The sequence below is a fragment of the Podarcis vaucheri genome (assembly GCF_965113315.1).
Source record: "Podarcis vaucheri genome assembly, chromosome: 2".
Lineage (NCBI taxonomy): Eukaryota > Metazoa > Chordata > Lepidosauria > Squamata > Lacertidae > Podarcis > Podarcis vaucheri.
In genome coordinates this window covers 35863579-35922421 of record NC_138760.1, presented here as the reverse complement: position 1 = coordinate 35922421, position 58843 = coordinate 35863579, and the positions used below count along the sequence as shown (strand labels likewise).

The following is a 58843-nucleotide window of genomic DNA, read 5'->3' as shown; positions in this document are numbered from 1 at the left end:
TGAATTTCACTCTAAGCAACAAAGAGACGGTTAAAAACAGTGACGTCCTGTTTCTGGCAGTGAAACCTCCCATAATTCCATTCATCCTGGATGAGATTGGCTCAGATATAGAGGATCGGCACATTGTGGTCTCATGCGCTGCTGGGGTCACGATCAGCTCTATTGAAAAGGTAAGAGACTCACAGCCCTTCCTTTCTGGCAAGTCTTTTCAGGAGAGGCTGAGGGTAGAAACAGGGTAGCCTCTGGACTCTTTTCTGAAGACCAGACTAGAAACTGATGGTGACAATCCTGTGACTTTCTCCGGTCAACAGGGGTGAGGATCAACTTGTGCTTTACTTTCTTACAGCCCCTCTGCCAGAGCAATTTCCTGCTAGCCAGAATCACTCCTTAGTAGGGAGCTTAGCTGAATTATTATTTACTCATGATTTAAAAAGCAAAGTTTAACTGCCCTTTATTGAAGAATTCCGGGTGGTGTATAGAAATGTGAATAAACCTATTCCATACACCATAGGTGTTACCAAACTAAGTTGTGCTCAGACTAGACCCACTGAAATTAATCAACATAAGTTTAAAAGTCCATATCAGTGGATCTACTCTGAGCAGTGCCAGTGGGAGGGGGTAGGGGAAGGGGACCATTTGGTCTGGGACCTAAAGCTGAAAGGGGGCTTTAAATTTAGACACCTGCTAATTATTTTGGCGTCTGTTAAGTTTTGCAACTTGTTTTTATGTTCATTGGTTCAAATTATGACACAATTTCTCAGGTTAGAACGACAAATTTAAGCAAATGGGAGATGTGATTTGGTAAAAGACATGCAACTTTTTTGTTAACTGATACAGGATTTTGTCATAAGCTTAACATCAGCATTGAGATTGCATGAAAGTGAGATTTTTTAAAATCTTCCACTCTTCTTTTTTTCTTTTGCTGTCTTATTTTGTTATCACGTGTCATCATTTTTCCTGTGGCTGCGTTTATTATGGCTGAGGGGCTTCAAAAGCTGGAAGTGTTCCAGTCCTCCCCAGGCTTCTTAGAGAGCCTGACTCTGTGTATCATTGCTTGTATCCCCATATGAATACAATAATAAAAACCACCAGCGAATATAAAGCAAACCACAGAATAAAAAAGCAGACTAAAACACCTCCATTGTACTATTGGCTGCAGAGGTTTCTTTCCCGGACAAACTCAGTTGCAGAGCACTTCGTTGCCACATCACAGACACATTCTTCATTTTTCACAGGATGGTGTCAGTGATGTATAGCCTCTCGATGTGATCTAGAACCCTGAAAATGGTTATCTCTGCCCTTTGCTAGAAGAGCTCATTTTGAATGCAATTTGTATATTAAATATACTCACTTGTCTCTCCTATTTCTCTTTATCTCAAGAAACTTTCTGCCTTCTGTCCCACCCCGAAAGTGATCAGGTGCATGACCAACACACCTGTGATTGTAAGAGAAGGAGCTACTGTCTACGCTACGGGGACCCATGCTGACGTAGAGGATGGAAAGCTCTTGGAACAACTGATGGCTAGTGTGGGCTTCTGCACTGAAGTGGAAGAAGACTTGATAGATGCTGTCACTGGACTCAGTGGCAGTGGACCTGCTTATGTAAGCACCATCTCTTCCCTGTATGAAGTAAAAAGAACTTAGTAGGCAAGGGGGAATTTTAAGTGCAGAAACGATGCTTGTGGTATCCTTACATTTTCACAGAAGGCAGATCAGCCTGCAGTACTTTTCTTTATTAGGTATATGGGTGGCACTGTGGTTTACATCACAGAGCCTCTTGGGCTTGCCAATCATAAGGTCAGCAGTTCGAATCCGCGTGACGGGGTGAGCTCCCATTGCTCTGTCCCAGCTCCTGCCAAGGTAGCAGTTCAAAAGCATACAAGCGCTAGTAGATAAATAGGTACTACTGCGGTGGGAAGGTAAATGTTTCCATCTGCTCTGGCTTCCGTCATGATGTCCCATTGTGCCAGAAGCGACCATGTGGACCGGAAAAGCTGTCTGCAGACAAATGCCAGCTCCCTCGGCTTGAAAGCGGAGATGAGTGCCACACTCCATAGTCAATTTTGACTGGACTTAACTGTCCAGGGGTCCTTTACCTTTTTTGATTAGGCATTTATAGCAGCATGTTGAATCTCTAGAACACCATCTGAGCCATGGACTTTTCAGTTGCTTAATGGATTTGAAGATAAACCAAGACCGAGAATCAGTTAACATTTGGGGGTGCCTGGTGGATAAATAAGTCTCAATAGTCATAGACACAGTTTGGATGGGAGCTGTCTCCAAAATAAACTTGTTTATGCAGAGGGGACTTTCAGGAATATGAGGTTTGCTTTCCTTAGAGTGTCTATCCTGGCTTCTTCCTTTTTTTTGGCAGAGGAAAGATAGCACTTAAGAAACAATCTGTGCTTGTGGGTGGACAAACTTTTGGCCACTTTGGGGGTCACACTACGGTGGTAGGAGGGTGGTTGTGGACCAGATCAGATGCTCCCACGCACTCATTCTCACACACATGCTCAGTTTATATGAGGAGGATGTCCCTCCCTGTGGCTTCCTCCTCATAGAATTTGTACTCCGTCTGCCAATCTTCCTATCAGCTGCTGGGAGAGCACAGTTGTTGTATTAGAGCAGCATAGGGTAGGATATCCCTGCACACCTTTCTTCCCAAGCAAATCACATTCCACAGCCAGTCAGGCAGTGGGGAATTTGGCAGTAGAGGGGCAGCTTGGACACCTAAGGCAGGCAGCACTCCAGGCCTCTGAGGGTAGCATGCAGCCTGTGGATTGTCTACCTGTAAGCTAGACGATAATGCCTGTCTCTTTGCCCTACCCCCTTGTTGCATTTCATGTCTTTATTTTCTTGTGATAACTTCTGTCCTCCTAGGCATTCACAGCCCTGGATGCCCTGGCAGATGGAGGCGTGAAGATGGGCCTTCCTCGCAGGCTAGCCGTCCGGCTGGGAGCTCAAGCTTTGCTGGTCAGTATTTCACCTTGTTTGCTGCTTCTTCAAGCTATGTCCACTCTGCCTTTTCAATATTTGATTGAAAACATCTCCCAGCGCTTCTATTCCATTTACCTCAAAAAGCAGTATTTATGAAAGCACTCTGCACCATGTTGCTTTCTTCTCTTCTTGTTGCAATTGCAAGAAGGAAAGAAAGGCACTCTGGGAAAGGCCCAGCAGATGTCTGTGATGGTGTTGGCTTCAGTCCTGCGCAATGCAGGTCAGGCTTTTTTTGCAATCTTTTCAGAATTTTCCAGTTTTGAGGCAGGTGTTGCAGTTCTTCTGGTTTGTGTACTTGTGCATAGTTTTTGAAATCGCCTTGAGTGTTTCCATAGAGAGGCTGTGTGTGTGTGTGTTGTGTGTGTGTGTGTGTGTGTGTGTGTGTGTAGCTGCCGCTTCTGATGAGCTTTTCGACTCATCTTCTCAATGCTGCAGGGAGCTGCCAAGATGCTGCTGGATTCAGAGCAGCACCCCGGACAGCTGAAGGACAATGTTTGCTCACCTGGGGGTGCTACCATCTACGCCCTGCACTTCTTGGAGAGTGGTGGCTTCCGTTCACTCCTCATCAATGCTGTGGAGGCATCCTGCATCAGGACAAGGTACATGCCGGCGTGGAGTCTTAAGAGCTGCCCTGCCTTAGCTGAGCCTCCTGAGCAGCTCACAAGCTTTTCCCTCTTCCCCCAACAGGGAACTACAATGCTTGGCTGACCAGGAGAAGGTCTCCCCGGCCGCTGTTAAGAAGACCTTAATGGATAAAGTGAAACTGGAGTCTTCCTCTGCCAACAAGGTCAGCTTATTCAGCAAAAAGAATCCTGGCAGCAAGAAGCAATGAGGAGACCTGGGCCTTGCCTAGCCAACACTTTCCTTTCCCTTTCAGGGGAAGCAGTAGCTTAAGCCATTTTTTTGTGTGGTGGGGCCTAGCCTGGTTTCGCGGCTGCAGGAGAAAACGGGGTTTTAGCATCCAGATGTGATTAATTAAAGGGTAGCAGGGACCAGCATTTCTGGGGGCTGAGCAGGAGGCAGACTGTCACCAGCACCACTTTCCATTGGGTAGGTGACTGTGTGTACTTCTGACCCTGAGGGATTTTGCTCCTGTAGTTGTGATTACGGTGTTTTGTTATTTACATCCTCCTCCCTTCCTCCGGGGCACACCCTTCCTGTTAATCCTTTCATCAACTTCGTGAACAGTGCTATTTTTCTAGAAAAAGAGGTTCCAGGACTCACCATGAACACCTCCCTCATTCTTTTAGAATGGCAATGGTGCCTACCTGAGAGGTGCCGGAACTGAGTTTCAGAGAGTTTTGGCTGAAAAAAAGCCTTGCTTGTGAGGTACATTGCCCTGAGAGACAATGGCTGGCCCAAAGTAACCTGGGGAGGACCATGTCTAAGCAGAGATTTTAACCTGGTCTCTCCCAGTCTTTGTCTGTCTTCTGTGGCTGTATCAGGCTGGTAGACATTCACTGGTATGGGCACACTTCTTATTTAATAGGCCAGGGACTTGACCCCAGGCAGGCCCTTCAAGTCCTGGCAGTTGTTGTGTATCCCATTCTCATGAAATAGTGGCTGCTGTACAGTCTGCAATGCACTCTGGACTTCGGGCTATAGCGGCCTTTTTTTTTTTTGCTCCTCACTGCAAACTGGATTGCCACTGTTCCCCACACACTGTTTATCTCACTTTGTATAGAGGACCCCAAATTTCCTTGGCGGCTCCTACCATGCTGCCCACAATAGTAGTAAAATAAAATCTCTCACAATTTTTCTGTTTCTGCCTCCTTCCAACTTCTCTTATTCTTGCTAGGACTTTTGCATTGCTACATATTCCGTTCTCCTGTTACCAGCAGAAGTGGATGTCCACATAGATTAAAAGTCTGGTGTAGCTCAGCTACTAGAGAAACTTAGGAAACTGCCTTATGCCAGGCCAGACTCCTTGCCCATCTACCTCTGTATTATTTCCAACAATGACTGACAGCAACTCTCCAGGGCAGAGGAAGGGCTTTCACATTGTCCGCTACACAGCCCTTTTTAACTGGACATGCCAGGGAGTTCACCATGCTCCCCCTGGCTGTTGAGAGTTGTAATCCTGCAACATTTAGAGGTCCTCAGGTTCTCCATCCCTGCTCTAGCTCTATGAGCATGGTTTAGTAATGACAAGCTAGAATCAAACCATGGTTTCCAGATACGTCAGAACTAGCCTGCTGTCTCAACTACATTTGCTTGCTTTTTATCACCGCCCATTCCTTCAAAGGTGCTGTCTTCATATACAGTGGTACCTCTGGTTACATACGCTTCAGGTTACAGACTCCGTTAACCCAGAAATAGTACCTCGGGTTAAGAACTTTGCTTCAGGATGAGAACAGAAATTGTGCGGCAGCGGGAGGCCCCATTAGCTAAAGTGGTGCTTCAGGTTAAGAACAGTTTCAGGTTAAGAACGGACCTCCAGAACGAATTAAGTACTTAACTTAACCCGAGGTACTACTGTATAGAGAAGAGGTTTTAAAAATGTATTTGGGGTTGTTTGTTGTTGTGTTTTTTTGTTTTGTTTTTTTGCTAATGACATTCGCTCTAGTAACAAACACAACCTCTGGGAAGCTTTATGTAGAATACCTCACGATCCTTTCAAAATATGCTGGTTGTTATTTGTAACTTGTTTACTTCAAGGTGCTCAGGAGCTAACTCCCCAGACATTCTGTATTCCTCCTCCTCCTCCTCCTCCTCCCCAGCTCCAACAGAAAGCCTTTGTCCTTCAAGGCTCTGCCCCGCCAGCCTCGTCATATGGTAATGATTGGAATAAAGAACTTGGCGGGTGGGTGAAAGAAATACAGTGGACCAGGGTCACGCTTGGAGATATGATAAGACAGACACCTAAGGATACAGTATTATTTCCTAGATACTTGCTGGGTTTCCTGGTTCTTGCTTATTGGAAGGTGTGGAGATTGGGAGCATTATGTTCAGTCTCTCTAGGGGCGTATTCCCCTCCCCACCCCCATTTTCCTCTGGAGAATAAACTCTGTGCTTCTCAGCCTGAGACTTGGTGTGTGGACTGTGTGTTTATTACCTGTGTTTCTTGCTCAGAGAGGCCAGAACATGATAACTTCTCTCAAGGACGGGTGTGTGTGTGTGTGTGTGTGTGTGTGTGTGTGTGTGTGTGTGTGTGAATGATTTATTTATGAAAGTGGGGAGACATGGATGTTCCACTTAAAATGAAAAAAGGGTCAGCCTGCCAAGACCACACATAACACAGAGCAATACTTCTGTCAACTTCTGATAATTTGAATGGGCAATAGATGCATCAAGATTAGTACACTTAATTATCTCTTTTAATGTGTGTGGATATAGATATGCTGTATACATACTTTTTCATTTCACCTGATGAAGATCTCTGTGTAATTGGTAACTTTTAAAAATACTTCCAATAGAGACTGCTTCCTCACTTACTGTATATTTTTTAAAGATACAAGTCTTTGGGGAAGTCTGAAGGCCTAACAAGGGACAGGATCCTGAATAAAACTTCTGAGTAGATCCATTCAAATAATGAACTGCAGTTACTTCAGTCCGTTGATTAACCTGCAACTGCTTTCTGATGGTGGAAGTTGTTTTCTTAAAGGTGGAGGAATTATAATCTGTACAGTATTGCTTTTCGGTGGAACTTATTGAAAAACATTTACTCTTAACCAACTCTCTCTGCCTGTTGCTGATATTGCTGCTCCTGTGTGCATCTGGCCCAGGGTTCCATAATTTCACCAGGACAACTGTGATCCTGCAGAACTGTTGCAACCATACACAGAAAAACATAAGAGATACATTTCTGTGTGCATAATTACTGTTTGTGTGCACAGTTATTGGTGCCAGAATCCCAAAAACTGCTGATGCTGAAACAACTCTGTATACTAATCTTAAGCAGGAAATGCTGAACTTTTTCCTGTCTGGGTTTAAACATGCTATACAAGATATTCCACTAGAGGGAGGGCTTACATAATTTTAAAGGTCCAGTACCTTATTGATAAATTGCTGTAATGCTGCGATTCTAAACACACTTAACTATGGCTCACTTCTGAGTGAGCATGCTAAAGATTGTGCTACATAAGCCTCAGTCCAATCCCTGAAGATATTGCAGGGTTTGTGGGTTTGTTTGTTTTCTTGCCAGGGTATGGTTTGGGAAGAGTTGTGTGCTCTTGCAAAAGCTGTATCTCCTAAACCTGTCATTTTTCTAAATAATTGAAAGTAACCATTTTTACATTCCTTCTGCCATGGATGGAGCCTCTGCTCCTGCAGTTGCTTCTTATTCTTATTCTTATTTGGAGTCATCAGTGCTTTTTTTCTAAAAAAAAATGTTTTGCCGTACTCTCATTTTCCTACTTCTATTGAAATACTGCCCCTCAGTGAGGCCAAACCTAGATTCACAAAATGTTTGGGGGTATGTGTACCCCTGCATCCCCCCAGAAAAAAGCACTGGGAGTCATTATGCATAAATGACATTTTGTTTTTTTCTTTGAATAATCAGTACTGGTAATACAAACAGAGGAATATGGTTGCTTAGGTTTGAACATACCATGCATCTGTTTTGTGGTTTTTTTTCTGCCTGAAGCCATAGCTAATATAGTTTTCACCAGACCTATAACATTTGTTTTTGCATCTTGCTTTACTTTTATGGTTTTCATTTTGAAACCTGTGGGGCTTGCACCATCCTTGCACCACAAATGTCAGATTACTGTGTAACATGACCGGAATTCAGACATGGTTTGCTGATGTCAACAAGCACAGCAGACCTAGAAGCTTACAAAGAAGCTTCTTGCACAAAAGTTTGGGGGGAAATAGCACAGAATGAGTTCTCTTCAGCCTTGCAGTTGGAGTAATGTATAATGCATGTGAGAGTAAGTGAATGAATGATGGGGAGAGGATGAAAATCAGGGTTGGCTTTAGAGCAGGTGTTGCTTACCTGGTGTACGAAAGAATTTATGGTGTGCATGTGTGTAGAAAGAGTAGAGTATATTGTATATCTAATTTTATCAAAATGTATACACTGCTTAACTATGAAAAAAACTTATAAGAGGTTTACAACAATATAAAATAAAACATTTAAAATTGTTGCAGAAAAGATATATTCAAAAGATTACAATCAGCAGTAGGTAAAAAGATGACAACATTTCAACATTTTTGTGGATGCTTATTCAACAGAATTGTATACATTTGAAAGCAATAATAGAATCATAGAATGGTAGAGGCCCTGAGGATCATCTGGCCCAACCCCCTGCAGTGCAGGAAAATGCAGCTGTCCTACATGGGGATCAAACCTGCAACCTTGGCGTTATCAGCACCATGCTCTAACCAGCCAAGCTATCCAGTATATGGAAAAGTGGCATACAAATGAGTAAAGTGACTATATATGTGAAAAATATATTGTATGTAAGGAGGGGAGAGAATTTTGGTGGAGAGGTATATATGCAAAATGGCAGGGATACAGAACCTGTGGACCTTCTGATGTTGGGTTACACCTTCCCATCATCCCTTCTCACTGTGCAGGTTGGGCGAGATGGAGCCCAACAACATCTAGAGGGCCATAGAATAATAAAATTGTAGAGCTGGAAGGGTCCCCAAGGGACATCTAGTGCAACCCACAGCAATGCAGGAATCTCAGCATGTATATATTGAGCATTTCCTATACCTGCCTATGGGGTGGGTCAGTGTACAAGAGGAGATGCTATATCTGACACCTTTGTCCTTTTGGGGGGCTGTTCTGTAGAGTTATCCGTTTCCCCTCTCATTTTGTTCATGGATAAGCTAACACTTCTACATCTGGGTAGGCAACCATTTTCTGTGATGGGAGTCTTTAAAGAGGCAAATAGAAGCAGCTTGCTTTCCTCAGTTGTCAATGTTACTGAAGTGTGTCCTGTCAGAACTCCCAAGGTTCTGGATTGCTGTTTTGTTTTTTAAAATGCCACACAGTTCAGTGAAAGCGCTTGGCAAGGTCTGTCCTGTACATAAAGGAAGCCACAGTTTTAAAGGCCTTCTTAGCACCTTCCCCATGCCTGTCGCATCTGCCCAACCCAATTTTGATGTTCAACTTTTCCTGGCGGAACTTTGCTATCTCCTCAGTCTTGGTATGCGCTACGTTTTTCGATTGCTTGTCTGTGGGAAATGGCTGCTCATTAGCAGTTCAACAAACAGATCACCAAACAGTTGTACCATCAGGTGAAACACGAGGTAAAAGTTACAACAGGATAAGAAGAGAGGATAAGATTTGAGACCCAAGTTTTTCTGCTCTATACCCCAATAAGGGAAAGGGGGAAGATGGTTTTATGTGAGCTTGTTGAAAGTTTCCCATTGATAATAATTTGTGCCTGATCTGCAGGGGAATAATGGTCAGTGGTAGTTAGGTACCCTGACACCACATCTGTAAAGGGGTGAGATGAATGTGTATAATAGAGTGATACCCCAACTTGTGAGTGCCTGGCCCTGGAAGGCAAACTTCTTAAGAAAGCCATGCTTCTTAACCTCCTTATGATATGGTGTGTTGCTGAAGTTTCTATACTCAAAAGGATGTCCAGCTGCCACAAAGGGGAGAGAAATGGCCTTGTAGATTTTGCTCACTGCACTGAAGTTTCTGTCGCGGTTATGGTCTCCATTTCTGTGGCACGAGGCCTGGAGTGGGTAGTATTTGCACTAGGCCCACAGTGTGCGGTCGCAGTCTGAATCCAGCCTTGAAAGTGAATGACCCATCCACCCAAGCATGAAGAATAACCCAAGCACCTACCTTTGTGATGAGGAAAGCCTCTGTTTGCTGCGGGACAAATACCGTATACGTCATGTACATTGGGCCACCTTGTCCCTTCTCCATAATGCCTAGCATTGCTGCTGAGCAAAGGGCAGTAGTTCTTCCAGTTCAAGGGCAAAGTCCTCTTTTCCACCCAACTGTGGGTATGGCTGGAGGAGGAGCTACCCCACAAGGAATTGCCTTGAGGAGCAGTTTGTGCCCTGAAGCTGCAGATTTGCCGAGCGGCTCTTTTCTCTGAAGGCTACTGGTTGCATCCTCAGTAGTTGCAAGGGCTGAATATAGTTGGTCTCTCCATTTCACAGGATGTTGCTGTTGCAAGAGGCTTGCTCCCAAAGAAGAGTACTTTGAGGCAAGACATGGTTCTCCAAGATTCTTTCTGTGCTATTTTTCTATAAAAAGAGGTATCACCATGATGGCCTCCCTTGTTCTCTTACAATGGCAATAGCGCCCACCTGAGAGGTGCCAGAACTGAGTTCCGGAAAGTTCAGGCTGAAAAAAAAAGCCCTGTTCTTTCTCCACCTGCACGCTTGGAGCTGTTTCCCTAACCTATATGTTCCTTTTACAGTGGTACCTTGGGTTAATAACTTAATTTGTTCTGGAGGTCTGTTCTTAACCTGAAACTGTTCTTAACCTGAAGGACCACTTTAGCTAATGGGGCCTCCCGCTGCTGCCACACCGCCGGAGCACGATTTCTGTTCTCATCCTGAAGCAAAGTTCTTAACCCGAGGTAATATTTCTGGGTTAGTGGAGTCTGTAACCTGAAGCGTATGTAACCCGAGGTACCACTGTATAGTCCTTGTAAATGGTGTGGGGAACCTCAGGCCCAGGGACTCAATGCACTCAGTCAGGCCTATCTAGCCTTCAAATGCCTACTGAGGCCACACGCCTCACTGACTCTTGCTTCACACCCTGAGTTTTTGCCTGGCTGGAATGTATCCTCTTACTTGTCTGGATAAAGGATAGGTGGCATAGCTGTCCACTTTTCCATTTTTTAAGGGAAATTCCCTTATTTCGAATAGGATTCCTCACAAGAAAAGGGAAAAGTTGACAGCTGGAGAAAGTAGCCCACTATACAAAGTTGAAATGTGCATACGTCCTTCCAACCATATTTGCCTCTGGATCCGCCCAGCACTGGCATGTGGCCCTCAGAAGATTCAGAAGATAATTTGGCCCTCAGGCCGAAAAAGGTTCCCTGACTTGTTTATATATGTCATAATAAGCTTTGTAGGGGTAGAAACTTTGTTCATCTGGAACAGAAAGAACGCTAGAATGATGATGGATCAATCTAGAATTCTGTGGCTACTTTTCCACTTTGGCATTAGCTCTCATGCCTGCCTGTGGCATTAGCTTTCATGTCTGCTTGCTGCTATTAAACCATTTATGTATGGCTTCTCAGTTACTTCCACAAACACTCCATACGCTTGCTGGAACTTAGGTCAAGGTGACATGGCATGACACCCTATTCCATATTTACTTCTGAATGAGCACAAGTGGAATAGTTCTGGGAGGTGGGGAGAGGACTGTCACATACTTTCTTATGTCTGAATGGGGGCTGCTGATTTTGGACTATTGATATACATTGTTGCTGGTGGGTGATTATAATGGTCCATTGCAGAAACAACTAATGAATACCTGACAGCATGAGCACACTATTGTTGTCCTAGGAATGTTTAATGGCTTAAGCATCTGTGGTTTTTAAAATCAGTTTATTACATTTTTAAATAATTTGCTTATAAACCTAACTGTACAGGTGTCTATATTATAACAATTCAATTCAATACATGTATGTGATACAACAAATGATTGTACAGTATAGGTGTGTTTTGAGATACTGGAGGAAGCATAACACAATTTATAATGTGGTTTAAAAAGGGGGGGGGACGACCATCTGTTCCTTTCTCATTCCCTATTGTAAAGTACAGTGGTACCTCAGGTTAAGAACTTAATTTGTTCCGGAGGTCCATTCTTAACCTGAAACTGTTCTCAACCTGAAGCACCACTTTAGCTAATGGGGCCTCCTGCTGCCGCTGCGCCACCGCTGCACGATTTCTGTTCTCATCCTGAAGCAAAGTTCTTAACCCGAGGTACTATTTCTGGGTTAGCGGAGTCTGTAACCTGAAGCGTCTGTAACCTGAGGTACCACTGTACACCAGAACCAGCAACGACTAAAATAATAATAATTTGTGAGTACTGTGTGCCCTTTACCATTTGCCCCATGGATTAAGCAGCAATGGCTGCAATCCTCAGCACACTTTCAGGGCCGAACTAAATGGGATGAGAAATGTTGTGGCTCTTCCTGCCCTTCTGATATAATGATAACATTGTGAATGGAAAGAAGTTCCCATGCACTAGCCTCTCTGAACAGGGAATGCATGTAATAAACACACAATCCACACACCAAATCTCAGGTTGAGAATCACAGGATTTATTTTCTAGAGGACAGGAAGAAAATCTGTCTAGAGAGACTGAGCATATGCTGCCCATCTCCACGCATCTGAACAAGTAGGAAGTAGGAAACACAGCAAGTGTGTAGGAAAGAATATTGTGTCCTTGGGTGTCTTATCACAATCCTAGAAATATGACCATGCAATAAGGGGAAAGATTTTGAGAAGGCAATCTGTTGCCCCACCTGCTGAGGGAAAGATATTGAGACTTTCCTGACAGGTAAAGGGGGCTCTTATCCTTTCCCCCTACTTAACTCTCAGTGCCTGAAGGGTGTTTGGTTACTTCACACAAAAAAACAGTCAAAGGAAAAAGAAACACAGCCACATGTGTGATGTAGCCTTTAGCCTTAAGCTTAATTGTCAAAGCGTAGGCTCAGGCTGTACACATTTTGTTGATTTTTTAAAAAATCATTAAATTTAAATGACATTTTAAAAGTTTCAAATAATTTTTTATTATTTTCATGAATAAATATAACCAGAACAATTTCTCTTCAATGTACGTTAGAAGTGTGACATGTCAGAATGCAGTTTGTTGTTTACTATTACATCTATGGATTCTGTATGTTTAACAAGCACAAATACCAGTTTTACTCAGGTATAGGTGTACAGTGGTACCTCAGGTTACATACGCTTCAGGTTACAGAATCCGCTAATCCAGAAATAGTGCTTCAGGTTAAGAACTTTGCTTCAGGATGAGAACAGAAATCGTGCTCTGGCGGCGCAGCAGCAGCGGGAGGCCCCATTAGCTAAAGTGGTGCTTCAGGTTAAGAACAGTTTTAGGTTAATTACGGACCTCTGGAACGAATTAAGTACTTAACCTGAGGCACCACTGTATCTCCCCCCAAAAGATGATTGTTACTTTGGTGGTTGTAAACTTTGCACCCCTTTATCAACATTGTGAGAGTTTTCAAAAGGGTTTTAAAACAAATAATCTATTTAAACGTTCACCCAACAATCCTGTTATTCCTAGGCCCCATACCCTTGCCTAGAAAGAAGGAAAGTGTGAAAAGTGAAAGGAAAGAGAAATAAAAAGGCAGAAGAGAATGACTTAGCTAACAATGGATTATATACCCAGAACTATCACTAGATAGAACCTGCATCAGCAGTAAGGCTGATTCATAATTTCAAAGATTGAATTGCCAGTACCAAATTACATTTCAAAGAGTTACAGAGCAACCGACAACCAAGACTGGAATTTCTTGAGTGCTTAATTTCACTTAAAGGCACTCCATTTCCACTCTTTATTTGTAATAATATCTTCAAACCCAAGTGTCTGGAGCAACAATTCAGCATCCAGAATGGGGAGACCCTGCACACAAATGGCTTTTCTTTTTGGCGCTAGCTGTTTAGAGTAATGTCTGATGTGGGTCAGAGCTTCTTTTGTACCATCTACCCTTCAATCCTCCTCTTCCTGCTCCTCCTTTAATCTGGCCATCGGATCTCATCAGGCTTTTCAGTACCACCATCATTTAACACATTTCCTGCTCCTCACAGGATGACAGACTCAGCACATTTAGGCAGACAACTTTATTGCTAAAACTCTGTGGGTGGGAAAAGGGAAGTGTCAGCAAGCTGCTGCATTGTGTCAAGCATTGTGTAAGGTGGTCTTTTCTTCAAGAATCAGGTTCAGCTTCCTCTCATTTTTGCATGAGATCTTGTATCAATAGAGTGTGCGTGTGTGAAACAAAAAAAAGGGGGGGTGCCTTGTCTCCTGTTGGAACTCCAGAGGGGAAAACGGATCTAGCTCAGGCTTTTCTCCATTGCTAGTTTATGCAGTGCCTCATCTCTGGGCTTGGAGCATGCCGCAGCATTCCTGTCCCAGGCACCTAAGCAAGAAACAGCTGTGAGCGCTGCTTCCCTACATCAGCACTTTCAGTCCAGACCTCGCTGCTCCCTGCAATTTCCGCAGTTTTGAGAAAGTGTAGACACAGCAAAGACTGAACAGAAGCGTGGGGAGGGGGAGCATTCCTAAGGGAGGGGGGGACAGCATTGCAGAGCGGGCATTAGAAACATGGGCCGAGATTTGGGGCTGGCTGCGCAGGAAGGTGAAGAGAGGAAAGGAAGAAATGTGCTCAGTGTTCATCCTCCCCAGCTCCATCTTTCTCTTTCATGCAGTATGTAAAACAGTGCAATTAGATAACAATTACCAATTCAATTCCTACAGCAGGTGCCGATTGACACCTGCATCAGACAGTGGGTTTCTAGTATTTCCAAACAGAAGCCAAAAGCCAGCGAAGCTTTTATTCCTGGAGCACACTTGCCCTGCTGCTTTTTCCGCGTGTAGATAAACGGCGCATGCTGCTCGATGAGAAAACCGGTCCTAATCCAGCTCAGGCAATTCTGGAGAAATGATGTGCTTGCCAGGAGTCCTGCCCATGGCTGAGCATGTATCACTGGGTCTCTGTGTATTTTGGGATATGAGGGCTTGTCTTCAATCAGCTAGCTTCTGGGCAAGTGAACCAAAATGCCTTATGACAGTTCAGGCAAGCACCTGCAGGCTGAAAGGCCCCTGCTGCCCAATCATCTTCTGGCTCTCAGCAAACTTTATATATCAGCAGTAAATCTGGAGCCAGAGGGGTCTTTTAACAGGGGTTAGTTGCAGAGCAGCTGGGTGGATGATCTCTTCACTCATGAGGCAAGCACTGCTGGGCAAAAGACAATGATGGGCAGAATTGGTTTGGAAAACTTTCCAGTAAGCAAGTCTCCCTGGCTTGAGAAAATCAATTGCAAAAGTGCTGGCTCAGGCACACTCCTTGTGGTAAAGTTGCGGAACAGGTACAGTACCAACTACGAGCAAGAGAGTAAGAAATGCCAGTCATCCTACAAGGTGTCTAGAAGGGCATTCTAAGCCTTACAGATCTGGATGGGTCAGCCACAGAATAGCTGTTTTAGAAACTTAAATACTAAAGAACCCTTTGGCAAAAAGTATCCCCCACTGGACAGCTTTTCAAACAGCAACTCTGTCTCCTCACTTTTTTATCCCTATGCCAGCCAGTCTGCACATCACCAATTTATATATGGAGCAGTGACCAGTATACTTTTTTTAGAAGCAAGGCTTAATGAGAGCCAAGGCTGAGACCCACAGTCTACCTGGCTCTATCCTGGAACATGCAGAATATTGGAGAGCAGTGCCTCTAAAAATATGCCAAATTGCTCCCCCTCACTGCTGAATAATCACAGCATCTTAAGGGCAGGGAGTAATACTTTCATGTATCTCTTTCTGAATAAATTAACAAAGGTTCATAGACTGGTTATACCAAATCTATATAGGCAAGGGGGATGTCAGTGTTTTCTTCAGTTAAAAATATATTTGTGTGCTGAAGATGCATTTTTAAAAAAACATCAATTCAATGTGCCTGCCTGATGCAGCCTTCCCTCAGAATCTGACCATTTCCATGCCAGTAAGGGAAATGGAAGGCAAAAATGTAAATATTGCTGATTGAACAAGAATATCTAACTTGTTGCTAATATCAGCCGGAGGACTTGACAGTGGTCAACGCAACACCATTTATAAAAGAGATCCAGAGAGGAGCTGAGAAAGTACAGTTTGGTTAACATAACATCTGTTCTTGGAAAACTAATGGAAAACTTCATTAAAGAATGTCCAAGCATGAAGAACAAGCCTCGATGAAATGGAACCAGTATGGCTTCTGTAAAGGTAAGCCCTTTCACTAAACCTTTAGAGTGTTTTTTTTTTTTTTTGAGAGTCAACAACCATAAAATAGGGGTGATTCAGTTGACATGTGGAAAGTCTACAGTTGGAGGCAGAATACCTCTGAATACCGGTTGCTGCGAATCAGAAATGGGGAGACCGCTATTGCACTAGGGTCTTGCTCGTGGGCCCTCTAGAGGCATCCAGTTGACCACTATATGAGGACAGGATGCTAGACTGGATGGGTCATTTGTCTGCTCCATCAGACCTCCTCTTCCCTTAGGATCCGTGGTTAGCAAACTTTTAATCTGTGAACCAGGGCTAGGGTGTGCTCTCTGCCACACAAAGGCATGGATGCCTACACGACATGAATATGTTGCCCTGGGTTTCCCACACAGCTCTTCTGCTGCCCCCTCTCAAAAGTTTCTTCTCCAAGGAGGCAACAGAAGAAGGAAGGTATAAACGGGGGGCTCCCTGAGTTCCCGGTCCTTCGCCCACCCCGCGGAAATCGCTCGTCTGTGAAAGCCCTTCCTGAAGCTGGATGTCGTCTAGCGGGCTGTTTATTAGACTCCAAGCCTCGGCCTTGATTTCATTCCTTTTGTTCAAATCCCAGAAGCCCAACGGGGCTCCCTCGGATTTGTCCCCAAATGGCTCAAGCAGCGGGGGGCCTACCCACCAGACGGTGCCCCCCCAACCCTCTCCCCGTAGGAGCTGCAGGCGCGACCCGCGCTTAAGGTGCTCAGCCTTGGCTCTGTCCTCGCCCGCCAGGCGAGCCACTTGTTTCCCCACCGGCTCCGCAGCCCCACTCCTGCCTTCCGGCTCCTCTGTATTTCCGCCGTCCACCTACCCCCCCCCCCCCGCGCATGAATATAGCCGATATTCAGAACGTCTATCTCGAACCGTCGGAGGGGGGAACCTCCGGGCGCCTCCCCTTTAAGGCTCGGGGCGGTTGCACCGAACGGCTTCATGAATGGAGGCACGTGACCCAAACATCACGTGACGTGTCCGTGAGCGGCGGCAGCGGCGGACCCCGGACTCTCGGTCCCTCTCTGCGTGGCGGCCTCCCCCCCTCCCCGCCCCGGCTCCCCCCCTCCCCCGGCGGCACCGAGCGGAGAGGGTGAGAGACTGCGCGGGCGGCCTGGGGTGCCCGGTTCCACCTTTGGGGGAAGAGGGAGGAAGGCAAGCCAGCGCCGCCGCCAACCCCCCCCCCTTCTCCACGAGGGAGGGAGGGAGGGAGCGAGCGAGCATTAATAAGCGCGGGGGGGGGGCGCGTCTGACATAGAAGCGGGGAGGGGGGGTCTTTTTAAGGGGAGCCCTGCCTCTCGCTCTCCAATTGCGCCCGGGAATTTCGGGCGCCGTGGAGTTCAGCGTTTCTCTCTCCACGGTGTTTATTTATTTTCATGATTATTATCTGAAGAAGCGACTCTTGCAATGTAGGTGGAGACTTATGTTGACAGGAGCATGGGCCCCCCTCCCCAATTTCCACCCGGGAATGTTCTGGCGCGCTCGGGTGTGTGTGTGTGTATGAGAGAGAGATAATGATAATATAGTGTGGGGGGAGGGATAGGTGGGTCTAGGTGAGCGGGCTTCCGTATTTCAGCAGCCGATCTTCGTTTCCCCACCTCCTTTCTTCTCCTCTGCTCGTTGACTTCATTTTCTTTTGCTGACAGATGGGTGGGTGGCTTCCCCCCTTTCTTTCCTTCTGAGGGGTTTCTGCGGCGTGGGTGGCCGTATTTATTTCCCCACCGCTGTCGTTAGGAGGAGAGAAATGCCATTGCCACCCCACCCCCGGTTTTGCCTCGATCCTTATTGTTGTTGAGTTTGCTTCTCAAGTAGTGGGGGATGAAAAAGTAGTTGGGCACCTTATTATTCCGTTTCTTCGGGCAGGTGCGCCCTCTCCCCTGCCTAGAGTGGGGGGGGGAAGCTGCTCCCTACACACTTGTGTGTGTCTCCAGGGATGTGCAGCCATGTCTGCTAATGTTAAAGGGCTTGCCGTGCTGACTCATCAGGTGTCTGGGTGGGGGAAAGAGTGAGTCTATGTGGGGTGGGGCTCAGGAAGGGGGAAATGGAGAGAGTATTCGGGATTGGAGGGGGGGATCTAAATCACCCCATTGCATCCCCTGGCACAGCCTGCTGTGTGCAGAGCCCAGACACTGCTGACTCATCAACATGAGGTCACCACTAGGTATATGCTGCACAAAGGGAGGTAGGGGCTGACCGGCTGATGGGACCTGTCAAAAGGGTTAGCTGGGGGAGAGAGGGTGACTTGCTGACTCACTTTCTCACTGGGTGATAAGGCAGAGAAGGGTGCAAGTTCAGGAGATGGTTGGGAAGGGGATTCACCTGAGATTCTTCCTCTCTGCTACTTGTCTGTATTTTGCTTGCATTCAAAATGTTGTGACAACTGTAGCTTTCTGAGCATATGTCATACAGTGTATATCCATGTGCAGTTTATGTGCATTAGGACAGAAGTAACTGTATGTGGGGAGTGTGTGTGTGTGTGTGTGTGTATGAGGGAGAGAGAGAAAAAGGGTTACTTGGCAGAACTTTTGTGAGAGACCCATTCCTAAGTGCTTGTAGATTTATATCAGTATGTATGTTTGCCCTGTCTGCTCACATGTCCTCAGTGCTCACTCTCTCTGTACATGTAGGTCTTAACTTTACTGTTTTGGCTAGCTTTATAGACTTTGTAAAATGGTAGTTCCTGAATACCTTTATGGAAATTGCTGCTCCTTGTCTATGCCGTCTTTGTCAGACAGGCACGATGTCCTCAAGGACTCTGTGAAGGTGCTTGGCATGCTGTCACACTGAAGTGGGAAGGGCACAGCGATGCAGATTCCCTTGTTTGTGCCTGCACAGCTCTGCTTGATTTGTATAATGGAGCACGTCTGTGCAACAAGTGCATGCTGTCCTACCCTGAGTCCCTTGTGTGAAGTTCCCACAGTGAAGCTAGCTGAAGCATGCTATCGTCTACAGCCACAACTCTGGAGGGCAATCTGTCCTCTGCCAATTTGAGAGCGGCTTGGCTACTGGGGACTGGGCAACTTAATCAGTATGTCATAGATATTTAGATTGTGATTATATGGAGATGGTTTGTGTGACAATAGCTAGCTGCGGTTTGATGTCCTTTTGACGGAGATCTCCACAAACTGATTCCAATTCTAAAACGGTAATGTTAGAAGGACAGAGAAAGTTAATCTAGTCTGATTCCATTCTCTGTAAAAGGATACTTCAAACCTAGTGTTCCTAACAGACTGATGCGTAGCATGTCTCTTTCTTGGTCTCATTGTAGCAGGATAGGAGATGATGAACAGCTGTCTTGATTCTCATTCTGGGTGTCTGACATGGCAACCTGGACAATGTATTATCCCTTGGATATTTAGATAATTGCAGTGACTTACAAAGCTTGTGGCAAATAGGAAGCAAAATAGATGTGCCTTGTCTAGAAGCATTGTACAGTACTTGAAAATAATGATTCAAAGGTGTGGAGAGAGATGAACAAGCTCAGTTTTACTGTAATTATAAATATGATGAGCTCCTCAGTGATCATAACTAAGGAGTCTGGCAGTCTGGTAGGAAGAGGTCAGGTTACTGATTTTTGGTCCCCTTCAGTTCTGCTGAGTAAGAAGAAAACTTGTGTAAACAGCAGTTCTGAGGCACTTTCTAAGCATAGTGGGGATATTGCTGGGGCCAGTCATGTCTGCTTTGAGGAGACAGAATTCTCTAGTGACTCTATGTTTCTTGAAGTCTTAACTGGGTAAGCATCTACTTTCAGGTTAAATCTTCCATAAGTGAGAAGTTATATATGGACAAGCCCTCATAAAACACATGAAAGTCATATACTTGCAGATATGTACAGTGTAGTGTTGAAAGTACTGTTCATACTTCACCTGTTGAAAAGCCTCCCGTTGCTGTTTTCGTCATGCCCATCTCCTTTCTCATCCCTTGCAGCTGGGCCTCCTCTGATGGGGCTGTCTCTGCTCCTGGAATGGGTGACGTCACCATGTTTACACTAGTTTGATGGCACAGCTCTGTGAATCAGGAATGTTGAGAATGGGGCCTGTGTTGAATCATGCGCTCTGCTGTCAGCTCTGTTGTGAGCGAAGAATTGGCGGTGCTTGTGCTGAGTGCAGGCCTTTTGAGCTTGGCAAAATGTGTCGAGGTTGCACTTTTTCCCTTTGCAGCCGTCGCACTTGGCACTTTCCAGTGTGATCTTTCTTCGAGAAGCTGTCAAAAAGCTGAGAAATCAGCAGTCTGGGGAGTTAGACCAAGTTTGTCTCTGTCTGGATGCCAGTTATCTCTGGCCGTCCTCCTTGCATGATGTTAATAAGTCCTTCTGTGGCCAGCAAGTCAGGGCTGTAGAAGGGTCTGGTGCCATCCCAATTTATGCTGGGTACAGAACACGCTAAGTTTGGTGGGGATTCCACTTCTTGACTGCCCTCTTTTGGCCTTTTAAAATCTTTCTAGTAATGAAAGTTGTGCTTCTCCTAGGCAGAGACGCAGCACACATTACTCCTTCTGATGAAACTAAGATGCCTAAGTCTCATATACAAAGATGAGTTCAAGTATCTTCATGCTTTGACCCATTAGAGTGACTGAGGTTTTTTTTTGCTGTGTCTCATCTTTTTCTCACAACATAGACTTCCCCAATAATTTCCTGTGCAATGAAAGAGAACTATGAGCACTAAAGATTATTTCCAGGCAGCATTTATGTCATCTCTTCTCTTCCCAGATTATAATAAGTAACTTCACATTCTAAACATTGATCTCTAGACATTATATTAGAGTCCTGGACTTGCCCTATGAAAGACATTTTTGAGTTGGCTGGGCAGGGCACTAAGCGTATTTACTCTCCCACTAAGTATCTCTTGCCTGGGATATCTGTGGAACATCACTTATACTTGGCATGGTGAATCTTATTATTTCCTTACTTCTGCTGGATTTACAAACGTATGATGGGTCTTTGCTTAAGCAGTTTCTGTACTTTAGAAATGTTCAGATCACTCTCACATGAATGCTTGCAATGATGCCTAATACATTCTCACATGTCTTAAAAGAAAATCCTACAACGGGAGAAGGAGATTGTGTTTGGATTATCAGTTCTAGTACTGTGGCTATTCAGTGAGTGGGGGACTTTCGTTTACAGTTCTGCTGCTGGAGACCTATAACTGCACATGGTTTTTAAATGGAGCAAAGTCAGAAAAATGAAAGCATATACTGTTGAGAGGCATACTTGTGCATTCTGTAGCATTTATTTTACCAGTATTGAAAGAACATGATTTTTTAAAGAATTACCGTGATGACAGAGGGAAGCCTTTGCTCTGTTGCAAATTGTGTTTTGGGGGGTGGCAATACTGTGTTCCTCCTAGTCTATTCTCTGAATTAAAAAACTTAACTAGCAATTAATGTCTCTTCCCCCCATGTATTTTTAGAATGCTGACTCCCAAATGGCGAGTCCCAATACTGCCTGCAATCAGGTTTTGGATGTTATAGTGCAGCAAGCTAAGTGTATTTTCCTTCAAGATCAGTAATTGTTTGGAACCTACTTGTCAGTTTTAAAGACAAAAATAAGTTGGTAGGTCCCTCTAGTAAGACAGTTGGGACCCACTGTGTTAGTGTGCAGTAAGCCTTTAATCAGTGACCACAGCCATATCCTTTGGGCATAAGCACTTTGCTTGTCAGCAGTTTTCGGTGCTCTAGGAATATCAGAGTTGTTGCTGGCCTATTAGTGATCTTGGAAAGCGCTGAAGCCATCCCTTCTGGGGGTGCTGCTGGGGGACCGTTCCTTGGCTTTTGCTGACACTAGCTTGTCTTAATTCTCTGCTATAAATGTGAACTGATGTTTTATGCATTTAACAAACAAGAACATGGGCTGTGTGGGAGAGGCATTTATTATGCCATGTAAGTGCTGATGATGTGCCTGGTGGGAGGTGGATGTAAAAACATCCCTGTCTGGATGCACATAGTGACTCCTCTGTCCCTGAAACAGTCTTGGCCACACCAGCAGATTTTCTTCTTGCTTAGGGAAAAACCGTGGCTTCTGAACTATTCCAGACAAGTAGCCAAAGGTATAGTATTTATGATGCCTAGTGTGTGTGCATTTTGGGGATGCATGTGACCTGTAAGACACGACTCATCTCTTGCTGCAATCCCAGATCTTCTGCAGCAGAACATTACTAGTGTTGCATAAAGTTCCAGATTAAGCCTTAAGAGTAGCATTACAAGATTCTGCTTTCTTTTTTGTTTGTGATATGTGGTGGACTGTTCTGGCTTATACCGACAGCTACACCAAGGCATGTCTGTATGTGATGTCTTTTTTATGAATCCACTTTTGTCTGCTGGTTTCAAAAAGAACATTCTAATAATGTACTCGGCAGTAAAAATTTGCTTGCAAATGTACTTGCTGTCCCATGTGTCTTGTGAATTCTGGCATTGCAACGCTGAATTTTATTCTCGCTAGACTAACACAATGGATGTAAAATTACTAAATGTAAAAGTATAATCAGTGTGGGTTCTTTAATTTGCCTTCTGATTTCCTGAGCTTTAACTATAAAAACCTGATTACACTTCCCAGGCTTATTTCTGAAATCATAATTGCTGGAATCTTGAGAATCTTTAAACTTTTTCTAAAAAAAGTTGCGTTTGGCATAGATTTCCCTAGCGCAGTGTTTCCCAAACGTTTTTGGGCAACGGCACACCTGTTTACCGGAAAATAATCTCGCGGCACACCACCATTAAAGCCCCGCCCCGTGACGTCAGCGCGCAGCGTCACGCCGGGAGGGACGCACAAAAGTGAACGTTTTTTCCCTTCCCCTTGCCGGGGTGGGAGGAGGCAGCAGAGCGAGGGACTGAGGGACGGCGGCAGCTGAGGCGGCGGCGGCTGTTGTTGGTGGCGGCGATAGCGGGCGGAGGAGGAGCCGTCGCCGGGAGTTGCTGCTGCTGCTGTTGCTGCTGCTGCCCGGACATGCTGGCCTCCTCCTCCTCCGCTGTCTCGCGCTCCTCCCTTTTGCGCGCGCTGCCCCGCCGCTCGGCACCACCACCGCGGAGCCGCCCCCGGCTCGACGCGGATCCTCGCCGCCGCCGCCTCTCGCCGCCCGACTCGCCCGCCTCCCTCCCACGGCACACCAGCCGGTGTCTCACGGCACACTAGTGTGCCGCGGAACACCGGTTGGGAAACACTGCCCTAGCGACACACATTCTGGAAGCTTAGAACATAGCGACATGAAACCAGTAAGCCAGCCTTTCCTAATCTTGCACCCTGTACTACAGCTCCCATAATTCCTAAACATTGCCTATGCTGGATGTATCTTCTAGAATTTGTAGTCTTATTATTATTTATTTATTTGAACCCCATCTACTAACTGTCCAGTTTCTTTCTTTCTTTCTTTCTTTCTTTCTTTCTTTCTTTCTTTCTTTCTTTCTTTCTCTCTCTTTCTCTCTCTCTCTCTCTCTCTCTCTCTCTCTCTCTCTCTCACACACACACACACACACACACACACTTGTGCATTTCCTCCAACCCAAAAATGGCTCCCAAATGTTGAGTCCCTTAGGGGCAGTTTTCCAGGAGCCTATATGCTCCCTATCATTCCTTCTTCTCGCTGCCTGCCACCCCCTGTGTCTTGCTATTCAGTTTCCCAGACAAAGAAACACTTGAGACAGGTTGGGTCAATCCATATGCACCAGCTTCTGTCATAGGGAGTATTTATGAAGACTGCTCCCACACAAACTCTCTAGTTTATGGGGTGTCATCGTAGCTCGTGTAGCTTTCAGCCCAATCATGGAAAGAGAGACAGGCTGGTTCCCTGGCAAGCCTCTTGGGCTACAACTCTCCTGCTTGGTTATACTACGAAGCATGTGCTGTAAGCAAGGCTGTTAGTATGCTGAGTCAGCATGACTGGCTCAGCACAGGCGTGCAGGACCCTGGCTGCCAGGCTATTTTTAAATGTGGCTTCATCCTGCTCTGGCTCCTCCCAGGGTTCTTAATTTCCCCCCTGCCATTTGCCTTCATGTATTATAGAGAACTGTGGGGCTGGTAGGGACAGAGGTGGCAAGGAGCTGTTGTAAGTCTCTGTTTGGTTCATGCTGCGTGGAGTGCATAGGGATTTGTTCCAGCAGGGAGCCCTGCCCACTTCCCTGCCTGGTTCCTGAGCCAGATAAGTAGAGATCTGTAAATGAGGGCTCAGGATCTTGAGTTTGATGGTGACCTCTGGCCGTTCTCTTTTCTTGCAGAATCTGACTGTGAAGGCTTGCGTGTTATGACGACCCCCAACAAAGGAAACAAAGCCTTGAAGGTAATGGGGCACGAGTGGGGCTGAGCCGTCCGTGGACACTACCAGAGCTCCCGTGATACATGTGTTCCCTTCTGTGTCCCCACAGGTGAAGCGGGAGCCAGGTGAGAATGGGACCAGCTTGACAGATGAAGAGCTGGTGACCATGTCTGTGCGGGAGCTGAACCAGCATCTGCGGGGCTTGTCCAAGGAGGAGATCATCCAGCTAAAGCAACGCCGGCGGACCCTGAAGAACAGGGGTTACGCCGCCAGCTGCCGTGTCAAGAGGGTGACACAGAAGGAGGAGCTGGAGAAGCAGAAGGCAGAACTTCAGCAGGAGGTGGAGAAACTGGCCTCGGAGAATGCCAGCATGAAAATGGAACTTGATGCCCTGCGCTCCAAGTACGAGGCGCTGCAGAACTTCGCCCGGACCGTGGCCCGGAGCCCTGTCACCCCTGCCCGGGGCCCCCTTGCCGCCAGCATGGGGCCCCTTGTGCCCGGCAAGGTTGCCACCACCAGCGTCATCACAATAGTGAAATCCAAAACGGACGCCCGGTCTTAGTGAAAGGAGCACTGCCTGGGCTTGTGTGTGCAGGGCAGTTAGGCACAAAGCTCATCCGGAATTCCCAAAGCACAACCCTCTCCCAGATGGCCTAGCCCACACAGGCACACGCTGGCCTGCTTGTCACTGCGGTCCCTTTGTTTTTAGCTTTGTTCTGGTTGGTGTGACTGATGGTAATGCAACCCTTCTGTGTGAGCAGAACCTTCCACCCAGAGGTATTCTGGGGACAGAGACTGAAGGACCTCGGTACTCTAGCCAAAGAGATTCTCAGCAGCATGGAATAAATTCTTGGGGAGAGAAATCGCCCAAAGGGGGGAGGGCAGAGGTCATAGAAAGTTGGAAGACCTGCTGTCAGTGATGACGTATACCATTCTTCCAGGGTTGTGTGTCAGCTGTCCAGTCTGCTGCTTGTAAATTGCTTGGTATCAGTGGCTATAATGGGGGTAGTTTGTGTAACCATGTTTATATTAACATCTAGTTGCGCCTTTTATGTTTAAAGGTGGGATTCCTTAGGACTTTTCCTAAAAGGGGAGGGAAGGGGCAAAACTGCAGTTTCCTGGTGTCTGTGCTGCTGAGAAGGGAAAGGAGCCAGGAATGGGCACTGTTGTAGCCTGCCTGTCAGGTAAAAGGCAGGTTCTACCCTGGAGACTACAGGCCGGTTTTGTGCCTAATGTGTTGCACTGAACAAGACCAAAATCACTAGTTGTTTCCTGTGTTTGGAGAGTATCAAGTGTCTCTAGTGTGATGGTTTACACAAGTCTATGTGGTTTTAAATAGCCCTTTATTTAAGAGAGAAACATTCATTTGAAAGAATTCTTAAATGATCTAAGTCTCAAAACTAAAACTGGATGAACAACTTGGATTTAATAGTCTCCCTTTTTAACCTGAGAAGGGTGAGAATATTTGACTGTCATATTCCTGGAGACTTTGCTAATTTAAAAGAAAAGAAAAAGAAAAGCAAATTTTAAAAGTTTCTCGCTAAGTCTTTGTGGCTCCAAGGTTGTTTTTTATAAAGAGTTATCAGACTTTTATTTATAAATAATGTGGGGGGGGGGAGACAAAAAAAGGCTAGTCCTGTTTGATATCTTTTTGCAATTGTACCAAAAGTGACTTATTCTTGAACTCCTCACCCGCTTCTTTTGTGCTCCTGTTGTGTTTAGTTGTCTGTGCTCTGAGGTCTTGTGTGGCGCTGTGATGTGATGGTGCCAATGGCCATCTTTGCTGTGTGGATGTCCTGTGAGCATTCTTTTTTTTGCTTTTCCTGGGCTGAGGGCAGGGCTTTCTTGGGCATTTCCCAATGACTTTCTGACGATCCTCTCATTAGAAGGTTTATCTGTTTATGATGGCCTCACTTCCTCGGCTGCTGAAGTCTGAGGTCAATTGGCTCTTCTAGGGTGTTGCTGAAACTGAATAAATCAGGCATAGGCAAACTCGGCCCTCCAGTTGTTTTGGGACTACAGCTCCCATCATCCCTAGCTAACAGGACCAGTGGTCAGGGATGATGGGAGTTGTAGTCCCCAAAAACATCTGGAGGGCCGCGTTTGCCTATGCCTGGCATAAATTATAACTGGCAGACACTCTTGCCTTCCCCATGCCACTTTGCATCACAGAGTTTGCTTTCCTGTGGATACTGGGTCTCCAATGGTCAGTCCCAACATGTAAAAAAGGTTGGTTAGAGGAGGCCACTGCCCACGCTGCAGCAACATGAATCAGTTAGTGGAGCTGGCAATGTAACTAACTCCAGTATTTCCTAGGGTTGGGCCACAGGCTGCATACATCTAGGTTCATTCCTTGGGAAGAATTATTTTGCTGTCAGTGCTACCATCAACTTACCTCCTGGCTGTTGTTTTCTATTCTTGGGCATGTTGAGAAGTACTTGGGAAGCGCCAATGGAAACTCCATAGAGATTCATGAATGTGTGATTGTCAGTGTGACCCAGGAAAATCCAGCTTTACTATTTATTTTCTGGATACTCATAAGGTGTTGTTGGAAGCCTGGTCACGAGTTTCTCCAAAGAAGAACCTTCTGGCAGCCTGCTCTTTTCTGAGAGGAGGAGTTGCCCTGCCTTCTGTGCTGCTACCCAGAAGTGTTTGGTTCACAGGGAGCAGGTTGTCATCCCATTATCAAGAGGAGCATGTTGGGACTTTGGCAGTATATATTTGTCAGGCTATCTCTCTAGGTGTGCGCTTAAAACTTGGGGCATTGCCTAGAAAACAGTGTTCTTCAGAGCAAGCACAGCTAGTGAGTCCTAGTCAAGACCACGTTCAGAAATCTTGACTGAAGCAGCATAAGAATAGCATTATAATTGGCAGACACTAGAACCCTCCAGCTGTTACGATATTGCCAGCAGGATCGAGAAACTTGCATAGCTCAGGCTGGGCAGTACAGAATCCGGTGGCCTTCCAAACTGACATTCTACTAGATTTGGCCTTCACGGCTAAAGAGAAAAACTTCATGGCCAATTTTGAAGCAAAGAGGTCAAATTCGTATAAGCTGAAGGGCCAAATTCCTACCCAGCAGATACCCAGGGACAGCACTCAACAATTTCCATTGAAAATGTTTTTTTCCATCTCAGTTTGCTGAAAATTAATTCCCTGGAGTCATCTTCCGAATAACCCACTCAGTGTGAGAATTTCACTGCCTAGAACATCTCCTAGGTGCAAGAAAGAAACAAAGCTTTAAATGAGGATTAGTTGTCGAAAGTCCTCTTCTTGAGCTCTTTCCAACTGCTAGCTTGCTGTTTGCAATGTAAAGACAGGGCTGCTCTCTACCACCAGTGGTTCTTGTAAATATCACAACCATTCTTTCGACATGGCAACCTGGGGTGCTTTTCTGCTGTCTTTTGAATGTGTAGACTGCAAATATGCAGTTGGCAGTACAGGGACAAGGAAGAGCAAATGGAAAAAGAGCGGTGTGGGGTGGGGTTAAATAACAAAAGAGCTCTGGTGTGGATGCACACTTAGCTTTGCTGGAGATTCCACCAAAAATCATATTGACTACTCCATACTGCATATTTAGAAAGAATAGGTAAGAGGCTGCTATTGGCAAGGCAGCACCTTTCCCCTACTAAGGCTGTTAGGTGTCCGACCTGAAAAAGATTGAATTGTATGGAGTATGTTAGGGCTGCTGTGGGTCTGATGTGAGCTTGTAAGGTCTGGTAAGGCTCCAGGGATTTATGTCTCTCACTCCTGGTTTAAAAGGTTTAGAAACCATTGGAGGATTGATTATGTAGGATTGCTGGGTCCAGAGCTGTCCTACCTTTTATTGTTTTTTAATCCTTCTACCTCTCTGTACACCTTTCCCTGCCATCTTCAAGCTGTGCATATTTTCTTCCCCTTATTGCCTTCCATTTTCTAGTCCTTGCCAAAGAAATCCAAATTCTGTGAAAACCAAACAGTTGTAATCTGAGGAAGCAATATTTATGCAAACTTGTCAAACTGAGAAACCACAATAGCATGTAACTTGGGTTTCCTGGTCACCAAACTGACAAGTGAGAGGTGGGGGGGGGGGGGTGGTGTGTGAAGTGAAATCTTAGGTCACGTCATAGCTGGCTTTTGAGAGTCACGTGAAGGGCAGTTCCATGGGCTGCCATGCTCCCTTGATGAGCAACAACTCTTGAATGCCAGCTGTCTGACCTCCACCTGCCTCTCCATTGGCATTGGTGTGCTTCTCTGTACTGTATACTGCTCCATGGAAAGCAGGGCGACGACACCTTTGGTGGTAACTTTGATATTTAAACACAGCTTGTATGAGAAAGTGATTGAGTGGGGCTGTCTTTCTGGGGTAGAAGTTTCTTTTCAACAAACCTTGTTGACTCTTATCATGGACATATTGTCCAGAACAGTTTTTAACAGCTTGCTGGAGTTGGCCGGGCTTCCCTTGCTGCTTCCTCTTAATGGGTTGTCTACTGTTTCCATCTAGATCTAGGATAGCAAGAAGGGCTTCTACTGAAAGTCTCTCCTCTAGAGTTGCAACTCGTGCGCTTTCCGAGGCCTAAAGAGGCAAGACGCTGTCCACAGCTGGGTTTGTTGGAAGAAGTTGCAGGTGCATCACCTTGAATACAGCAGGTGTGTTATCAGGCATGTTCTGGCTTTGGAAAGTGGGAAGGATTGAAATGAAAGTGATGAATCTTCCAACACTCAAGGGGCCCTTCAAACCTCCCATCTTCCTTCACCCAGTTTCAGTCCGTCTCCTACTGTTTATGAGTTCTTTCCATCCCAGGTGCCCCTCTCAAGCCCTTCCCCTTGATTTCTCTTTCTGGTATATAGAATTCGGAGTGTGATGGTTCTTGTTTTCGAGGTGCTTGTTTGTTTGGTTTTTCTGCTGTGAAGGGTGTTGTGTGTTTATTTCTCCTTTTTTATTATGGGGCATTTTGTTTGATGCAACAGGTGGGGAGCTTTGCTTTCTACTTAGTTGCAGAGCAAGTACGTGAAGTATAATTCCGCCCACATGTGGCTGGCTTGTGGCGGGGAGGGGGAGGGGGGCTTGTTTTATGTCGTGGTGAATTGTGTAAAAGTGATTTCTTTGATTATGGAACAATTATTTTGCTTTGGAAAAAGCAAGCAAGACTGCAGGCTAGGACTAGGGTATTTGACACTTAGGCATGGGTGGGGATTGCTCAGCGTTTGCGCATGGGGAATGTGCCCTCAGGTTGGATAGCTGTGTGTGTGTGAGTGCATAGACACATGGACACACGCATCACATGCATTCATGCTTAAAAGTCATGCATTCCTTGTGTCAGATGTTCCTTTTTGCATCTCTTGTGCCCTTGGCACACTCCAGAGATGTTGCAAGTTGGCCTTGGCAGGGGGTTGGACTAGATGACTTTTGAGGTTCCTTCCAAGTCTATGCTTCTACGCTTTCTTCATATGTTACCTTTAAACAGGATTGGCATCCTGTGTATTGATGAAGCTGCACTCAGAATTGTAGCTGAGCTCCAGCGGCATCTTGCCTTCCCTTCCACTGGAAAACGCAAGCACTTATTGACAGCCCCCCTTTCTCTCTCTCTCTCACGCATACACACACACCTTCTTGATGTCTCAAGCTATATTTTGTCAGAAAAAATGCTAATGCACAGGAAGGTCCTTTCCTGTTTGATAACATTGCTGCTTTCTTTGATACCTGCAGTAGCAGGTAGCTGTGGCTGCTAAAACAGAGGTTCTTCCCCATGTTGAGAGACCAGGACAGTATCTCATGGCAGTCTTGCTGTGAACGTCAGGCAGGTTCTTCCAAGAGAAGAGGATTTATGTTTTCCTCTCCCGCTATCTGATGTATACAAGCTCCGGACACTTGTGGCTGTCACCTGTATGAACACTGAGCAGTTGAAGTGAATAGTCTCCTCTTCCCCAATGAAGGTATGTTACTGTCTGGCTAAGGCAAGGGGGGTTGTTATCTTCAGAGAGTTCCAAAGCAAATCCTACTTGTCGTTGCTCTTGCCCTCACCTGCAGTTTGTTCTGAGTTTATTACACCCTTTGCCAAAATGGAATATTATGGAGAAAAACAATACAAATAAGAATATTCAGAGCACTTAATGAGACGGGCTAAGGACTTTTCCTCCCCACCCTCCAGATGTTGAGGATAGTCCTTACAACATATTGATATAAGAAATACACTGCTGCTTTAAAATGTTTCTTAAAAAGGGGGGAAGAGGAGTATTTTGATAAATAAATAAATAAATAATCTCAATCTCCAAAGCTAATAAAACTGGAGATTAATTAATTCTATGTGCCAGGGGTGTAATAGCATATTGTCAAGTCCTGGGGCTCTTCTATACAATGGGAGAGCCCAATGAATTAATCAGTATTTATTGCTAAATTATTGTCCTTTTTCAATCTGTAGATATCTGATAACTGTTGGGGATTTGTTGCCACAGCCCCAGTGGAGGTGTTGTTAATTTATTTATGTATATAGTGTATGTTTGTTGATATGAAGCATTCTTTATTTTGTATATGACCAATAAACATCTTTAAAGAGGCTGGTTCCTATGATATTACTGACTAAATTTAGACTGGCAGATTTGTTTCCTGTTGCTGACTGAATTGACTGAGGCTTGGTTGATTTCATGCAGTGAATGTACCTTTTTTTCCCTGCTGTAGAAAAAAAAACCAAATTTTCTTCCTCTTAGGGACTTCCCAAACAATCCATTTTATCACAATACTTGTGCAATTATTACCCATTTGTTGCAAGCAATCCAAGTAACTTCTCTCAAGTTTGCACTTCTGATGCCTTCTTCCCGCACTTGATGGATATTTTCTACCTTTGTAAGTCTTTCTTCAATTAGCATATATGTTGCTGTTCTGCCTGCTGTGTGGAATTGTGTTGTCATCCCTCATGACATCAAATAATTTTTTTATACCTTTTTCCATTGTTTAAAAAAAGAACTGCATCTCCAGTTGTGCTGAGCACTTGGAACATTTGACTACTTAGAAAAAGTTTTAAAAGCATGAAGTCTGTTGCTTTCCTCATCCACTACCCTGCTATTTTTTTTTAAAAAAACCACTCTTCATAAAAAAGAAACAATTCTTTGCTGATTTTATGCTGTTCAATTGTAAATAGCCAGTTGTAACTTAAAAAAAACAAAAACATTGCAGCAAAGCCATTTCCTTACTAAAGCAGACATAAGGTACTGCACTACTGGAGCTAGAGTTTGACTAGTATTAATGGTTATATTTTATTTAATTGCTTAAGAGTGGCTAGCTTTTGTATGGACATGCTCAGGTCCTTCAGTCAATCTGGAGGTCAATCTAATTCTGTGTGATTGACTTACATATAAATGGGCCAAGGATGGGGCCATAAATGCAGTTGACCTCAACTTTGTGATTCAGAAACAGGTCAAAGCACAAGACAAATGCCCGTTTCTGTTCTCTTGTATTGGGTAAAATCAGAGCATCATAAACTTCCTATATCCCAGGCCAGTAAAAAATTATTGGTGGTTTTTACTCCACAGTGGATGTTGAGATGATGATGATTAATTCATCTACCACCCTTTGTGAAAGACCAAAGGGTTGTTTACAACATAAAACATAAACAGTATATGTCAATATGATAGTTATTTAAAGTAGTGTAAAAGAGACATAATTAATTTGTTTTTGTAAATTAGCATAAGAAACAAATCATAATTTACAATGTAATGCATAAAACCTGTGCTATCACACCAGAATTCCATGTATTTTGGTTTTGGCCAGTGCTGCTGGGAGGTACACACTTTCTGTCTGAAGGCAGCAGTCCTTATTAGCCCCCCACTTCCCCATCAACAATTTTCCAGACCTATTCCGCCCCCCGCCACTCAATTTTGAAAAATAAACCAAACAAACTAAGACTTATTTTAATGTGTTTATTATGATAAGTAATCCATGTGCCTGTGATAGGCTACTGACTTTGTGTGGCTTTTGCTTGCTCATGTCACAACGTTGTTTATAGTCATAACAGGACTATAAGTCAGGACTAAGTCAGACATCTGGAATTACAGGGCAGAACTAGCTGCATAAGCTTCTGTACAGTACAGTGGTACCTCGGGTTAAGTACTTAATTCGTTCCGGAGGTCGAACCTGAAACTGTTCTTAACTTGAAGCACCACTTTAGCTAATGGGGCCTCCCGCTGCCGCCATGCTGCCGGAGCACGATTTCTGTTCTCATCCTGAAGCAAAGTTCTTAACCTGAGGTAATATTTCTGGGTTAGCGGAGTCTGTAACCTGAAGTGTATGTAACCGAGGTACCACTGTATATGGATGGCTCTGTCTCTCTTTGTGTCTCTTCTTTTAACTTGTGATATTCTTCTATGTTTAACTGTAAGTGAAATAAGCATAAGGGACAAAGGAAACTGTTTTATAGAGTCAGATCATTAGACCATCTATCTCAATACAGTATTGTATACAGTACACTGAAGGGCAGCAGCTTTCCAGCATTTCAGAAAGAAACATTAACAGCCCTACCTGAAAATGCAGGGATCAAACCTGCAGGTAGAACTGGGGGCGCTTGCTTTATATATGAAGGACCATGCTGGTAACAGCAAAGTCGCTGACTTACAGCATGGGGCTTTCATTTCTGCTGTAATTAAAAAAGAAAAGCTAGTGTCCAGCTATAGCAGCAAGGATGCGCACGGCTTATGGGGTATAATAAGGAACATTTGACAGCTGTCAAATAAGAGAAGGTCAATTGCTCAATTTCTCTGCCTTCCTTAGATCATTTGCTGATGCTCCCAATTGTATAGAAATGACCAGATCTGCGCAGTTGCCTCGATTTCTGATTTTCCATTGGGGAAAAAGTAATCACAGAAAACTGGTGCTTCACAGCAGTTATGAATGCCAGCTGTTGACTCCTTTAGCTGTAATTTCTTGCTCGACCGTCAGGACCGTTAGACAAAATGCTCAGATTGTATCAGCCAACGGTTCATGGGCTTAAGATCTCGGTCCCCTCTTTCGGGAAAACGGCAGGAGGGGAGGTGAATATCAAATCTGAGAACGACCTGGCCAGAACTAGCGCAGCTCCGGCGCGCCTAAGGTTGGAAAGTGCTCGGCTGCCACCACTCTTTCTACCTCAATGCCAGCGCGGAGCAGCGAGATTCTAGCGAAAAGATCCCGGGAAGAGGCGGGCGTCAGGCTAGCCTGAATGCGGACCGGCGCTTTCGATCTACTGCTCGGAAAGCGAGAGCCTCCGGCGCTTTCTCCAGCCGGAGGAGTGAAAGCCGCCATGGGCTGCGAGTCTCTCTTCACGGAAAGAGATGCCTGTAGAGCGTCATCGTTCTGGCATCTCTATGACGGAACCCTTGTAGCCATTGGACCGGAAGTTCCGGCGAGGAGCCTCGTTGGCCCTTCTAGCCTCCTTTGTGAGCAGTTCTGAAAGCGATCCTCGTCGCCTTCTGGCCGCAAAGTAAGGGCACTCTAGCTTCCTCGGTCGCTGCTCTGGGAGGCCGGAAGCGGAAATAGCGGAAACCACCGGCAGGGCCAGTTGGTACCCGGAAGCCACCGGGACGATGGCGGCTGGTTGGAGTTTGAGCCGCTCGGAACGGAAAGCGGCGGCTCGTGCCGAGTTCCTCCGGCAGGAAGAGCAGCGGGAGCGACGGAGACAGGTACCAGGACCTGCGGTTGGGGCGAGGGGGTTGTGGGTCTCGGTACCGCTTGTGGGCGCCGGTGTTTCTGCCTTGCGCCCACGCCCCCTTCTTCCCCATCAACCGCCCCCTTCCTCTGTCTCTCTCTTTCTCTCCCTCCCCGTCTCTTTCTCCCCCGCCGTTCGGCGCCAGGTGTCGCGGATCCTGCGCAAACCGGCGGCCGAGCGGAGCCCCGACGAGGCTGCGCTGCTCTCCGGCTGTCAGGAGATCGTTCGGGATCTGGAGCGACTTGGCAAGAAGCGCGAGAGGCTGCGGCGGCGGCTGGAGGAGGTGTGTGCGCCTTGCTAGCTATGCCCCCCCTCGATGCGTAAACGAGCGCGAGTGAGTACGGAGGAAGGAGGGTTTCTCGGCGGGGCAGCCACGTCAGTCGCTCGCCGGCGGCAGAAGCAACACCGAGTCACGCGTGGGGCACCCTAAGTGGGCGCTAGTCTGCAAACGAGCCTGTAAACCTTTACGGTGCTACAGCGACGCTTCACTTCTGTTGGGATTAGAGTGAAGGAGTGAGCTAGTGAGAAGGACGGAGGGGATGAGCACCTGGTATTACCCATGTATACATTTATCTCGCTTGTTCAAGTACTACCCCCGGGTGACAAAACACACAGTGGAAAGTATGTGGCCTGCTTAAGAAATATGTTGTCCAAAGTAAATTCTTTCCTACACTGCTTAGTGTGGCTTGCCTAGGCCTCTGATTATTCTATTTTTACTACCTGAGAAAACTTACTCAATTTAATTTTTTAAATTTAATATATTTAGGCTGTTTTTCTGGGCAAATGTCCATCCATGGCAGCTTGTGTTCAAAACCTATATACACTTGGAACTATCCTTTAACAGCAACCCCCACCGTTTTTTAAAGCAGAGCCAGGAAGAACATAGTTCAGTCAGACCATTATCTAGCTGATATATGTCATATTCGGAAGACCAGTTAAAAAGTGAAAAGTGTTTCTGAAAACCCTGCAGTGTAATTTGACTGAGGGCTTTATTTTCCTACAGGCAGGGGAGCCAGTTGCTGTTAGAGTAGCATTTAAGTTGGCTTTCAGTTGTTACAAAATCAAACTTCTGCTACAGCCCAAAGTTGATTTGGTCCATGTGCTTGAAAGTAAGTTCTGTTACATCAGAACGCCTTCTAAAGAGAAATGTTTAGGGTTAATGCTCTTGTTAGCCATCTCCTTGTTCTTGATGAGCTGGTCCCCCCTCACTTATTCCCACATGTCATTAATGTATCCTGTTTCTGACATGTAAGATGTTTCTACTGAAGCTCGCTCTTCTATTTAATGTCCTCCTTTACAAAGCTTGTATAGAGTTGAGGACAAAAGAAAGAGAGCAAAGGGAAGAGACTAAAAGACATGGCTGAGTTTATGTCATGTGATTAGAATTGTACAGGGCTTAGCTGAAGTGGTCCTTTGGAAATAATTTCAGTCCCTCATTCATCCACTCTTAGGTTTGTGATGAACCTGAAGAGTTGAAAAGAAAAGTCAGTAAGCTCTCTGCAGCTGTGCAGGGAGCAAAGCATCTCATCATTTACACAGGAGCTGGCATCAGTACGGTAAGACTGTGTGGTTGGCTGTTCTGAAATCACCTGGTACAAGATCCTATAGTGGTTTGTATTTATTAGTGTGTGGCTACACATTATGTTCACCATGCAAGAGCAGTCCAGCTCTGACTCTTGAGAATCCTGTAGGCTCCCTCAGCAACAGATAAATATAGAAGAAACTGTATTCAAACTACTTTTGTTCCCTCCTAGGGACAATTACCTGTTAATGAGAGAGGTAAGCAAAAATAAAACCAGCTTTTTCATCCATGCATGTTTGATTGTGATTCCTGTCCAGTGTTCTCTGTCTGTTGTTTGGGGAGTTTGCAGAACAAGAAGAGCTAGACTGCTCTCTTGTGGTGAGTATAACATGTAGTGTGACTCTTGATGTGAGTTGGGCCACATTCACAAGTGAAACAGAACAACTGTTTTGAACTTATGAAAATAGTTTGTTGTAGTATTGTTAACAGCTTTCTTATTTAGAGGTAGGGAAGAGGCACTCCCAATCTGAAGTATGGGAAATGTGGACACTGAGATGATGGAACAACTGTTTTGAATGTATGCAGGAAAATGGGAAGCTGACTTATATGCAGTCATAGAATTGGTGTGTCTAGCTGAGTATTGCCTATTCTTTTTGTAAGCTGATTTGGGTTTTTTCTACTATCAAATGGTATATAGATTTCATGAAATAAATAAATATACTGACTGACAGCGACTTTTCAGCACTTCAGATGAGACTTTTGTAGCCCAATTGAAGCTGTGACCTTTTGCATGCCAGGCACAGGTGGTGGTGACAACGTTGTGAAGTTGCATGAAATATTGATTTCAGGATTTCAGAAGCATTTTTAACTGATTGGGTGGGAATTCTGGCGTCTCAGAATTCATTTGATTTTGCATTGGATAGTTAATTAGTTGCCTGACCCCCTTTGAGATAGATTAAGGTTTTGCCATAGAAGAGGTTGTGTTAGAACTACTCTGGCTAATAAGTGGGTGACATGCTAAATACGTTAAAGGAACGCCAGTTTTAACTGTCACTTTGATTCCTCGTGTCTCGGAGAAACCACTAGCATTTTGCATGCCCACCTAAGAACCAGCCTACATAGCCAGTCTGCATATTATGTTGCTTCATGTTAAGGAACATGTCTCTTTCAATCTAGAATACAGAAGACGCCTTTCAGAAAGCTGTCTCTAACAGGAAAGATGCAGAATCATCATGTTCTTGCCTCTGGCTGTCCCATGTTATTGGGAAGAAAAGAGCATTTTATCAGACTTGCCTTTGGCAAAGCAGCTGTTGGACAGTGGGAGATGCTGTTTGGCTGGCTGGGTTTTTCCATTCTGTTATGTTGTGCAACTACTGTATTTTTTCGTGTATAAGACGAGGATTATTTATTTAAAAATTAAGTTAAAATTTGGGGGTCTTATACACAGATAGTGCAGTGTGGTGACGGGTGATAGGTTGCAGGAGATTGTCATCTTTGATTGGGTGGTTGATTGGTGGATGCGGCAAGATCTGTTGTGGCTTTGCTGCCGCTGCGGCAATTTGGTGGGCAATTGGTGAGTGCTCTTGGCGACCGTGCTTATGATTGATGTCATCGGCAATGCGTGAGAATGTCTGGCAATACAGTTATTGTTCTATAAGCTCTGTAACTGGGCAATCCCCCTCAAAAAAAGTTCAACAACTCTGGGCAAGCCTCCCCCCAAAAAGCTTAACAACTCTTGGCAATCTCCTCCCATTTTCTTAATTTGGAGTCCCCCAAAATAGAGGGCGTCTTATACACAGGGGCGTATACTGTATATACATGGAAAAATAATCTGCCTTGGCAATTTGGGAGGCAGAAGAGCAGGGCAGATGAATCACATGTTTGCCATGTGAGCAGCATATGAACCTTAAGTGCCCTAGCTAGGAAGAAGTTTGGAATAAGATTTTTCCTGATGGAGAAAGATGTTGAGGCCATTTCTCAGGCAGATTTCAGTATGGTGTTAGTTGACCGATGGGGGTGGGTGCTTGCATAAGGAAGGGCCTTCAGTTTTGGATGATGGTAGCAGTGGAGAGATGTCTGAGCAGGAGACTATGGGGGTTGGCAGGGCTTTTAGGATGTGACAGACAAAGTTGCTGATGAGTGTGTATTGCTGAAGGTCCCTTTTCTCTTATGTCTCCTGGTAACACAGGCAGCCTCAATTCCTGACTACAGAGGCCCTAATGGGGTGTGGACAATGCTGCAGAAAGGGAGGAGTATCAGGTAACCAAAACTTGACCGTTCAGATGCTTGCCTGGTGCTTGGGAAATTTCTTAGAAGATCATTTCGGCCTCCTCAGAGAAGGCTCCACTGGAACATGTGAGATTGACTACCGATATTTAATACAGTTTTTATCTCCACTTGCCAGGGCTGTGGATCTGAGTGAGGCAGAGCCCACACTCACCCACATGAGCATCGCCTGTTTGCACAACCACAAACTGGTAAGGCTGCATATTAGTCAATCCTATACTCCCGGGGGCAAAAAGAGATGGCACCAGTGGGGAACATAGTTGAGGCATTAAATGTGAAATGGATATTATGTCTGGAGAATCTGGGATGCTGGAGAGCCTCTCAGTGCACAGGATAAGGCCATGTACACCCTCCCTGCACAAATACTGTATTGTTAGACAAAGTGAATCAGATATGGGGCTTAGAGTAGCAGGAAGATAGACAGTCTTTGTATGTGTGTTGGAGGCTGGCACTGAGGACTCTGAAAATGAACCTCCCTGTTAGTTACTTGGTTCCTGCACAGGATTGAATTATAGGTTGAACTGATAGCACATAAATAGATATTACTTGCTGTAAAAGGCAGCAGAAATCCACGAAGAATTAACAGGTTTGTGGCATATTGTATGGGAGGTTTATAGGCTGCTTAACACACTCTGTACTTTCTAGGTTACTTTAAAAGACTGCGGTATGACACTGTATATTGACAGCACCATAGAAGTGATGCGGCATGTGGGTTAGAAATACATAGCGTTAATTTTGGCGCACTCCTTCAAGAGCTGTCTGCTCTTGAATGCAATTTCTTAAATTAGGAAATGATGGATTCGGTACCAGTCTGCGAAACCACCCAACTTGTTGACGATATTCTCTCATTTTGAATGCAAGGCTATGCTGTCTTTTATCATTAACTCTGCTACTTTCGCTAATTGGCACCTCAAATAGAGGTGAAACCTTAGTGCTCCCTCCTGTTGAGCAGTTATTGTCCACCCATGCTTTATCAGGCAACCACATTTAGCCACTGTCTCTCTGCTCCTGCTAATCAGCTATATCTCCTCCAGCTATTTTGGCAGAGCAGTGAGAAAGGGAGGGGAAGGTTGACTATTTAACATGCAAACTGTGCAGATCATATCTTAACTGCTGATAAAGGGAAACAAGAAGTGACTTGCTTTTAACTCTACTTTCTCCATGCTTAACACTCTTGTTTTCCCTGTTTAGGTAAAGCATGTGGTGTCACAAAACTGTGATGGGCTCCACTTGCGCAGTGGGCTCCCTCGGGAAGCCCTCTCTGAGCTGCATGGAAACATGTATATAGAGGTGAGCATATGCAGAGAGTGGGGCTTGGTGTACCATTGTACCATAGGGAATGATAACACAGGTTCTGTGCTTCCATTCAAAATTAGGTTTGCACATCCTGCACACCCAATCGTGAATACGTGCGAGTGTTTGACGTGACGGAGCGCACAGCCTTGCACAGGCACCATACCGGCAGAGTGTGCCACAAATGTGGGGCACAACTAAGAGATACAATTGTGCACTTTGGGGAGAAGGGCATCTTGCAGCAGCCCTTGAACTGGGAGGCAGCAATAGAGGCTGCAAGCAAAGCAGATGTGATCCTGTGCTTGGGATCTAGCTTGAAGGTAAGGCAGGAGAAAATGTCATTCGATGTACAATTGTACTATACTCTGTAGTGGTTTTATTTCAAAAATTATAGAATTATATTGGAATCGGCAGACTGACACCTCAATTTATAGTCTTTAAGGTTTAGTGTGAAAGTGTTTGCTGCAATGCAGGCACAAATATGTATGTATTTCCCCCTTTGGAGCTTCATAGAAATGTAACAATAGAAGTTTCTGCAACATAGGCACAAATATGTATGCATTTCCTCCTTTGGAGCTTCTTAGAAACGTAACAATACAATCCTTTGAGAATATTTTCCTGTGTCATTGGTTATAGCCAAATATATGCCAGGGGAAGGTTATGGAAACAGATTTCAAATATCTGGTCAAAGATAGGAAGCTCTTTAAAAAAATTAAGTCTGAAAAGGCAAGCATTTCATAAAGCAACTTGGTTTGTATGAATGTCTTGGCTTGCATTCCCCGCTCCCCTTTTCAATTAGAGATTAAAGCAGGAGTGGGAAATCTTTGACCCTACAGACATTGGTGAACTGCAATTCCCATCAGCTCTAGCAAGCATGGCTGATGGCCAGGGATGACGAGAGTTGTAGTTCAGCAACATCTGGCGAGCCAAAGGTCCCCAAACCTGGATTAAAGTAAGGATGTATACAGTTAAGTGGTTCATAGCTAAATAACCCAGGATATATATTTTTTAAGTTTCCCAATAAGGCAGTTTGTATTATTTCAACATGTTAGTGTTTGCCTCTCTATGTAAATGAGAAATGTAAGAATGAACTAAAGGATACCTGAACTGGCCCAATACCATATTTGAGTAGATCACTATTTTTTAAATATAATCATATAAATCCAGAATGTGTATTCTGGATCTCTTACAGTTAAAATACAGTGGACCCATAACTTGTGGTGGTGTTGGGGTTGTGTTCCAAGCATAGCACATAAAGCCAAAATTGCATATAGTCAAAACATGTTGGGAATGCCAAAGGTTTCCTGGACACCTCCATTATTATTATTATTATTATTATTATTATTATTATTATTATTATTATTTTATTTTAATTGCCAAGGGTGTCGAGCTGAATGCGCACAAGTTAAATGTGCATAACTTGCAGGTCTGCTGTATAGCTTTATTGCTGTTAGATCCTGACACTTGCTAGAGAGCGCAATAAGGAAAGGCCCGTCTAGTCCAGCATGCTTTGCAACAATCCCAGTAACTAGCTGTTACTAGATGTTCCATCAGGAATTGGCCAGTGTTTTACCAAAGGACCATGTCCTGCTTACACTTCTCCCCATCCATCTCCATACTTCAGGGTGTTTTGAGAAAGTATTTTAAGTTTAGAAAGTGTTTCATGTTTCTTGCCAAGTGGGACTGTAGTCCTCTAAGTACATTTCCCTGGGAGGAAGCCGCATTGGAGCTTGACGCCTAGGCCTGTTTTACTGCACGACTTCCGTCTAGCTGAGGTAATAGCTAGCTGAGGTGACTGCTAGTTATGTGTATTTTAATAGTTGCAATACCTGCAAGAGTGTTTGGTTCGAGTCTTTTGGGCATGCTAGCCATTGGACTAGAAATAGGATCAATTAAATTTTAGCAAAAGCCTGTGTGTTGCCCATCATCACTCCAGACAGTACACTTTAGATGTTTACTGGGACTGGTCATTTGCATCTCATAGAAATTCTGCTACAGATGTTGAATCTTGCAAAAGCCTTGGCAACCATGTAATCCTGGAAGTTGGTACCAGAAGACTGTTCCTGCTTCCCACATCCCTTCTAAGTAGTTTGCAGTAGGCATTGGTTAAAGCTGAACACAAATGACTAAAGATGAACTGTGTTGCCAAGTATCTCAAAGTTTGAGACTCCTTCCCTCTTCTAGCACTGATGAATATTTTGGTTGTGTTGTCCTTCTCACAACAGGTTTTGAAGAAGTATCCACATTTGTGGTGCATGAGCAAACCACCCAGACACCGCCCTAAACTCTACATTGTAAATCTCCAGGTTAGTTTGAGCCTTGTCATTTATGGGCAGAGCAATTTGCTCTGGTGATATATGCAAGTGTATATGATTACTTTAGTTGCTTCCGTGTGTTTATAGGGTAGGACCAAAGTTCAAGGTTTATTCCGTCATGCAGCTGGACAAATTTTGTGCATTATCAAAAAATTGCGCAATGTGAAATATGTTTTTGTGCAGTTGGGCGTATGGGATTGAATAAAGAGCTAAGTAGTTTCTAAAAGAGAAATAGATAAGAAAAGAAATGTTTAGGTTTAAAGGATATAAAAAAAATAAGCACTTGACGTGTCTGAGTAGAATGTATGGTAATGAATGTAACATCCCTATGGACCAAAACTCTCTTCATTGATTGGTCCATGGCTGATAACACACTCCTATTCCATGTTGTCACCGGCAACCTCAGCAGCACCAGCTAGCAAGGGGGCTGCAGGGCGGAGCTCTTCAGCTCTGCTCGCTGATAGGTTGGAATGAAGGGGCAATAGCTTGGCGACCTTCCCAAGTGGCATTTGTGGTGCCCCATGAGCATCGAGCATGGCAGAGAGTGGGACTGGGAATTAATCAGGAGCAAGTATCTTTGTTAAAGCCCATGCAGAGGGCTCCGTAGCAACCAGCCGTTGCCCAAATCTGCTCCTCAGTCTGCCCAGGCGAACATTGGGAGATTTTCTGGGCCAGGGAGCACTCGGTTTTTTTAATCTTGAATTTTTGTGCCCAGGGCAAAAACCCCTGTGGCCCCATCCATGCTATGCCACTGCCTAGAAGCCATCTGGTGGATTCCTACTTATCATTGGTTGAAAGTAATTCTGTAACAAGCCCACATTGTCAGATTTCAAATAAATTTTTATGTTGTTCACATGTTTATATTGAAGTTTTGTTCCTTTGCCATGGGATAAACATGTTACCAACGTTTTTACAATAAAAGTGAAAACCTAGTACGTGACACATGAGGATCATTGTGAATGTCATGGTAGCAGTGCTAAGTCAGTTCACTTCATTCACAGTATTACTGTTCTGTCTACAGTGGACACCAAAGGATGATCTGGCAGCCCTGAAACTTCATGGGAAATGTGATGATGTGATGAAGCTATTAATGGATGAGCTGGGACTTCCCGTCCCTTGCTATGACAGGTCAGCAAAGATAATGCTCGGCTTGAGCACTGTGCCCTTATGCACTAATACTTCACTCTTGTAGATAGTTTTTTGAATGAGCAGATTCTAAATGTAGGTTCTTCTACATTTAATCTAAATGTTGGTTCTTCTCTGCTTATACAATATCATACACAGATGCTTATAATTAAATATAGCTTCTTGTTTCTTCATAATGTGATGTAATTTAAACATGGCTTTTATCAGGAAAGAATATGCACTGAACATACTTGCACTTGTGAGGACTTGCAGTCCAGCCCTGTTTTACTGGAGTATATCATGCATGGTTCTAAACACACCCTTTCACTTGATACTTGGGCTTTATGGTAATTCTCTGCGTGCTGGAAACTTAATATTACATATTATTGTGCTTGCAGAACAAAGGACCCCATTTTCTCTTTGGCTGTTCCTCTGCAACCTGAAGAAGAAGGCAGTCATAGCAGGAGAGCTGTGGCTCCACCAGTAGGTCTTCATGAAGTGCAGCTGGGAGAGCAACAGCAGACACCCGTGGGACCCCTTTCTGGCGGCTGGTTTGGCAGGGGCTGTGCAAAAGGCACCAAGAAAAGAAAAGTGTCTTGATAATGGCATTATAAGGGTGTGTTTTTTAACCTTGAGGACCAACTGAAGTTGCTAAAATCAGGACAAGACCTTACACCTGCACTGGATTTGACCAGAATTGCTGGGCTAACTGGAAAAACACAGCTGCTATTTTCATAAATGTTTTGTACAACTACTCAGTTTGTAAACAGAGGCTGAAGCCTAGCTTGGTTTCTGCTATGGCTGAGGAGAGGTTGGTATTTAATACTCAGGGCTGTCAATTATTAAATATTATTAATAAAATAAAACAATAAAAGGCAATGGTCGTGGTTTTTGTAGCACACAGCTTATATTCCCACACTTGTGTTGGTGTCAGCAACGCTGATAACTACCACATTTGGGTGTGCATGTTTTATCTAAACATGGGTCTGTTACAGCAAGGGTTACATTTTCAGAAGATGTGCAGTACAGAGGTGCCAGATTGTTGCAAGTGGTCTTGAGGGTAGGGTTGCCACCCGTCCTGTATAATACAGGATTGCCCTCTATTTCAGTGTAAAATGCTATGTCCGGCATTCAATACAGGAGACAGCTCGTCCTGTATTTCCTCAGCGCTCTTTTTTTCTGCCAAGTTAGGGATCCTCTCCAAATGCATGTGTGCGAAAGGTCATGTATTTAAGCCCTGGGTAGCAAAGCAGAGACAGATTTACAAATTCATGCGTATGTGTGTGTGATGTGTGACAGATTTCAGAGGGGCCATCCTGTTAGGCTGCAATCGATTGTATTGGGATTGTTTTGAAATCACTCAAGCAGCAGATGCAGGGTGGAAATTGCGCCTGCCCAACTGTTCTGTATTTTGCCAGAACAAAGATGGCAACCGTAGTGTGTATCTAGGGTGGGTGCCAGGGGAAACAGAATCACAAGGGCTTTGGTCTCCCTTCAGCAAGGCAGTCCTACAAAATATCATGTACAGTGGTACTTCGGATTACATACGCATCAGGTTACAGACTCTGCTAACCCAGAAATAGTTCCTCGGGTTAAGAACTTTGCTTCAGGACGAGAACAGAAATTGTGCTCCAGTGGCGCGGCGGCAGCAGGAGGCCCCATTCGCTAAAGTGGTGCTTCAGGTTAAGAACAGTTTCAGGTTAAGAACGGACCTCCGGAACGAATTAAGTACTTAACCTGAGGTACCACTGTACAGTATTTGAGGGACCTGGGGTAGGGAATAGGCGCCACTTTGCTTATTAGGATGCAAAGGCTGACATCTGGCGTGGAAGAGAGCTCAAATGTCTCCAGCAGCGGAGGAAGGCCGGTGAGCGTCCGGCACAAGAGAGATGGTGCAGCAATGAAGAACCGAGAGAACGGGGCGCCCAGTCCCCACTCAAGGAGAGGGTTCCTGTGAAGGGAGCGGGGCGACGCGCGCGACGTAAGGCAGCGGGGGGAGCGCGCGCGCCGCCTGTTGGTCAGGTGACGGCCACAGAAGATGGCTGCGCGCTCGAGAGCTGCGGCTCCTCCCTGACCACGTGACGAGGGAGGTTCCCAGCGAGTGACAGCGCCGGGGTCAGGCCAGCCGCCCAAGAGCCCGGCACTCGCTGGCCGGAGATGCTGCGGAACGGAGCTGCCGGGGCCTCCTCCCCTTCGGGCAAAGGCGCCAACCGGCCCGTGCGCGTGTGGTGCGACGGATGGTGAGCGCTTGGGTGGGTGGGCGGGGGAGGCAGCCAAGCCCATTCCCCGAGGGGGACGGGACGGGGCCCACCTGCAGCAGCAGCAGCACCAGCAGCAGAGACGCTTCCCCGGGTATTTCTATGGCAACCGCTCGCTTTGCCGCGGTTGCCGCCGTCGCTCCGAAGCGGCTGCCCCTTGTCCCCATAGCAACGCTCGTCCGCGCTGCTTTCGGCTGGGCTGCGCTCGCGTCCGCGACGGCGGCGCTCCTGTCACCCGCCGTGGGGCATTTCCACGGAAGGTGCCCTCTCGGGTGGCGCTTTCTGTGCGCCGCTGCCAAAGCCCCTCTGGGGGGACGCGAGTAGCGCGGGATCCAGAGCAGGAGGCGGCTGCTGTCCTGCGCGCTTAGCGGAGGGAGTCCATAAGCTCGGTGGGGCGGGCAGCCTTGCTTCCGGGTAGAGCAGGCGCCGAATCGCGTCGTGCGTCCGCTCACGGGGAGAACGCGCGTTGTGTGTGTCGTGTGTGTGTGCCGCATGCACGTGGAGGGAGGGCTTCCTGCATCATGCTCGCCTGGTACCGAAGCTGCTGCCCGTTAACAGGGCAGGCTCCGACCTTCTTGTTTGCTTTTCTCTCTTGGCGGACACTCTTCGGCTCCCCTTTCTCTGCGTTTCGACGAGACTTCTGTCTCTACGGTACCCGCTGCTAGCGCAGGGTTTGCGACGGGTTGCTCTGAATGTGGGTGGAAGAGATCGGCGGGCCAATTCGCATCAGCTGAGCGCTCGCGGTTGGAGAGCGCCAATCGCAGAGCCCGGGCTCTTGGCTGCGATCCCGCTGGTAAGTGGGCAGCGAAGCTTCTGTGGGTGGCGCCGTCGCTCCTGATTGGCTCGATCCCGAAGCTGGCTGGTTCCTGTGGCCCTACTAAACTTATCCCATTGAAGGGACTGGATGTTCTCGTCTCGGGGTTACGTAGCAGGGACTTTGGAGCCTGAATACGGTTGTAAACATAAATTTCCACGTTGAGACGCGCTTTTGGATTATTCTGTGCCCTGAATTCCCCTCGTTCTGAGAGGTGTGTACGGTTCAGGGCTGCAAAATGATGTTTGCTCATAGCTATCTTTTGACTACCCTATGGCCTAAATTGTACCTTATTGTCATGGGTTGGGTTTATTGGGCCTCAATGAAATTCCCCCCTGGGCCTGTTCACCATGATTGTAAATGGGCCAGAAGGTTGTAACTGGCATAAACCTCACCAGGAAATGATACAAAGTCACACTGCTCTGTACAAAGTTCTGAAATGCCACATAGCCCACCCTTATTATTGCCTCCTTTGGTCACCACCTGGTGTGGGAAGTCAAGTGCATTAAATTTTGAGTTCAGTATCTCCTCAGTTATCCTTGTTTCCCCAACTTGGTGCTGCAGGGAGGGTTCTGGAGCAATTTATAAAGTGCTACCTGTTTGCCTCTCCCTTTCTTTACTGTCCCCCCCCCCTCTGTCTACTACCTTCTAAACCATGGGTAGGATCTGTCTATTGTACTATTTTTGTATACTGCTTAGATATAGGTTCCATATCATAGAATCACAGAATCTTAGGCTGTTAGGGTTGGAAGGGACCCAAGGGTCATCTAGCCCAACCCCCTGCAATGCAGGAATCTCAGCTGAAGCACCCATGACAGATGGCCATCCAACCTCTGCTTAAAAACCTCCAAAGGAGGGAGAGCCCACCACCTCTTGTGGGAGTCTGTTCCACTGCCGAACAGCTCTTACTGTCAGAAAGTTTTTCCAAATGTTAAGTCAGAATCTCCTTTCTTGTAACTTGAAGCCATTGGTTTGAGTCCTACCCTCCAGAGCAGGAGAAAACAAGCTTGCTCCATCTTCTATGTGAAAGCCCTTAAGATATTTGAATATGGCTATCATATCTCCTCTCAGTCTCCTCTTTTCCAGGCTAAACATACCCAGCTCCTTCAAGCACCCCTTGTAAGGCTTAGTTTCCAGACCCGTCGATAATCTTGGTTGCCCTCCACTGCACATGTTACAGCTTGTCAACATCCTTCTTAAGTTGTGGTGTTCAGAATTGAACACAGTATTCCAGGTGTGGTCTGACCAAGGCAGAACAGAGTGGTACTATTACTTTCCTTGATCTAGACACCACACGTCTGTTAATGCAGCCTAGAATAGGCTTTTTTTTGCTGCTGCATCACACTGTTGATTCATGTTAAACTTGTGGTCCACCAAGACCCCTAGGTCCTTTTCATATGTACTGCTAGTAAGCCAGATGTCCCCCATCTTATATTTGTGCATCTGGTTCTTCCTCCTAAGTGCAGAACCTTACATTTGTCCCTATTGAAATTTATTTTGTTAGCCCGGGCCCAGTTCTCTGATCTGTTAGGGCCATTTTGAATTCTGATTCTGTCTTCTGTGGCATTAGCTACCCTTCCCTCCACACAGCAGCTATCCCACTTTTCCCCCCTCTCAACAACTGTATAAAGTAAGTTAGGTCAACCATCCAAGAAGAAATATAAGATGGGCAGATGCGTGATTGATGGAAGGAAGTTCTGAGGTAGAGAGAAACAGCTGGATGTCCTCTTAGTGTATAGGTGATACTGAATTCATGAGATTTAATGAGGTCACCTGGGGACAGTGTGTAGAGAGAATAGTAGAGGCTCAAAAACATATCTTCAAGGGAGAGAAGGAAAGGTTCTACTCACAGAAACATTCAAAGATTGTTTAGACAGGTAGGAGAATAACTGGAGGACAGTCACAAAGGAAGTCAAGTAATAGAAAGTAATTAAGTGCATCGAAGGTGACAGGTCAAGAAAGATGAGAAATGAGTAGAAGCCTTTGGGTTTAACTTTCTGTGCTGAGGGTGTTTTCAGCGGAATACAAAGGGGTTTCACTCTCCTTTCGGGGTTCAGGAGAGGAATTGGAGTAGAGAGCCAATATAGTGGAGCTAAGCAGCACCAGGGAGTTTAGATGCAATGGGCAGAAACTACATTTGGGGGTGGTTGAGGAGGGAGGAGGGATCAAACTGTTGGGGAGAGATTGATTAACAAATAGTTTACTGTGCTTTCTGTGCTTACTCTGGCATTCAGAAATATTTGTGGATGCAGTCATAATTAATGCAAGATTCCTTGCCATCTGGTTTGCAGTTTGTTCATAGCATTCTGCTTTAAAAAGTGGGACTAAAATTCCCTGCATAATCTGAGTGGGAGGGTGCATTCCATGTGAGAGCAGGCAAGGTCAATTTTCATTAAGAGTCTCAATTGCCTTGTTAGCAATAAATATTATCTGGTATTACAGCAGTTTAATATTTTAATAGTACGATAAGCCTTGAGAAGGAATTCCATGGAGGAACAGCATGTCCTTATTGAAATGGAGTAAGCCTAGGACCTTAAGGGAAGGTCCCAGGAATATTTCCAGTGACTGAGCAAAGGGTTTATGTTACCAGGAATTTCTTTGGAGCTGTGGGGCGCAATGAGTCCAACATCTTGCATGCGATCTCTTCTCTTGGTGTGTTCTGAAGCGTAGAAGCTGCTTGTATCAATTACCTCCGTGACTCCAATGAGGGTTACCAAGGAAGGGGGCAAATGGCACCTGGAACCCTTCCATGTGTTGTCATGGTAACAAGGTTTGAAGCCATGTGGCTTCTGGAAGATATCCCCTGGGACTGCTGGCACCAAGACACATTCTAAATTGCAAAATCATAACTAAGAGCCCTATTAGTAACTGCTTGCCTTTAGTCTAATTATGTAGTTGCTACCTTCTGGACCAGAGTTAGATTAAACCTGAAGAATTCATGCTCTCCTCAGGCTTTGCTGTCTTTTTCATTAATTTGTAACCCATACTAGCATAATTTTGCTCTCATTACACCTTTGATTTTACCATGAGTATTTCTCCAAGTTATAAGCAAAAGTGGTCTACGAATGCTTTCCTGTGTCATTTTAGCAAAACATGTGTGACCATCGCTGCCCTCACAGGCCTCCCTCTCTATTGAAAATGGCAACTGAAGGCAGGCAAACCCTTCACCTTATTGCCAGTTATCTGTCCAGACTGGAGATTCCTGCAATATTAAAATCAAGTTGGGATTTTCCACTTGTGGTTGTCTTCAGGCTGAATAATTTAATCATGCACATTTGTGGTTTTCCATTCATCAAGCAATACAATGGGTCTCTCAGCGCAGATGATGTAACAATGAGCAAAAATGAGATGCAGAGATATGAGCAGAACTATGTTTAACAGAAGAGCATAAATGTAACTAGGACTAAAATCTTTTGCTGCTTGTGAACACCTTTCCATCATCAGTAACCGGGATTAGTGGTATAGCTGGCTGAAATGATGCATTCATTGGTGTACTATGAGCATTACATGAGGAGAGTCTTGTGATAACAGTCAGTACCAGGGCAAGCTCTTCACAAAAGCCCCTTTGTCTTTTCTATTCTTTTTTGTAGCTATGATATGGTCCATTATGGGCACTCCAACCAGTTGCGGCAAGCTCGTGCGATGGGTGATTATCTGATCGTAGGAGTCCACACAGATGGTAAGGAAATTGGTCCACTTTTCTCCTTGTTACAGAAGCATCCTTGGAAAGAAACCCAGAAAGTGAAATTGTGAGCAGCAAATAACTTTCAGTCAGAATATGTAACAATATGGTTAGATTCTCCCCCTGCCATCTGCATGATTTCACAGTCCACAATCTGGGGGTGGCTAGCCTGATGCCACTGAGATGCTCACAGCCTAAGCATGACAGTAGTGTTGATTTTCTCCAGCATCTAGTAGTCAGAGGTGTATTGTGAGAGAGGAGAGGGATGAATTACTGTCTTTCTGTCCGCTTAAAGCCATGTCTAGCCTTTTGAGACTTCACCTTCTACTGCCCATATTTTTCCAAAGTTTATTCTGAAGCGATGAGGACTAGGAACTCTTTAGGATGCGAGATGCCAGTTTGCTTAGGAAACGTATGGACCTGTTGAACGCATGCAGACCTGGTATTAACAAACTTCTCTCTCTCTCTCTCTCTCTCTCTCTCTCTCTCTCTGTCTTAAATCTCAGAGGAGATCTCCAAGCATAAAGGACCCCCTGTCTTCACTCAAGAGGAGAGATACAAAATGGTGAAGGCCATCAAGTGGGTGGACGAGATTGTACCAGGAGCTCCTTATGTCACAACCTTGGAAACGCTGGATAAATACAACTGTGACTTCTGTGTACATGGGAGTGAGTACCTGATACTCTTCTAGCTGGTTATCTGTGAATGATAGTTGCATCTAACTGTGGCTCTCAGGCTAAAATAAATGGTTTTCTGTCTTTGCCAGTAAATCTCATGTTCATTCACTACCCTGGACTCTATCCATTCCGCAGCATAGACTAAAGCCACGGAGGTGTGCTCCCAAAAGCAGTAGGATGCTTTTGGGAACAGAAATAAAACAGAGACCAATACTGTCTGCAGAACAACACTCAAGTTACCTAAAATTACTACATCCGTGTTCCCAAAGGATTCTGTTTGATCCACAGTGCTCTTTATCATCTAGTCTGGGAAGGGCAGTGGACTAAAGCTTCCCCCAGCTTTAGAGAAGGCAGGCCTGCTCATATACACAAGTTCACCATAACTTAACTGTGGTGTGTGGTTTTAGGCTTTCGCCGATTAGTCTTCCTAAGCAGCTTCTCTAATTTGCCAGCAATGATCTGTTTTCCCCCCCTTCCCTTCACAGATGATATCACACTTACTGTGGATGGCAAGGACACCTATGAGGAAGTAAAGAATGCTGGGAGATACAGGTGACACCCTGCTTAGGACTGTTGTTGCCCTGCTCAAAATCCGTCCCCGTATCAGAATAGCGAAACATTGCCGACCGGATCGGTTAATTTTATTCATTGCGTTTGTAGCTTGCTTTCCTTCCATACCGTTTGAAATGTGTACATGTCAATTCCCAGGTGGCCTCCTGCAGAAATGCTGGCCATGCCTGAGCCCATTTAGTTTCAGTGTCAATATTACATTAGGCTTCCTTCTTGATGCCGTTCCCTTGTCCCCATATAAATGTGGTGTGCTTCAGGGATAATCTTGGGGCAGGAAGGAGATGTGAATGTGAGCGTAGTGTGAACATGGTGAGTAGCCATTGCCAAGGGACCCTATCTCACTCTGAGCTTGTCTTATTGCAGGGAATGTAAGCGCACTCAGGGAGTATCCACCACAGATCTGGTTGGCCGCATGCTGCTCATGACCAAGGCTCACCACAGCAACATTGTGAGTCAATGAAAGAGTTTGAGGTGGGGAACGGGGCTTCTTGGCTACACTGACTTACCAAGACAATCCGGGCTTTCTGATCTGAGATTGCTTCCTGGACAGATTGTAGCAAGCTCTGCTGCTTGCGTGCGCCAGAACTAGAAGCTGTTTGGCAGAAGCCTTTGAGGCAGTAGGTGCCAAAAGCAAAGAGAAAAAACATATGTTTGATGAAGTGGCCTTTGCAATCTGCACAGAATTATCGCTCTTAGTGTTTAGACCACGTGTACTGTGTTGATGAACTGGCAAGGAGGGAAGAAAGGGACTCAGAAGCTGTTCATGTAGGTCATCAGATGGCAGCGATGGGATTAGGGAGCAGGGTTTTCAGGTGGGTTGCCTGGAGAATGGTACAGGACATCACAGGTCAGGAGTGTGTACATGTATATTTGTGTGTTGGTGTCAGATTGTTGCCGTTTGCCTTGTGGGCACGATGGCTTGTCCTGAAGATATACACGAGGTTGTGGAATTGAAGCATTTGATCTTGAGTGTCACTTTGCATCTTGATGTGCGTGGGCTGAAGACGAAAACCAAACACTGTTCCATTAAACATCTGTTTTAGTTTGAACTGAGAGTTTGTCTTCTTTACATGGATGTGAAATGTTTGTACTACCTCCAGTGTCGAGGGGCAGTATGCTTCCAAATATCAATCGCTGGGAATCACAGGTGGGGAGAAGGCTGCTGCACTTGCAAGTTTCCCATAGGTATCTGGCTGGCCACTGTGAAAAACGGACGCTGTGCTAGAAGGGCCTTTGGTCTCATCCAGCAGGACTCCTTTTATGTACTTAGGGTGGGAGAACTTGAGTGATGGCAGCTATTCCCTATCACAAGGGTGGAGAACCTGTGGCTGTCCTGGTGTTGCTGGACCATAATTCCCATCATCTCTTGACCATTGGCCTTGCTGGATGGGGCTGATGGGAGTTGGAGTCCAGCAACCTTTGGAGGGCAATAAACTTCCCACCCTTGCCATTTCTGATCCCTAGCACCCTGTGTTTCCTTCCTTAACTAGAAAGTCGTATAGGCATTTCCCCACAATTCATTGACATGCTTGCTTTCTCTCTTAGGATGAAGACATGGATTATCGGAAGCACACAGATAACTTTGGGAAAGTGAGTACCATTTCCAGTGACGGCAAATGAAGCCTGGGATGTGATGCCTGCATGCTGTGCGGTTTTGCATTTTTTACTGTGGCTTTTCCCTGCCTGGTTTTACCCTGAGCAGACCTGACTTCAACAGTGGAGGGTGTGATGGGAACAGGCAGAATCTGGGACAATGTCATGGTTAAGTAACTACTAGATACGCAACACACTATTCACAACAGGGTAAAATGAGGATGAAAAAGCCACAGAGAGAATGGGTGGGACAAGCTGTAGTGGTTTTATCTCCCAATCTAGTGAAGGATTAAAAGACATGAATTGCAGCTTGCATCCTGACAATCGTAGCAGACATGCAGCTTCATCTGGTGTTAACTGTTAATATGGCCAAGAAAGTATCTGCTTGTTCATGCCACTTTATTTTCTGTTGTTTTGTTGAGAGTTACTTGTGAAAAGATAAGCTTGCTGGTGTGAACATCAGCTCAGTGATCAAGGAGATTGTTTGGGGGTTTTTGCAGCTGATTTCTCACCAGGACTTCAATGGAATATCTATTTCGACCAGCTGAAATACCTTTAGTATCTGCCAAGTTATACAGTAGAGTCACGTGGAAGCTTATTGTGTCTTGGAAAAACTTTGTGCTTTTTTTTTCTGGCCTCAGGAATGTGTGCTTTGGCACCAGCGTTGTAATGTGTGTATATCAGATTGGTTGACTAAACTAGCTGTAGAAGCAGTACTTATTGCTGCCGCGTGGTGGAGCTAAACTCTACAAATAGGTTGCTGAGATATCTCAAATGAGTCATTGAAGTTTTTTTTTTTTTGCTTTTCGGATTTCTCCCAGAAAGGGGCAATCCAGATCAAATGGGGTAAAAATATGGGCTGGTATTTTGTCCACAATATCACATGGACACTGAAAAAACCCCAAAACTTTTGTGCATTGATCTGGCAGTAAACATCTGTCTGCAAGCACCTATTGATAAAGGTGGGATGTTGTGTTGACTGTGTGGCATGCCTGTGCTAGGAGTGTGTTCTCAATGACATTTCAGTCTGCTTCTTTCACAGCTCATCCCAGCTGAAGCCTGCCAAGGTATTAAAGTTGTACTCTTTTCTCCAGTGCCCTAAAAGTCACAGCCCCTGGACCGGAGTTTCCCAGTTTCTGCAGACATCCCAGAAGATCATCCAGTTTGCATCTGGCAAGGAGCCACAACCAGGAGATACTATAATCTATGTGGCTGGTGCTTTTGACCTCTTTCGTATCCTGTTTCCTTTTGGGCCGGGTGGAAGGAGGTGTCTGTGAGGCAAATTACGGGTTCCTGACACCTTGTGTTTGGTCTTACTGTACCCCAGGCCTCAAATGGCCCTGCTGTGTTTTGCTTTCGTTTTGTTTTGTTGAAAGTTGTTAAGAAACCCCTATTCCCCTCCCAGAGTGGTTTAACAATCAATCGCTCTTCCCATGGAACTCTCTGGATTGTACCACTCTGAGGAGAACAAGTCAGCTATAGTTGTTCTTGTTTGACTCAGACCTTGCAAGGCATTGCCACCCCTTCTACAGTTTCTACTGTAGTAGAGAGTGCATTTTGAGCCCAGGTTCCTTCCTGATGTGCCAGAAATACAGTCAGCTCAAAACATAGGCTTTTGCACTTCCTCTTTAAAACCATATGTGTTAAGAATTTTCTGCTGTGATAGCCAAACTAGCCCAGGAGTCTTTGAGTTATAAACTCTAACAACCATCTTCGAAGAAGCTGAACTCTGCCTGGGTCGTCCTGTATCACGCATTCCAATGCATCCCAGTCTGTTACATTTCAGCTGCTGCCGCTACAACGGTTGAGTGAAAGGCACATGAACAATAAAGGATGTGTACAGACATGCCTTAAACAGGGCTTTCCATGTTTTCCCCCTCCCATAAAGGAAACCCACCTTCCCCCGACCTTCACTTTGCATTTGATAGACCTACGCATCCATGATTCATCTGCTGGTCTCAGCCACCTGTCTTTGCTTGTCAGTCTTTAGTCATTGCAGGCAACATTTGTTGCTTTATTAGTATTTTTTAAAGGAAAAACACATTTTAAAAGAGTTACAAGGTCACTCTGAAGTTATAGGTCACAAGTGCCAAACCACCAGTGCTGTGCCAAGTTTTTTTATGTCAACTGTAGAATTGGTTTCCCTTGCGCTTGATCCCTGATATAGGGTATTGGAAGTCTGTAAACAATGTGGTAAGTTCACTTCCACAGCTACTCAGTTGCTCCAGCGCTGAGTGTCTGTGTGCATCCAAACCATAGTAACTCAGATTGTCACAGCGGTTGGTGAGACTACCAGGAAAAGAAGCATAGAGTCTATGAGAAGCAAACAGAAAGTCGCTACTTCTCATTCTGTGCCACAGGCTTTTATCCTTAACACATACACTCTCCAGATGTTGGTCATGTGGACTTCCTGGAGAAAGCGCACCAGATAGCAAAGCGACCTTATATAATTGTGGGGCTACATTTTGACCAGGTGGGTATCAGCATCACACTGCCCAGGCAGGGTTGGTCATTCGTTCCTTCTCATCTCATCTGGGAGGGAGGGAGGGGTGGGAATGCAAAACTTCCACTTGTGCTGATTGTCATATTTTAATCGTAGGAGGTGAATCTGTACAAAGGCAAGAACTATCCAATCATGAATGTGCATGAACGAACCCTCAGTGTTCTAGCCTGCAGGGTGAGTATTAGATGAAATCTTCCTCTTACAACTAGGACATGGTCAGAATGAGCCAGATAAAGCCGATCACATCTGGCTGTGGTAGACTACATGGTAAGCTTAAAAATGTCACTGGAAGGTGCCTGATACACAGAGTTCAGTAACTGAAACAGCCATTGGCAGATGTGGGAATCCAGAGTGACTGTTGTCTTCTCTCCCTCCCTCCTCCTCTTAGTATGTTTCTGAGGTGGTGATTGGAGCCCCCTATTCCATCACTGCTGATCTGCTGGATCATTTTAAGGTGAGTATAGTTCCATTGATTGATTGATTGATTGATTGATTGATTGATTGTGTTTGTGTGATTTCTGCTAACTGGGGCAGGGAGTGTATGCTCTTGGGAACCTGTTGTTAAAAGGAAGTATCTATACACACCTGTAAATTAGTTTGGCCGGAGAACATGCTGGGGCACATAGGGAAAGGGGAACGAATGCATGTATTTCTAGCAGCAATTACTCTGTAGCATCTCCTCTGGTTCTGAAAAGCTATCATCTGTACCCAGCCTGACTATTGTTCCCTATTTGATGAGGGGTGGGCTGCAGTACCAGGATGCTTGTGAGGAAGAGAACACATTAACGATTGTACCAATATGTTTTGGCTCAGCCATGTGGTAGACAAGCCATGTGGTAGACAAGCGCTTGAGAGATATGTCCCTTTGCTTCTGAAGTTTCACAGGTAGCCACATCATACTGTAGGGGAGCCTGCGAGCGAAGGCGATAGTGACTATTGCTGTTTCTCTGCAGGTAGACTTTGTGTGCCATGGAATGACAGAGGTGGTACCAGACAAGAACGGGTCAGATCCATATGAGGTAAGCAGAAAACTCCTTCCTGGTTAGTGCTGATTTCATGCCATCTATTGCCCAAACCACAGTGCATGGCAGAGAATTGGGTTCCCTTCTGGAGGGCAGTTTTTGAAAAATGAGTATGTGGGTAACTGGGTAATAAGGCTTGTCCTGTCATTTGTGTGACCAAGTGGCAAGCCTCTCCTTGCTGTGGGAAAGTTCAGTTCTGTTCCTTCCTTGAATGCACTTGAGTTGTCAGCTTTTCCTGCAGCTGTGGCGCAAATTGGGCATTCAGAAACTATTTTGGCAAATGCCTGTTGTTAACTTCTTTGGAATGCCTCTAAAGAGCCATTGCCTTGTGTCCTGTCATCTCTCTTCCCCATATTTGCAGGAACCCAAGAAGCGTAATATCTTCCGGCTGGTCGACAGTGGCAACAATCTCACAACAGATCTGATAGTGAAAAGAATAATCAAAAACAGGTTGGCTGACCTTGACTTTGGTTCACTTGGGCACAATAAGGCCTAGATTCTACTGTGCTGTAACTCCTTGCTTATCTTTCTTTTATTTTGAAGTCCCGTACGATGCTAGTCATATTACAGACTAAACACAAATTCACAGATGGGAATAGCTAAAATACTTTCCAACATCCCTGAAGATGAAATTTCAACAGTTTCATTTCAATGTTCAAAACCTACAAGAAGTGTGGTGCTTGGCACAAAGATTCTGTGCTCTGCACTGTTGCTGCCTCCCCATAGTTTCAAGTCTACAACTATCCACTGCCTGATATTCTAGTTGCTGTGCCCTCTGTCAGTTTTGACAGTACTAGCACATTCTGAATTCTTTGAAAACAGATATGGCAACCAGAATTTATTATGCAAGTATGAGTAAGCCATTGGTGTGTGCATAATAGTTACCTGGAGCACTGCATTTGCTGTTTTAAGGACTGTCTTGGCAAGGGAGAGCTTTTGTACCAAGCAGTCTGCTGCGATACTGGATTCTGTCTGATGCTGCTGCCATGCCGTTTGAAGAAGCATGAGCCAATCCGTTGTCCTTGCCCACACAATTCTCATAGTGATTAGACTATGTATGTTCCCATGATGGTTCCCGAGCTCTGAACAGGCTTTTCCGGGCACCTTTAATTAAGAATGTTGAATCCCTGAGGCCATTGGGTCCTCAGCTAGAGTCTTCCACATAGCTGCCTTAGATGGTTTACTTGTCCAGAGCCTCTCCTAGGAGGGATCAGTGTTGAAGCAGCAGAAGTGAGTGGCTCAGCAGAGTAGTATTTTTTCTGTCTCGGCTGTTTGGAGCGTCTCCACCCCCATCATTCAGCCTGGACACAGAGATCCAGCACTGAGGGTCTTCTGGCAGTTCCCTCACTGTGAGAAGTGAAGCTACAGGGAGCCAGGCAGAGGGCATTCTTGGTGGTGGCAACCTGGAACGCCCTCCCATCAGATGTCAAAGAGATGAGTAACTATATAACCTTTAGAAGACATCTGAAGGCAGCCCTGTATAGGGGAGCTTTTTAATGTGCAATGTTTTATTATGTTTTTATACATGTTGGAAGCCACCCGGTGTGGCTGGGGCAACCCAGTCAGATGGGTGGGGGTACAAATAATAAAATCATTGTCCTTACAATTGAAAGAGCACAGTGGACTTAAACATTCCATGCTGATACAGATTTCTCGATTGTTGCAGGTTGGAGTTTGAAGCCCGGAACCAAAAGAAAGAAGCAAAAGAATTGGCTGTGCTGGAGGCCATGAAGAGAAGAGAGGAGGAAGGGGCCCTGGAGAAGGCAGGCCAGGAAGATAATGAGAGCTAGCATGGGGAACGGTGTAGCAGAATCCTTCCCTCCTGGAGTGGCAATATTTTCCTGGAGGATAGGATACTGCTGCCAGCCTTAGGAAGGCCTGCGGTAACAATTCTCCCGTGTGTGGGGAAGATCCCGGATGCTGCTATCTAGTTAGCCCAGGCCCACTCCCATGGGAAGATTTTAACATTGCCCTCTCAATAGCAGGTTTCAATTCCAATGAATGTTTGCAACATGGTGTGATTTCACCTGACATATTGGAGCTGGGGAGTCAGGGTTATCTCTGCTCAACTTCTTATTGAGTCTCTGCATCTCGGAGCATCTCTCTGATTTCTGCCTGCCAGAGACAATTTTTTAATCTTTAAAACCGTCCTTTCTGGTCTGGCTCATTGCTTACAGCATTAATAGGATCCCAGAGCATTCGCTCAACAGCAGTGCTTGCTGGAGTTGGGCTCCAAGCCAGACTGACCACTACATTTCCTAGCTTGGGCACAAAGGGTTCTCTAAGTGGCCTGTTGCTGCTTGCACACACTGCCTTGCATCTGGTACCTACAAAATACTTCCAAGCTGTAACAGTGGATGGAGCTTAGGCAAGTCCCAGGGTTCCCCGGTGGTAGACAGTGGCCCTCACTGCTCTGTACTCAGACATGTGTGTTTAGGCCTATGGCCAAGCAAGAGATTGGTGGCACTGCAATTCTCAATGTTCCCACAAAACACAAATACCACATAGATCTTCAGAATGTGCTTGGAGCTCCATCCTAAAGCCCCGGTGCGTTGCTTCACAACCAGGGCTTCATTCTCATCCATATGGGCCTTGTGGTTCTTGTGCAGAGAGATGGAGACATCAGATACATTGAGCCCAGTATACTGTGTATTGTATTTAAAATGCTTTGTGCTGCTAAAGTTGAATGCTTTGTGGTGAGATCTAAGTGCAGATCACTGTCTGAGGCATCTTTTCATGCATAGTGGGAAACACATGGGGGCTCTTCCCTGTCCAGGCAGGCTCTGTGTCTTTTCTATCTCTCTTGTACAATTTCAGCAGTGGAAATTAATAAAATGTTGATGACTTACTTGTGTGGCAGTGATTACTTTATTTTATTTATTAAATTTCTATCCCACCCTTCATCTGAAGATCACAGTGTAAAAGTACAAAATACATACCATAATAACAAACAAAGAAACAATAGCCCCCATATTATTGTTATTAGCCCTGCTTTTGGGCTTCCTGAGAAGCATGTGGTTGGTTATTGTCAGGGAACTGCCATCGGAGGAACAGGTGGGGAGAGGGCTCATGGAGGCTGGGAGGGACTCAGCAGCGAAAGCAGGGACCAGCAGGGGGAGAGATGGGTCTCTGGAGGAAGGTCTCATGAATGCGGAGAGAGACGCAGCAGCTAAAGCAGGAACTAGCAGGGAAGGGGAAGGATCTCTGAGGGAAAGCGAGCAAGAGGGAGGGCTCCGGGACACGTCCAGCGAGAACAGTGGGGAGGTGTCAGAAGCTCCCATAGGGAGACCCTTTCCTCGCCGGAAGCTGTCACGTCGTGAGTCCAGAAGACGTGTTTCCGTTAAGGAGCTTCTATGCTGGAAGCGCTTCCGAAAACAACCACTGTCGGAATCTGC

The 58843-nt window shown here is 45.4% G+C and overlaps 4 protein-coding genes across 11 annotated transcripts in view; all 4 read left to right on the top strand.

Annotated features, from left to right (window-relative positions):
• The window catches only part of PYCR1 (pyrroline-5-carboxylate reductase 1), a 9419-nt gene extending 3397 nt beyond the window's left edge, over positions 1-6022 (top strand). Inside the window, exons 4-9 of one of the 2 annotated variants that reach the window (XM_082211154.1) lie at positions 1-170; positions 1381-1602; positions 2881-2973; positions 3433-3596; positions 3685-5247; positions 5467-6022. The exon at positions 1-170 is cut by the window's left edge and continues 10 nt beyond it. In XM_082211154.1, the coding sequence (XP_082067280.1) occupies positions 1-170; positions 1381-1602; positions 2881-2973; positions 3433-3596; positions 3685-3829 (794 nt within the window). In that variant the 3' untranslated portion in view covers positions 3830-5247; positions 5467-6022. Of the gene's footprint in view, positions 171-1380; positions 1603-2880; positions 2974-3432; positions 3597-3684; positions 5248-5466 lie in introns of those variants that run through there. The other variant, XM_082211155.1, reaches the window with a different exon arrangement.
• A 10873-nt stretch (positions 6023-16895) lies between these two features.
• MAFG (MAF bZIP transcription factor G) lies at positions 16896-30668 on the top strand. Of its 4 annotated transcripts, none has more exons than XM_082211163.1 (3): positions 16896-16982; positions 24095-24156; positions 24242-30668. In XM_082211163.1, the coding sequence occupies exons 2-3, from the start codon at positions 24121-24123 to the stop codon at positions 24692-24694; spliced, it is 489 nt and encodes a 162-aa protein (XP_082067289.1). In that variant the 5' UTR covers positions 16896-16982; positions 24095-24120; the 3' UTR covers positions 24695-30668. The 4 variants fall into 4 exon arrangements, with proteins under 4 accessions (XP_082067289.1, XP_082067291.1, XP_082067288.1 ...); XM_082211165.1 differs by lacking the exon at positions 16896-16982 and adding an exon at positions 17164-17298; XM_082211162.1 differs by lacking the exon at positions 16896-16982 and adding an exon at positions 19639-21933.
• A 2891-nt stretch (positions 30669-33559) lies between these two features.
• Positions 33560-43208, top strand: SIRT7 (sirtuin 7). 3 transcript variants are annotated; one of them, XM_082211124.1, is made up of 10 exons: positions 33560-33762; positions 33934-34071; positions 35240-35344; positions 37499-37569; positions 37715-37787; positions 38788-38886; positions 38973-39209; positions 41115-41195; positions 42226-42332; positions 42728-43208. In XM_082211124.1, the coding sequence occupies exons 1-10, from the start codon at positions 33667-33669 to the stop codon at positions 42927-42929; spliced, it is 1209 nt and encodes a 402-aa protein (XP_082067250.1). In that variant the 5' UTR covers positions 33560-33666; the 3' UTR covers positions 42930-43208. The 3 variants fall into 3 exon arrangements, with proteins under 3 accessions (XP_082067250.1, XP_082067249.1, XP_082067251.1); XM_082211123.1 differs by having other exon boundaries at positions 33560-34071; XM_082211125.1 differs by lacking the exons at positions 33560-33762; positions 33934-34071 and adding an exon at positions 34090-34122.
• A 1201-nt stretch (positions 43209-44409) lies between these two features.
• PCYT2 (phosphate cytidylyltransferase 2, ethanolamine) lies at positions 44410-58296 on the top strand. Of its 2 annotated transcripts, none has more exons than XM_082211142.1 (13): positions 44410-44569; positions 48992-49080; positions 49590-49751; positions 50246-50312; positions 50694-50778; positions 51876-51920; positions 53018-53156; positions 54314-54396; positions 54523-54600; positions 54815-54880; positions 55380-55445; positions 55810-55898; positions 57115-58296. In XM_082211142.1, the coding sequence occupies exons 1-13, from the start codon at positions 44487-44489 to the stop codon at positions 57236-57238; spliced, it is 1176 nt and encodes a 391-aa protein (XP_082067268.1). In that variant the 5' UTR covers positions 44410-44486; the 3' UTR covers positions 57239-58296. The 2 variants fall into 2 exon arrangements, with proteins under 2 accessions (XP_082067268.1, XP_082067269.1); XM_082211143.1 differs by lacking the exon at positions 44410-44569 and adding an exon at positions 45283-45380.
• Positions 58297-58843: the final 547 nt, after the last annotated feature.

Coding starts and splice junctions, on each gene's coding strand:
- MAFG (XM_082211162.1), top strand. CDS start 21,777: ATGATGTGCCTGGTGGGAGGTGGATGTAAAAACATCCCTGTCTGGATG. Junction 21,934..24,094: donor TTCCAGACAAGTAGCCAAAG/GTATAGTATTTA, acceptor CTTTTCTTGCAG/AATCTGACTGTGAAGGCTTG. Junction 24,157..24,241: donor AAGGAAACAAAGCCTTGAAG/GTAATGGGGCAC, acceptor GTGTCCCCACAG/GTGAAGCGGGAGCCAGGTGA.
- SIRT7 (XM_082211123.1), top strand. CDS start 33,667: ATGGCGGCTGGTTGGAGTTTGAGCCGCTCGGAACGGAAAGCGGCGGCT. Junction 37,788..38,787: donor GTTTGCACAACCACAAACTG/GTAAGGCTGCAT, acceptor TTCCCTGTTTAG/GTAAAGCATGTGGTGTCACA. Junction 41,196..42,225: donor TCTACATTGTAAATCTCCAG/GTTAGTTTGAGC, acceptor TTCTGTCTACAG/TGGACACCAAAGGATGATCT.
- PCYT2 (XM_082211142.1), top strand. CDS start 44,487: ATGCTGCGGAACGGAGCTGCCGGGGCCTCCTCCCCTTCGGGCAAAGGC. Junction 51,921..53,017: donor ACACAGATAACTTTGGGAAA/GTGAGTACCATT, acceptor TCTTTTCTCCAG/TGCCCTAAAAGTCACAGCCC. Junction 54,601..54,814: donor TCAGTGTTCTAGCCTGCAGG/GTGAGTATTAGA, acceptor TCCTCCTCTTAG/TATGTTTCTGAGGTGGTGAT.